The sequence below is a fragment of the Azolla caroliniana genome, unplaced genomic scaffold (assembly GCF_043228905.1).
Source record: "Azolla caroliniana isolate FFs.n. ecotype wild unplaced genomic scaffold, voAzoCaro1.0.p SCAF_7, whole genome shotgun sequence".
NCBI classification, from domain to species: domain Eukaryota; kingdom Viridiplantae; phylum Streptophyta; class Polypodiopsida; order Salviniales; family Salviniaceae; genus Azolla; species Azolla caroliniana.
In genome coordinates this window covers 13,438,013-13,510,101 of record NW_028230442.1, presented here as the reverse complement: position 1 = coordinate 13,510,101, position 72,089 = coordinate 13,438,013, and the positions used below count along the sequence as shown (strand labels likewise).

At 45.1% G+C, this 72,089-nt stretch overlaps 2 protein-coding genes across 2 annotated transcripts; one reads left to right on the top strand and one right to left on the bottom strand.

Annotated features, from left to right (window-relative positions):
- The first annotated feature begins 50,760 nt into the window (after positions 1-50,760).
- LOC147862002 (pentatricopeptide repeat-containing protein At5g39350-like) lies at positions 50,761-55,032 on the top strand. The gene has a single exon (XM_087322663.1). It carries the CDS (start codon positions 51,175-51,177, stop codon positions 54,136-54,138), a length of 2,964 nt encoding a protein of 987 aa, XP_087178789.1. The 5' UTR covers positions 50,761-51,174; the 3' UTR covers positions 54,139-55,032.
- A 408-nt stretch (positions 55,033-55,440) lies between these two features.
- LOC147862001 (uncharacterized) lies at positions 55,441-68,225 on the bottom strand. Its single transcript, XM_087323049.1, has 4 exons — positions 68,217-68,225; positions 67,236-67,436; positions 60,564-60,811; positions 55,441-55,828 (listed from the first exon to the last, which is right to left on the bottom strand). The coding sequence occupies exons 1-4, from the start codon at positions 68,223-68,225 to the stop codon at positions 55,507-55,509; spliced, it is 780 nt and encodes a 259-aa protein (XP_087179175.1). The 3' UTR covers positions 55,441-55,506.
- Positions 68,226-72,089: the final 3,864 nt, after the last annotated feature.

Below are 72,089 nucleotides of genomic sequence, written 5' to 3'. Positions count from 1 at the left end.
TGAGAAGGATGGTGGCGGCAGGAAACGGGAACCAGCGATGCGTTCTACCTATTTCCTCACCTACTATTCTACCTACCAGTGAGTTTACATAATGTATTTATATTTCTGGCCTATGGACAACACCTAACATGCTCGTGGGACAGGACTTTGTCTGTCGGACCCACGATTCACAAAGTGGAGGGATAACCATGGATTTTGCAAAAACAAAAAAAATTCTTTACAAAATTTGCTCGTTTATACAAGGGCTTATGGGTTTGTTTTAATCCTCTTCTAATATGCCGAGGATATTCTCAGGGGCGTGGGGTCGGTCTAGCTACTCGGAAGGTGGGGTTGGTGATGGAGGTTTTGCTGCTGAGTCGGGAATGGCTGTGTCGTCGCGTGCGCCGCCCTCTATTGGTTCTGATTCAGGCAGGGTTGTGGTTTTAGTTTGTGGCTCAGTTGGGATGTGGGGATCTGTAGGGGCAGGGTCCGCCTGTCTGGCTTCCATGGGGGTGGGCTTGGGTTCTTGCTTGTCGGTCGTGGCAGCTTTGTTAGTCCCAATAGCAAGGAGTTCCTCTTCGTAAGCTTCGGCTTCTAAACGGAACACCATTAGATTGTCGTTGAATTCCTTGAGAAATTGTTCGATGGCCGCGGTGTGGAATGTTGCTAAGGTATGATATTCCTGAGGCAAGTCTTCCCGGAGAGTCTAGATGCTGGTGTCATCCATCTTGTAAAACCCTCGACCCTCCTTCCTTCGGTTCTCGGCGTCCATGCGTAGTATGTGTAGTTCCGTGGTTTGGGCTGCCCACTCCTGCCAAACACGGTCAAGCGTTTGCTCAATCTTCTTGGTGAATTGCTGGCGATACTAGCTCGGTGAACTTCCACTTCCTCCCTTGTGGCCTTGGCGTCTGCTGGCTTTTGCGGATGAGGAGTGCTAAAGTAACTTGGTTATCTTTTGCTTTTTCGGCTATGAGCGCGATTGTCTGCTCCGTTTGGTTAGCTGGGCTACAGTTTCGTCCCTATCCTGTCTCCAAGCATCCCGATGTCGTTCTCCAACGGCGATGTGCTCTGTTTGCAACTAGTGATACGCATCGGAAATTTTCGCCCTTTGCTCTTCAGAGATCCTCCATTTTTGCATGTGCTCGTTTGCCAATTCTTGTAATGCCATTTGTTGTTGGCGTAATTCCTGGTTGTCTGCGAATAGCTCGCGTTCCCGTTGGCTATTCCTCTCTGCTTCTTTGATGAATCGTTCTTTGGCCTCGGTGATAGAGACATGAAGGGTCATCACCTCTCTTTCTTGTTCTTTGAGTGCGGCCAAACTTTTAGCAAGCAGTCGCTTGAGGTCAGCTTCACAGCCCGCGGCTTGTTCCCGTAGTTGGCCAATCATGTTATTGTGGTTTTGTTCTGCTAACTCGGCCAGAGCGATCTGGGCCTTAAGCTCCTTTTGGTAGTCACAGAGGGGAGGTTCGGTCTGGGTTGCAGCTTGCTGGTTCCCTGTCCTCTGTGTAGATCTTTCCATGAAGACAAGTGGTGGTGACGTTTGCGTGGAAGCGTGGTTGGTTTGGGGTTGTGGGCTTCTCTCTACCCGTGACGATGGCTCGCTTATCTCTACCGAATCCGTCATTGTGCTTGCATCGACCGTGACAACCCTGGGGTGGGATGTGTCGTTGTTGTGTGCTTCGGTAACAGTAGGACTCAGGCTCGGGTTCGGAAGAGGGGCTAGTGGGACATCGTTACTCAGGGCAGTGAGGCTTAAGAGCAGTTGTTCTTGATGTTGTTGCTCTAATGATGCTAGTTTCTGCTCGGCGGCTTGCCATAGCTCGGTGGCCCGTTTGGCTTGTTGTTGTGTCATTTTGACACGTTGGGCCATATCCTTGGCTGCCTGAGTTGTGTGGTGCAAATTGTGATATGCCTCGACTAAGGACATGTTCAGATCTGGTAACTCCATGAGGAGGGAAGCATTCTGTGCTTGCTTCTTCCGCCCTATCTTTTGTAAGGCTCGATCCTCGTGAGGTTCGATTTCTCCCATTAGAGTGCTTTGGATCATCTTTGTTTCCGCGTGCTCCTCGGCCATACGAGCAACGGAAGCTACTTGGGCGCGCGCGAGGAAATCCATTAACTCACATGTTGTGCCCAGTTGAAGTAGTGCACTGAACTCGTATGCCCCCGCGGGAAGATCTTTGTAACCGAGGACTTCCTACTCTGATATCTGCGTGGTTTGTCCATGCTCGATCCTACCGACTTGGAGCCATGACTCCACTGGTACCATGGCCGTGGAGGTCGTGTTGGCCTCTTTTGATTTCTGATGTTGGGTGCCCTCGGTTTCTGTGGTTGACTCTCGATTGATGCGGCGTCTCTTTTGCGGCTGATCTTGTGAGTCCGAGGCTGGTGGTGTTGGCTCCTCGGCTTGTTTCCTCTTTTGTTACCGTATGCCCGACGACTGCTGATTTGTGGAGTGTGGGCTCGGTTGTGGAAAGGGCATCAATGTCCTTGGTGGCTTCTATCGTATGGTGACATCCTCAGTGATGGGCTCCTTGGCCTCGTCCCATTCGACACAGGTCGCTATTAACACCCGTTGCTTTTGTGTTTTTTGGTGGGGGTGGTGCCGAGGCGGAAGTATGGTTCCGAATGGCCAAGGGAGGTGGAGAAGGCGAGGGGAGGGGTCTTCCCATTCTTCCTGGGTTAACACCAAAATCTTCTCCCGTTGTTTCCATGGTGGTGGTGGGGAGGTCAGGATGCGACGAGGGGAAACCGAAGGGGGTGGGTAGAGGACTGTGAGGAAATGATTAATCACAGGCAACGATCACTTACCGGTTTGAAAAGATTCGAGCGCCGCACGGACTCCTTCGCCAGTGATGATTCCCCAATCGATTTTTTCGCCTTCGTACGCTCTGATGATGATGGCAGCTTTATTCTGTGGCATACTCATGGGATTTGTATGCACAAATGCGTATTCCATCAAAATCCGGGCGATCTCCCCAAAAACCTTGTTTGGCCCTCCATACATGTAGTAAGTTTTTCCCGACATCGAATACATCCCAAAATATTCCTTGAGGGTCGAGTGGGGAGGGATTTCGACCTCATGGTCTCCGCCTCACGCAAGGTCCAGAGTCGCGTGAATCATGTTGTTGGTTACGGTGTCAGGGTGGATTCTGTGTGCTATTGCTGGGGCGTCCGGGTGCGTTGGGGCATCGATGACCCGTAAGTACCCGCCTAGTCCTCGTTGTTGTAACCAAGAACATGTTTCCTGCGATGCTGCGAGAGGCATGGTAGACTCGAAGGTTTGTTGACAGGGGGCGTGAGGGGAAGCGAGGAGATGAGGGCGATATAGAGATATGGAAGAAGATGGTTGGGGAGGACACTGTTGTTCTATGCAGGGACTACGAGGGCAAGAGGAGGCCTATTTGTAGGAGCGATTAGAACAAGAGAGAGCTTGGGAGCTTGAAGGCGGTGAAGGAAAGAACGCTTCTGTGTGAATGGGCGCGTTGTGTGTGGGGTAGTTTCTTTTATGTGACTACCTAGGGTTTTGTGTAGGGAGAAGATCCTTTAGATTCTTGGTTGTGGCTGCCATAATAAGGTATTATGGCCACACGTCCCAGGAGTGCTATGTCCGGTGTGCATGCTCCTTAAATATTTTATTTTAAAGTGAAGGTGACTAGTTGGTGCACCTAAGAAAATGTCGTGATTTGGGGTGATTAGTTAGGTAGTTTTAGGTAAGGCTAATTTAACTGCTAAAAACCATTCCTACGATATACATTTGGTGGGTAGGTCATTATTTTACCGAAGGGGACATGTGGCCTCCTTCGTGGCGTCGTCCGTGCACTGGTCCATGCCGTGAGACTCGGCGAAGGGATTATCTAGGGTATTCCCGTGGTAAGGTCGAAGTCGGAATCCATTTACCCAGCTTTTGACGATGTCTCCGGCAAGTGTGCCGAGTTGGAATGTGTCGTTAAACTTGTCAATTATCCAAAAGGGGCTTATCCATCGGAATTAAATTTCCCCGGCATAGCACCGAGTAATGTTTGGAAGACCAATACCGGTTTGCCGATGGTCAGTGTTTTCTCCGTACCTTTCCGGTGACAATTGACGAAGGCTTTGCGTTGTCGCTGGCATTGTTCCAGTTGAGCCATGCTGGTCACTCGATGTTCGCCGAGTTCGAGGAGTTGTTCGAGCCGATATTGCTCTGATTGGGCCTTGGGTAGCCTTTGCTTAAACTAAACTCGGAGACTCGGAACTTGGAACTCGATCGGCATGACTGCTTCCAAACCAAAGGCCATTCGAAAGGGTGTAGATTGAATGCTAGTTTTAAATGTGGTGTGATACACCCATAATGCACTCTGGAGCTTGTCATCCCAATCAGTGCGGTTCTCATTGACGATCTTTTTCAGGATTGTTTGCAAAATTTTATTAGTAGACTCTGCCAATCCGTTTGCCTGAGGATAGTACGGTGTACTTTTCTTATGCACAACCACGTAGTGTGTAGTGAGCTCGCGAATTATGTGGTTTATAAAATGCCCACCTTGGTCACTAATGAGCTCAATTGGGCATCCATATCAGCACCATAGATGTTCGTATATGAATTTTTCCGTGGATGCAACTGTGTTGTCCTGCAGTGCCTTAGCCTCGACCCATTTTGTGCAATAGTTCATGGCCACTATTATGTATTTGTTACTAGTGCGGGCCACAACTGGTTTGAAAGGTCCCACAAAATCTAACCCCCACTTTTGAAATGGCTCTAACGGAAGAATGGGTTGGTGTGGCATCCGGGCTTGCTTGGTCGGTTGTCCCAAGCGTTGACATAGATCACACCGTCAACAGAATTCATGAGCATCTTTTTTTGTTGTGGGCCACCATAAGCCACTCTACCATATTTTTCTTGTTGTGGTCTCTCCAGCGTAATATCCCCCTGAGATTCCGTGATGGGCCTCCTGGAGGATTGCGTGTCTCTTGAATTGACGAACTGCACGACGCGTTTGTGGTAGAGGGTGTCGGAGACCAAACAAAAGTTTCGGCTCCTAACCGCTAGTCGTTTCCGAGCGTCGAGGGTCAAGTGGTCGGGAGGAAGGCCGGTGCTAAGAAAATGGGTCATCTCCGTGATCCATTCATCTTCATGTTCGTCTGGCATCGTTGCGAGACTAAAAAGGGCGGTGTCAGGTAGATCATCGTACGTGGACTCGGCTGGTTCTCCTAACTCGAGACGGCTCAAGTAGTCAGTTACGATGTGTTGGACTCCGAGCCGGTGCTGGATCTGAAAATCAAACCCTTGTTGCAAGAGCATCCATCGGGCCAGGCGACCTGTGAGAGCCTGCTTATCAACCAAGTAGAGGAGAGCCGAGTGATCGACGTGGAATGTGAACTTCCGGCCCAAGAGGTAATGCCGGAACTTGTGGATGATGTAGACCATACCGAGGGCCTCGCATTCCGTTGTTGAGTAGTTCTTCTCCACGGCCGAGAGTCGTCGGCTAGCATAATACACTGGCCGGTACCAATTTGGTGGTGTGTGTTGCATGAGCGCGCTGCCTATGGCTATATCTGATGCGTCTACGAAGACGTGAACAGGTTCCAACTAGACTGGTGGCTATACAACCGGGGCATGGGAGAGCATTAACTTCAAGGTTTGGTAAGCCTCGTCTTCTATTGAAGACCACTGAAATGGAAGTCGATGCACAACCACGTGCAATGGAGTCGCGAAATCGGCCAGGTGTCGTAACATCCGGCTATACCATCTGATCTGGCCCAGGAATTGGCTGAGATCCTTCACGGTAGAGGGCGCGGCAGCATTCAGAATGACATGCACTTTTATCCAGGTCCATGGTGATACCTTCCTAGCTGACTATGTGCCCGAGCAGGTTGCCGCTTGTCACCAAGAACGCGCATTTTGCCGTATTTAAGCTCAATCGAGCTTGTCGACATCGCTCAAGACAGAGGCGTACCTGGGTCATATGCTCCAACTGCTGGCCATAGACGGCAAAGTCGAGATATACTCGTTGAAAATCTCTGTGATGATGCGTTGGAATGTGGCCGGTTCCGTTTTTAATCTAAACATCATTACCTTGGCCACGAAGACACCCCATTCCGTGACAAACGTCGTTTTCTCCTTATCGTCTGGGTGCATTCTGATTTGATTATAACCACTGAACCCGTCGAGGAAACTGTAGCATTCATGACCAGCTACTGTGTCGAGGACACTATCCATGAACGGGAGAGGAAACCCATCCGTGATTGTCGCGGCATTGAGTTTACGATAATCAACGCAAACGCAGATTTTTCCATTTTTCTTGGGGACGACAATGATTGGGCTTAACCATGTGGCTCTTTTTACTATGCATATAAAACCTACTTAAAGGAGTTTGTCGATTTCCTCTTTGACCTTAGCCGCGTAGTTGGGGTTCATACGGTATCGTCGTTGTTGGACCGGCCCAGTGTCAGGCAGGAGGTGTACTTGGTGTTGGTAATATTGGGGATCCAATCCCTTCATATCAGTGTAAGACCATGCGAATACATCCTGATACTCCGTGAGCAGGCGTATCAGGTGCTGAGCGTTCGTCAGTTGGTAAGTTGTTAGCGATTTGTAGTGTACGTGGGTTCTCGTCGGAACCGAGGTTCAGTGACTCGAGCGTTCGTGCTTGGACTCGTTGGGAGATGGTGAGTTCTCGTTCAAACGCATCCCGAGCTTGTCATAATTCTGCGATAGTTGAGGAATCGACCTCATCCTAGCGAAGTGAATCTGCCGTGACATCCTCGTCCGGTGGTGTGCTGAAACCCAAAATGGCATTTATTTCGAAGAGGGGTATGATAGTGGGATGATCTTCCACGAAGTCATCCTCCTCCTCGTCGGCTAAGTCGTCGAGCATGTGTACCCCTTCCGCGTATAAGGGTGTGGTGTTGTGGAGCGTGGTTAGGAGTTCTTCTGTTATTACCCGTACCTTGGTCTTCCCCTGGCAGAAAGAGATCATATTCTGCTACCAATGTTGTTTAATATTTGTTGTGCGCAGCCAGGGTCAGCCAAGCAGCATTGGGTAAGCGCCCGGAGCTTCGAGGCGTAACACGACTGCCGAGATAGTGAACATGTGGCCTCCTAACGTAAAGTCGAGGTGGCGGATTAACCCTATGGGGCGAACCAATCACGTATCGGCCATCCGAAGCCAAAAGGGGCAAGGTTCCCATTGGTTCAGACCAAGGGTGTGACATGTGGCTTCACTGATGACTTCACGCTGGAGCCACCATCGATTATGTATCCATGAAGATCGCATCCTTTAAGCATAATTTTGACAGCTGGATTCTGGGAATCCATGATGGGTGGGCCCGTCCCTGGATGGGTCGTGAAGAGTTTCGGCCATAGGCGAAAACCGGGAAACATTGGCTACATCGGCGGGGTGCAGCGTGTGTACGCACCCATGTACATTTAGTGTGAATATCGAGGGTGCCTTTATGGCGCCGAAGAGTAGTCAAGTCGGGACAGACGATCCCATGAAAGTCGGGATTTGTCCCACATTGTAACGCATCCCTCTCCTTGTTCTATAAAAGGGAGGGAACGCCCTTTGTAAAAGGGTTGCCCATTTTTGCATTAGAGGGTATACCGATAGGTTTAGGGTTAGGTTTCTTCTGTTTCTTCTTCTTCCCCTTCGTGTTCGTTTAGGGTTGGCTTCAGCTCATCTCCTACGCAAGACCCCGCTCGGCGCGACGAGCCCGTGAGCTCCCCGATGGTGGCTTGGCAGCAGACGACTATTGTAACCTACCTCAGTCTGGCTCAAAGCCGGGAGTGTATTCTTCTTTTATATATATACATATACATTTGCGTTTGTCTGTGTATATTGGCGTCTTGTTGGTGTCGGGTGCTCCCCTCCTTCCCTGCGTTTCCTGTACAAGAGGGCGTGTGTGCGTGCGTGCGTGTGTGTGTGTGTGTGCGTGCGTGTGTGTGTGTGTGTGTGCGCGCGCGCGTGAGTCGGTGTCAAGTACGCTCTCTCACTCCCTCTCTCCCTTCGGTTGCTTCCGGTGCGTTTCAGGGGTGCCTCAGAAACAGTGAAGTGCAACTTCCTACGCTCCGTCGCTCCCTAGTCCAAGACCCCCGTGGTCCCGCCTTTCTCCACGCAGGCGCGTAACAACGCAACATCTTTGGTGAACCCGACGTGAAAGGCGGCAAGGGAGGATGGAGTCGGAAGACGACAACCTTGCGGAGATGGTGGCCGAAGTGGTGTTGGAGTCGGCACGAGTGGTGATGAGGCGAGAAGCAGCGCAACAAGTGGTTGGGCGAGTGGTCGAAAGAGTCGGCCGTTTCAACGGGGACAAAGTCCCATCTTACTTGGAAGCCTACAACGCGGAAATGGAAGAGCGTGGCATAGACGAGGCATTGAGGCTGGAGTTCTTCTGCCGGGTCGTAGTTGTCCGGATGCATGCGGAAGTAATGGAGCTCCGTGAGGCTCATGGTTCGTGGGAGGCCTTCGAAGAGGCACTCCTGAAGGCATACGGAGGACGGCGGAAGAACCGGGGACGACACCACTTCGACCAGTGGGTAGCATCAGCAAAGACCCACCGGGGTGCGATGAAGGAGTTCCGGGATTTCGAGCGACGACTTGCTCGGTTCCCAGAGCGGGAACAAGGTTTGGTGGGGGCGGACAAAGTCCTTTTGTTCGTCAGGTTGATCGACCGAGCGGAACGGGAAGCCATCAGGATTGAGCTCGAAGACGATGATGGAGCGAATGGGCTTACGGAGGACTGGTCGAAGGTCGGAAGGGTGTGCCAAAGGCTAGACAACAAGCGAGCCGAGAAGGCTAAGGGGAAGGTACGCGACGACGTGCCATCACAACGGGAAGAGGCCGAATGGCAGGGAGAGTCGGCAAGGGTCGGCGTTGGGGCCAGGATTGCGGAGGCGTACGCAGCGCTCAAAGCGATGCTCGAGGAAGAGGGAGGATCGAGGCCAGAAGCTGAGACCGAGGATACGGACCTACCCCACGCGACGGCGGAAGATCGGTACCACGGTACCACGGGACAGGGTGCGGAACGAAACGCCCTCTCGACATGCGGAGAAAGATCGACCGAGGACGAGGTCGGGGACGGTGAGGCGGCGATCGCCGATTCGAGCGGACATGAGGGAGTTCGGGACCCGACTACGCGGAAGACACGAGGAGAGTCCGGGAGGGACTCAAACAAAAGACACCCGACTTACGGCAAGCATAGAAACGGAGTCCGGTCCTATGTGACCCTCACACCGATCCAGAGGCTCTGGCAATTCGGCCAACGTGGCAACGTGAGACCGAGGGAGAAGGACGGTGGCGGCAGGGAACGGGACCCGACGGCACGAGGTTCGGAAGGAGCTGGTAGGGGCAAACACGGAGAGGTGTGTCAGGCCGGAAAGGCACACCTTGGGCAAAACAAGAGTCTCGCAAGTGGCCATCGCGGGCCGGATCGAAGCGTGACTACGGGACGGTGTTTGGCGCGGGCGGGGCCGAACGAAGGAAGCGGAAGACAGCACAAGGGAGCTGCCAAGAACGAAGTGACAAGTGCCTAGTGGACTGCACAGGGTCGGAACCATGATGGCAAGAGAGGCCGGAGGAGGATCCTCCACACTCGCTTCGTAGATCTCGGTAGCTCCGTCGAAGAAACGAAGACTAACACGGCAAGCCGGGGTGACAAGCTGGTGGGGGTGAGGGGACGACAGCAAGCGGAAGACTCAGGACCTGTTGCAGCAGCACGAAGACGGGAAGGGCCAAGCGGGCTACTACGGGGTGTTCCTCGGATGCAAAGGACACTGGTATGCGGGTGAACAGCGATGCACGATCTAGCCGGAAAGGGGCCGACGAGGAGTGCAACACGGGCAGTGCCAAACAACAGACGAGGGTATGTGGCACATGGAGGTGCCGGAGCAGAAAGGCGAGCATGGAGAAGGCCGGAAAGGGATCCTCCACACCGTTCCAGAGACCATGGCGGATCGAGCCGACGCAGCAATGTAAGACCATGGAGAAGGAAGGTGGCGGCGGAAGGACGACGGCGACGCGAAACACCATCGGGACATCACGATTCGACAACGGAGGCCAAGCGGGCTGCCACGGGCATTCCTCTAGTGGAGGACATCGGGCATACGGCGGGAAGCGGGGCGTTCATACGGCCGAACAAGGGCCAACGGAAGAACGCGTGCTACGGAGATCGCGGCAGAGGACCCATCGACGGGTCGCACAAGCCTACGGGGAGGCGAGCGCGAAGGAAGACTCGAAGCCGCCGGATCAAACCAACAGCGAGCGGAGATGCGGATCACGAGAGACCGGTTTCTCACCGGCCGAAATCTCTCACCCTTCAACCAGATTGGCACGTACCGGTGGACGTGCAGTTAGGTGGGGGCGGATGTCGTGAAGAGTTTCGGCCATAGGCGAAAACCGGGAAACATTGGCTACATCGGCGGGGTGCAGCGTGTGTACGCACCGCACCCATGTACATTTAGTGTGAATATCGAGGGCGCCTTTATGGCGCCGAAGAGTAGTCAAGTTGGGACAGACGATCCCATGAAAGTCGGGATTTGTCCCACATTGTAACGCATCCCTCTCCTTATTCTATAAAAGGGAGGGAACGCCCTTTGAAAAAGGGTTGCCCATTTTTGCATTAGAGGGTATACCGGTAGGTTTAGGGTTAGGTTTCTTCTACTTCTTCTTCTTCCCCTTCGTGTTCGTTTAGGGTTGGCTTCAGCTCATCTCCTGCGCAAGACCCCGCTCGGCTCGACGAGCCCGCGACTACTATAACCTACCTCAGTCCGGCTCGAAGCCGGGAGTGTATTCTTCTTATATATATATATACATATACGTTTGCGTCTGTCTGTGTATATTAGCGTCTTGTTGGTGTCGGGTGCTCCCCTCCTTCCCTGCGTTTCTTGTACAAGAGGGCATGTGTGTGTGTGTGTGTGCGTGTGTGTGTCTGTGTGTGCGTGCACGCGTGAGTCGGTGTCAAGCACGCTCTCTCACTCCCTCTCTCCCTTTGGCTGCTTCCGATGCATTTCAGGGGTGCCCCAGAAACGGTGAAGTGCGACTTCCTACGCTCCGTCGCTCCCTAGTCCAAGATCCCCGTGGTCCCGCCTTTCTCCACGCACGCGCGTAACAACGCGACAGCGGTCCGTGGTTGGGCATTGGGTAGCATAGTGGCCGCGTTGGTTACACTTAAAGCAAGTAAACGATACCATGTGGGAGAGGGTGTGAGTGGTTCCCAACCGCTGGAGTAGGCGTGTTGGCCCGTGGCGCGTTATGGGGAAGAGAGTTGTGTGGTACGTTTGGAGGAGGTTCCCGACGACGATTGTTTGCTCGACTTTCTCGATTGTTTGGTTAGAGAAATTGGTAAGTGCGAGAGTCGTCCGTAGAGGCTCCCGTAGGCTGGACAAGAAGGTATCCGGAATGTGATGAGCGGAGACATCGTCGGCCAATTGTCGATAGAGATCCTGAAACTGGATCGTGAACTGGGCAACCGTCTTGTGAGGTTCTTGGCTCATGGAATAGAATTGCCGAAGCAGTTCACGCTTCAGAACTTCGCGGTGAAATAATTCTAGAAACTTTGTTCAGACGTCCTGGAACGTTGTGACCTCCCCCATGTCGAGGTGGGAGTACCATCGAGCAGTTGGGCCATCCAGGGATAGAGCAAATTCCTCGATTTTGGAGGACTCGATCTCAACATGCGATAACCGTTGCGTCGAGTGGTTGGCCTACCATGTGGACACGAAAGCACGGGTGTGCGATTCTACATCGGGGCCGTCTGTATATCGTGGATAAGGGTAAGGCATGGTGTTGAGATCCGGTTCTTCAGGTAAAGCCAGAAAAGGGTTAGGGTCCGGTTGGCAGGGAGGTTGGTGCGGAATCAACTCGCGACTGGGTATCGGGTGGCGAGGATTGCTACCGGTGACCCTCCGATAGTTCCTGGAAAGATTGGTCAGTGACTGCCGAGTTGGAAGTTCCTTCGACTGGCTCAGGGCATCGGGCAGGTGGCCGAGACCGCGTGATGCGATTGGGCACTGTAATGGCAGCTAAGGTTTGCATCCAACGTAGTTCGCTGTGACCTTATAGCTGTAACCGGGCGTGCCAAATTGTGTTAACCGTTTCTGGGGAAACACCTTCGATGAGCCCACATGCTATTGGTATCAAGGGATCGTGTTACATGGAAGCCTCTTCTACACTGAGAAAACGATATGAGAACCAGGATCGTACACGGGCTACAACCCGTTAGGCATAGACGTAGCTCTCTCTATCCATCTCGCCCTCTCTTTTGTTCAGTAGCCTCATGTACCCAACCGGTAACGTTCGGGGTTTGTGCTACTCTGGTGCGGCCGGTCACAGAGGGAGTCAGTCTCCTGATACTCTCTACTCCCTAGTCCAAGACCCTTGCGGTCCCACCTTGGATCCTACACGTACTCGTGGAATACCGCGACAACGTTTATACCAGGCTTGCCTGTTATGCGATCTTCGACGGTTTGCCGAAATCGTGGAACTAGTTGAAGGAGTTTTTCCATAGTTATGGTTATTTCGCAACCCGCCAGTGCTTGCCATATGGGGTCCGGGGATATGATGTTTTCTTCTATCGGCCCATCCTTCTTTGCGGAGTCCTGCCGCATACGCGTCGTATTGGCCGCATTTGCTTTTTCTACCCATGCTTGGGCTGCTTTGCGTACCTCATCTTGTGCAGCCCACTCCACATTCTTTGTTTGTTGCCATGTCGTGACCTACTGAACTTCTACTGTAATCGTATTTACGGCGAGTCTCCTTTCTCTGCAGCTAGTGACGAATTCCTATCCCAAAGCGTCATTGGCTCCTCCTGGGATTCCGGGGTGTTTGCGGTTGGTCCCTACATGACTCCTAGCGCCGGTCATCCTCCGAACTTTCGTCGTGACGTTGTTGGTCCCTATACTATCGATGCTTTCCTTGTGAGCACAACCCATTGAATCCACCATGCTTATTCGTCGAACTGTGGTTGTTGTAACAACACCCTCCTTTATTATATCGGTGGTTGCCCCGATATTCTTCTTCCTCCGGCTCCTCTTCATCGGAATCGTTGTTATTCCGGCGATTACGATAGTGCCAGTAATTGTGTGGATTCTGATCCGCATATCGGGGTCATTCCTCTTGGTGCCCCGACTCATTTCGGCGAGGTGGTCGTTGTGGTTCTACATGTCGTAATGTGGGCGTAGGTCTGTTCAACATATTGTACTCACATTGCTTGACCGTGTGTGCCTTTGAGTGGCAAATTAGGCAGTGAATTCGCATATTGCATTCCACCGTGGAATGCCTGGAATTGAGGCAAATCGTGCACTGAATAGCCTAACGAAAGTGGTGTTCCTCGTCCTGAGGCAACGCCTATCATAATGAGGAAAGAGAAAATTCTTCCTCCTCCTCATCCAATTCAAGCTGTAATGCTCGCTCGATGACCATGTCGGTTGTTTCCCCTTTCACACTACGTGTGTTGAGCATCATCCTGATAGGCCGCCGCAGGGCTGCCAAAAACGTCTCCCTAGCCTCGTCATCTGTCGGCGCCCGTTCTAATTTCCTCCATAGATTTTGGAAGCGTAAGATAAAGTCTGCAACCGATTCTACTGGCAGCTGCTTGATTATATAGAACTGCCCGATGATTTCGCGTTGCGGTACCCTCCGATGAAAAAATCGCAGAAATGCTAAGTACAATTGGTCGAAGGTGTGGATTGTTGGTAGATCCATCTGTGAATGCCAAAACGTGGCTCTACCATCCAGAGTTAAACCAAACTCTGTCATTTTTTACTGGTGCGCTTCCTCTTCTGGAAATCGTTGCGCCATGTGATTTGCGTTCCAAACGTTCAGGAATAAGCGGATGTGGCTTGTGGCGTTTGTCTCGCCATTAAAGCATGGGTAGGAGAATGTCATTCTGGATGCAATGGTGGGCAGGGAAAGATCACTGTACTTGTGTGGTGATAGAACTTCTTGCTTGACGTCGCGGTGAGGTTTTTTCCTTATGCGCTCCTCTGTCTAGCATGTGATGTCAGACCATGTCAGATCATGTCCGGGTATTGGGCTTCTTCTTTTGGTCGGCTCTATCCTTCTTGACTCTGCCCCCATTGTTGCTTGTTCTAACTCTGAGGCGAGGTTTACCATGTCAGACCATGTCCGGGCCTTGGGCTTCTTCTTCTGGTCCTTCTTGACTCTGCCCCCATTGTCGCTTGTTCTAACTCTTTCAGCTGTGCTGATTTCTTCATTCAACTCGGCTCCCTTTTTCTTCTTGTCTCCCCCTGTTTCGGTTGTTTCCTTCTCTCCGGCTAATTGTTCGGTGCCTCTGGCTATTTTACCGGTTTCCGTTCCGGTTTCCTCTTTTCTCCTCCTCAAGTATGGCACATCTAGATGTTAAATACCAAGCATCTCCGAGAAGTGTTGCAACTTGTCGGTTCCAAACACCTTGTGTTAATCCTAGGCTAGACTAGTCACTAACACAGGGTGTCCTTCTGGATCACTTCACCAAAGGGGGTGGTTACGGGGTTGATGGTTCTGACCCAGTTATCACTTTATATAGCTAATTGTGGATCGGTTCTGGATTAACAACATACACGAATTGATTACATGCATAAGATAAGATAGTAAGCACAGAACGGAAAGTAAGTAGATACACAATAATCTTAAAGACAACTTTACTTATCTTAAATTTGTCCCTTAATACATCATTCTTCAAATCCTTTTATAGGCATTCGGTTCTGTTTACAAATCGGTGTCATATCGGCCACTTGTTACGAATCGGTCCAGATATGGATCGGTGCAACTCTTCCAAATCCGTTCGTTCCTATATTAATTCTAGCTAATTAATAACTAATACTAATAACTTAAATTCCATTTCCGACTCATCCCCCACTTGTCTTTCATACTCCGGCCACTGGCCAACACATGGCAACACCCATGGGACAGTACATTCTACGTTGAACCCACGGAATAGCCCCGTCAATCCTCGTTGAGTATGTCCGATATGTTGGGAATTCGGTCCCTCCGGAGGAGCCAGATCGGATGAGCTGAAGGAAGGAACAAGACTGGATGCAGCAACCGGACCAGACCGGAAGATATCCGGATGGATCCGGTGTGAACCGGATCTAGGGACATATCTACAAATATGTTTCTGGTGTGCCTATAAAGGCTATATTTGTAAATAGTCTTTAAGTCATATAAGTATAAATATGACTTAGAATTTGAAGTAAGTGTTGTTGTTGTTGTTGTTGTTAGTTGTATCATAGTAGTACAGAGAGAGAGATAAGTGAAGCCGCTGGTTTGCGAAGATACAGAGCTCGAGGTCGTTGCCTCGGAGTTTCCTATTGTACCTCCTTTCTCGTATAGTGATAGTTGGAGTCTGTGGACTCCCGTGGTTTTTTTTCCCTATTAGGGCTTTCCATGTAAACATCCTGTGTTGTCTCCTCTATGTAAGTGTACGAACCTCCATTTTTGTTTTGTTCTTTCATAAAGTGTTTGATTCTCAGTTGTGGCCGAGCGCTATTCCACACAAACTGGTATCATAGTGAACAAGAAAATGGAAGACTCATTTGGAAGCATGTTCAAGCTCACCGGCTCCAACTACCCTGTGTGGAAGTCGAAGATGAGGGAAATGCTCGTGGTCAAAGATCTCTGGCTCCAGGCATAGTTCGGGGACAAGAAACCGGACAAGATCGATGCCACAACATGGGAGGTGATGCACATGAAGTCGACGGTATACATCATATGCTTCATATGCTTCGTTGGAAAGACAAGGAAGTGATCTCCGACCCAAAAGCCCTTATTTCCGAATCCGACACACAACGAGGGAGAAACCGGCACCAAAGTCCCCAGAACCAGGAGAAGTCGGGGACAAGGTCAAAGTCAAGGGGGAGGCCTACTTGCTTCTATTGTGGGAAGCCAAGACACATCCACAAGAACTGTCAGCACTTCCGGAAAAAGAAAGGGACCGACAGCACCGATTCGAAGAAGAGTTCGGACTGAAATGGTTCGTACCGGAGAGGTCCGTATCGGAATGGAACTTCGGTGATCACAAAAAGTGAAGAAGAATTGTTTCTCATCACTGAGGAGAATGAGTTCAACCTTGTCGGCGTCAAGACAACGTGGGTTGTCGATTCCGGAGCATCGTTCCACCTGACGTCGGAGCGGAAATGCTTCTCATCCTACACTGGCGGAGATCACAGTCGTGTCCGGATGAGGAATGAAGGGTCATGCTGAATTGTCAGCATGGGAGATGCGTGGTTAACGACATCAATCGGGTGCAAGCTACTGTTGAAGGATGTTTGACACATTCCGAAGGTTCGGTTGAACTTGATATCAGCTGGTCGGCTAGATGATGAAGTCTACAGGGGTAGCATCTGAAACGGAGTCATGAAATTCAAGCAACTGAAACCTTATCGCGGCTCGAGCCTAGAAGATTAGCACGTTGTACCTGATGCACGCCTGGATATGCCAAGAAGAAGTGAATGTAGCATCCAACAATGCCGGTGAGCTATGGCACAAGAGACTGTGTCATATGAGCCAAAAGGGGATGAGAAGACTTGCCGAAGATAACCTCATTCCGGAGGTGAAAGACGTGCATCTTGAGAAATGTACCGATTGCTTGGCCAACAAGCAAAACCGAACCTCCTTCCGGTCAAGACTACCGATAAGACGGAATGCATCACTAGAGCTGGTGCATACCGATGTGTATCAAGTGGACACGAAGTCACATGCCGGATCGCAGTACTTCGTGACGTTCATAGAAGACCACAGCCGGAAGTTGTGGGTCTCACCATTGAAGACGAAGGATCAAGTGTTGTTCGTCTTCAAGGAGCTCCATGCAAGAGTGGAAAGGGAAACCGGTTGGAAGCTAAAGGCGGTTCGAGCAAATAACAAAGGCAAATACTGGGGGCAGTTCAAGGAGTACTACCGATCGAAGGGAATCTGGCTCAAATTCACCGTCCCGAAGACGCCAAAATTGAACGGGTTGGCTGAATGGATGAACCAGACCAGAATGGATGAACGGGTGAACCAGACCAGAATGGAAAGAGTCTGAAGCATGCTAACACATGCAAAGTTATCCAAGAAGTTTTGAGCTGAGGCACCAATGACGATGACGTCCGTGATTAACAGATCACCCTCAGCACCCTTGGAAAGAGACACACCACAAAGATCATGGGCCGGTAAAGACGTGTCTTACCAGCATCTGAAGGTGTTCGGGTGTCTCGCATATGTGCATGTCGCAAAGGACAAGAGAGCAAAGTTTCACCTGAAGTTGCGGCCATGCATATTCCTTGGATACGGCGATGATGAGTTCGGTTACTGAGTGTGGGATCTAGTCGACAAGAAGGTGTTCCAGAGTCAAGACATAGTCTTCATGGAAGACAAGACCATTGCCGACTGGGAGTCGGAGAAGAAAATGATGGACTACGGATCAACCAATGAAAACCGGTTTGAGGACACAAGGACTTACTTGGTTGAAAACTGAAAGTTAGCCGGACCCCAAATCAGATTCGGATTTGGAGCAAATGGAGGAACCAGTAGTCGAAAATCAAGGACGGAGATATCCTGTAAGAGAGAGAAGAGCCCCCCGAAGATTTCCGAATACAGAGCATGTGCTATTAACTGATGAAGGGGAGCCGAAAAGCTTCGAAGAAGCAAAGAAAGACACCCACAACCGGAAGTGGTTGAGGGCCATGTAGGATGAGATGGATTCCCTTCATGAGAACTGTAAAAGAATATGTATGCGGAAGTGTATGCATAAGACACTGAGTACACGGTTCGGAATTACGACAGTTCGATAAAACGCAGAAATCACAGAGAAGGAGAGGGAGAGAGAGAGAGAGAGAGAGAGAGAGAGAGAGAGAGCAGAAAACTTAACTATATTCAAAAATAATTCTATGTATGTTCTCTGTACATACTTGGTGCTTAGTGAGCAGCTTTTATACAAGCCCTGACTATTGGGCTGACACAAGTACTTACAGTACCTGACTGCTCATAAATGAGAATCCTACACTTACCCCCAAAATTATTCCTTACAAGGAATAACATTCTAACGGACTTTCAGTTTACATACCGCTACGACCATATTTTGCGCACTATTTTACACACCCAGTCTATGCACTAGGTTACGTACCCGTTTATGCTCCCAATGTTGAGCCTGTGTCTCAACACTCCCCCTCAAGCTCAACTTGAGGTTCCATAAGCTTTTCTGGATCTTCGCTCCAGCCTCTCGTGGCTTCATGCCATGCTCGTGCTCCTCGACCCATTCGATTCCGCGCGCTTCAACCCGACTTGTCGAGACCAAGGGACTTGGTGAAGATGTCGGCAATCTGCCGACCCGTCAGAACATACGCCAGTTCGACTTCACCAGAAAGGATACACTCACAGAAAAAATGGTAGTGCACCTCAATGTGCTTGGTCCGAGCATGGAATACATGGTTTTTCTCAAGGTGGATGTTGCTGAGGTTGTCGCAGTAGATCATCGTTGGATCGGACACCTCTACGTGCAGAACCTGTAATAGTCGTTTCTGCCAAATGACTTTGCATGTAGCGACAATCTCCCCTCGATATTCGACCTCGGTGCTCGACAGTCCTACTGTCGGTTGCTTCTTACTGCTCCACGTTGGGACAAATAAGAAAATGTAAAGTGTAAGGAGTTAAGGTGCTCTACAAAGTTGTTAAGTGTAATTGTGATGTGCACTTTGTGGACTAGAGGGAGGTACATAGAGAATGAGTGTAAGAGTGATGGGCATTGAGTAGGACGGCTATAGGAGAGAGAGTTAAGGCCCATCAATCTCGAGATCAGGGCAAATATTCTCCTTTGAATGAAAGGGGAATTGACCACTCCTATTGTATTGTGCCTCACCCCTTACCACTATAAAAGGGAGTGAGGGGTCAATTTTGAAGGGTTGCCTATTTTGCATATGGGAGTTATACCACTTAGTCTAGAGTTCTTACCATTTTAGGGTTTCATTTAGGGTTTCCTTATTCATCTTTGGTTAGGGTTTTCTCATAATCGTTTGGTGCGGCCCATACGGCCACTATTGTTGTAATCATTCGTTTGTTTTAATATAACTTGTTGAGTAACTTGCCTCCACCGATCTCTCCTTCAATTTCATGGTCTTATTCTTTCCCCCTCTCCTTTTGAGCTAAGCCTCCATATCATATCTTATTCTTTCTCCTCTACTCCCTAGTCCGAGAACCCTGTGGTCCCGCCCCTTCTACACGTACACGCGTAACAACGCGACAATGTGATCACCGCACTTCCCAATGAGAATGCGTATCCGGATGTGGATCTACGATCCTAGCATTTCCGGCCCAATCGCTATCCGTGTAGCGGACTAACTGCTTGGCTACGTCTACACAATACAACAACGCCATGTCTTTTGTGCCACTGACATATCGTAATATCCTTTGCACACACTGAAGGTGTTCGGTCGTGGGCTATGATATAAATTGATTGATCATTCCAACCGGATAGCTAAGGTCTGACTGAGTGATCGTCAAGTAGATGAGGCTTTCGACAATCTATCAAAACCATGTCGGGTCGCACGCCTTTCCCGAATCTCGACGAAGCTTTACGTTTCTATCCAAAGGGGTCGAGATGGGCTTACAATCTGTTATCCTGAACTTGAAGAGCATATTCAGCACGTAATGACACTGACTGATCAATATGCCTTTCGGGGAACGGATCACTTCGATCCCAAGTAATGAAGGTCGCCAAGATCCTTCACTTCGAACGATGCCACAAGTTGAGACTTTACGCGGCCAATTTCTTCAGGTCAACATCGGCGATGACTAAATCAACAACATAAAGCAAAGGACAAACCGGTCCATGTCAACCTTGCCGAATGAACAACGAGGAGTCCGATTTGGACATTGTAAACCCCATTCTACACAACCATTGCGTAATCTTCGTGTTCCAAGCTCGTGGGGCTTTCTTAAGGTTGTATAACGCCTTCTTCAATCAACAGACTGCCGAAGTGTTCTATTCGGATAGAAATCCAAGGGGTTGTACCATGTACACTTGTTCCTCAAGATCACCTTGCAGGAACGCATTCTTTACATCCCTCTAATGTAGATGCCACCCCTTCGCCGCAACTACGGCTAGCAGAACTCGCACGGTAGTCATCTTCGTGACAGCTGCGAAGGTCTCGTCGTAATTGACGTCGTGCTTCTGCGCATAGCCTTCCGCAACCAAACGGGCCTTATATTGGATGATTGAGCCGTCAGTGTTGTATTTCACCTTAAACACCCATCTGCATCCGATCGGCTTAACACCTTTAGGTGCATCAACCAGGTCCCAAGTCTCGTTGTCCAATAATGCACGCATCTCTTCCTCCATCGTGGCACGCCAGTTTGCGTCTTCCGTCACTTCTGCGTAGCTCCGGCTCACACACTTCCGCCACTCGTGTCATGTACGCGTAATGGTGCGCCATGTATTCATTGTACCCGCACCTCTTTACGGGGTTCTTCAGGCGGGTAGATTGGCGTAATTCATGAGGTTCCTTCTCGATTGGCCCGAAGTCAAATTCACTCAGATCTAACTCGGCACTGCCGAAATCGCCAACATTTTCTTCTTCACTTTTTCTTTATGCGTAAACCATCTCCTCGGTTCTTTACGCGGGGACAACACGACCGAGTCTTCACTACTCGTCAGCTCTTCATTTGGTTGGCCTTTTCGCCCCAACTCCTCATTCGGCCTGCTTAGCCAAAATGAGATCAGACTCTCTGTCAACTCCGATTTCCACATCACACGGAGGTAGCTCAGCCTCGTTGATCTCTTCTTCAGAATTCGGAATGGAGTCATGAGGTATTGGAGGTGAAGGCAAGTACCACGAAGCGGACTCGTCGAATACGACATCTCAGCTTATGCGAACTTCCTTTGTTCGGGGGTTATAGCACTTATACCCCTTCTACTTGTCTGAATAGTTGATGAAGATACACTTTTCGGCTTTGACATCCAGCTTCCTCCTCTTCTCCTTCCGTACATGCACATACGCAATGCTGCCGAAAATCCTCAAGTGTGCCAAGTTCGGCTTCTTTCCGAAGTATAACTCATGTGGCGACACTCCTCCATTAGCAGAAGTCCGATTTTGCAAATAAACAGTCATCCTTACGGCTTCAGCCCAATAAAACTTTGGCATATGCTTCTCTTCAAGCATTGCTCTGGCCGCTTCTCCGATTGTCCGATTCTTCCGCTCGGCTACGTCGTTCTACTCTGGCATATATCTACACTAGAATTCGTGTCGAATTCCCTCCTTTTATAGATAACTCATGAACTAGTCAGAGAAGTACTCCTTCCCGCCATCAGACCATAGGCACTTAACCTTACGCCCTGTTTCCCTTTCCGCAAGGTTTTTCACCTTTAGGAACCACGCGAAGATATCGCTCTTTTATCACGATCAAGCACACCTAGGTATGCCGAGTGAAGTCATCGATGAAGGTTACGAAGTAACAGCTTCCACCGAGACTCACGTTCTATGCCGGTCCCCACACATTCGAATGGATCAAATCCAGGGGATTTCAACTAGTACAAATATGCTCATTGGGGAATGGAAGTCAGTGTTGCTTCCCTAGTTGGTAGGCTTCGCAAACTTGGCCATTACGGCCCCAAAATTTCGGCAAACCAAAAACAATGTTCTTCGTCTGCATTTCACGAAGCCGTGGGAAGTTAACCTGGTCAAACCGCTTGTGCCACAGGTCAGTGTCTGACTCAACCCTCTGTCCTTTCGCGAATAGCATAGTTTCGGCTTGATTGGTGTCGAGAATGAACATCCTCCCTTCACGACACACTTGCGCGATAACTTGGCCTTCCTCTTCGATGTAGCACCCGAGGTGCGTGAATCGAACTTGCATCCTCTGGTCGACGATCTGACCGACTGACACCAGGTTCTTGGTTATTGTCAGGACATGCAACACATTCATAAGTTTCCCTTTCTGCCCGACGTGGCTAAGAGGAACTTCTCCGACATGTTCGATGGTATGCGGAGTGTCGTCTCCCGTTTCTACCACTCCTTGCTTTTCTGGTTTCTCCAAATACAAGAACCATTCCTCATGACTCGTCATATGATTTGACGCTCCGGAATCAACATACCACACCTCGCTCGATTTCAAGGTGTTCACGGCCATCAAATTGGCATTGTGGTTTATTACGAAGGTTGGGCTCGATCCATTTCTGGCTCGTTCGGAGCCTTCGGCATAGTGCGATTTCTGACGCCTTCCTACATCTCTTCCGCTCAATTCAGCTTTGTCAGAATCGGCTCTCTTCTTCCAGCACTCGCTCTCCCTGTGGCCTTTCTTGCCATAGTACCAGCGTTCCGTCGCGGCCTTCTCTTGTTGGCTTCTGGCACCGCTGTGACTCCCCCTGCTTCGGGCATTTCGATTATGCAGCACATTTTGTTCTTTTCAACCGCCTCCATTACGCGTCGAACCGCCTCATCCGCCATGACTACGGGGCCTATCTTCCTCCGTGTACAACATCTTGTTGTCGGCCTACGTTCTCGTTGACGCACCCTCGTGATTTTCCTCCACGAGCAACATCGACTAAAGCTCGAAGAACGAAGGCGTAATCTCCCTTGTGCGGACCGCCGTCCAGAATACTCTGAACTTAGACGCTAACCCACCAAGAAAAACCTACATGATTTCGTCCTCCTCGACGTTCACATTGACGGAAGCGAGAGAGTCGCAGATCTCCTTGATTCGGGCTGTGTAATCAGCCACAAACAAATCTTTTAGTCGGACATTGCTAAGCTCCTGACTGAGCTGTAGCTTCCTGGTCGTTGTGCTAGCAGCAAATATCCACTTGAGATTCGCCCACGCGTCCTTTGACATCTTAGCATCCCAAATGTACCTCAAGAGTTGGTCACTCACACAGGATGCGAAGCAGTAAAGAACTCTACTTGCCGCTTGTTCCCAAGCCGACAAATCTCTGTGTGTCGATTCGGGTGTTGCATCATTAGCTCCTTCGACATAACTCCAGTAACCGTGACTAAGCAGGTATTGGTGCATCTTGTATGACCAAGATGCGTAGTTGCTCTTGTCGAGCTTCTCAGTCAGTAACAAGCTTCCCATTCCTCTGTCCATATTGTTGTCTTATCCTTTCCGAAAAAAAACAATAACTTAACTCAATTTTTATCGCAAGCTTTTCTGTCACCTACAGAGGAGTCTCAACCCTCGCGCTTTGATACCATGTAAAAGAATATGAAAGTTCGATAAAACACAGAAATCACAGAGAAGGAGAGGGAGAGAGAGAGAGAGAGAGAGAGAGAGAGAGAGTAGAAAACGTAACTATATTCAAAACTAATTCTCTATATGTTCTTTGTACATACTTGGTGCTTAGTGAGCACCTTTTATACAAGCCCTGATTATCGGGCTGACACAAGTACTTACAATACCTGACTACTCATAAATGAGCATCCTACACTTACCCCCAAAATTAATCCTTACGAGGAATAACATTCTAATGGCCTTTCAGTTTACATACCGCTACGACCATATTTTGCGCATGGTTTTACACACCCAGTCTACGCACTAGGTTACGTACCCGTTTACGCTCCCAATGTGGAGCTTGTCTCTCAACAAGAACCACACATACAAACTGACGGAGTTGCTGAAAGGAAAGAGGGCACTCTAGAACAAGTGGGTGTACAAGCTGAAACCAGGAGACGTCGAAAACCCACCAAGGTACAAAGTTTGAATCGTGGTGAAGGAGTTCTAGCAGAAGAAATGTGTGAATTTTGATGAGATCTTTGCCCCGGTTATAAAGATGACATCCATCTGGACGGTACTGAGCATAACGGCAAGTATGGACCTCAAGGTAGAGCAACTAGATGTCAAGATAGTCTTTCTCCATGGTGACCTCGAAGAGGAGATCTACATGCAGCAACCAAAAGGATTCGTGAAGAAAGGGAAGGAGCACCTAGTGAGCCGGTTGAAGAAGTCTAGCTTATACAGACTGAAGCAAGCTCCCCGGAAATGGTACCGGAAGTTCGATTCCTTCATGACCGACCAAGGGTACCACAAGACGCAAGCTGACCATTGCATGTTTGTGAATAAATTTGACGGAGGTGACTTCCTGATACTCTTGCTATATGTGGAAGACATGTTGATCGTTGAACGAGACCAAATCAAGATCCAAATGCTGAAGAAGGCTCTGAACTGGACCTCCTCAATGAAAGATTTGGGTCTCGCAAGATAGATTTTGGGGATGCACATCATCTGGGACCAATCAAAGAAGCTGTTGTGGCTGTCACATGAGAAGTACGTGACAAAGGTGCTTCAAAGGTTCTACATGTCGAAGGCGAAAGTAGTCGGATTGACACTTCTGGCAAATTGCAAGTGGTTCGGAAAGCAAAGCCCGAAGACAAAGGTAGAGAAGTCGGATATGACGAAGATACCATATACCTCTGCTGTCCGAAGCTTGATGTATGCAATGGTGTGCACCAGGCCAGATATTGCTTATGTTGTAGGAGTAGTCAACCAATTCATGAGCAATCCGAGAAGAGAACACTGGAACGCGGTCAAGTGGATACTCTGGTACTTGAAAGGCACCTTGAGTATGTGCCTCCTATTTGGCTCAAGTAAACCCCAACTAGAAGGTTTTACGGATTCAGATATGTCGGCTGATGCGGATACCAACCGGTCCACTTTCGGATACGTCATGACATACGCAGGGGGAGCTGTATCGTGGCAGTCGAGGCTGCAAAAGTCCGTTGCACTGTCAACAACGGAAGGTGGAGTACATGGTAGTTGTGGAAGCCGGCAAGGAAGTAATCTGGATGAAGGACTTCATCGAAGAGCTAGGGATTCGAAAGAAAGAATACCGGCACTACAGCGACAGCCAAAGTGTCATCCACCTTGCTAAGAACGCGGCCTACCATTCCCGGACCAAGCACATCCAGAGAAGATATCACTAGCTCTGGGAGAAGGAACCGGACCGAATGTAGCAACCAGACTGGACAGGAAGAGCTAGAGGAACCGGACCGAACCGGAAGATATCCGGATGGATCCGGTATGAACCGGATCCAGGGACATATCTGCAAATATGTTTCTGGTGTGTCTATAAAGGCTATATTTGTAAATATTCTTAAAGTCATATAAGTATAAATATGACTTAGGGCGATCACTTTGAAGTGAGTGTTGTTGTTGTTAGTTGTATCATAGTTGTAAAGAATCGATGGTGATTCTTGTGCAGCGGAATAGACTAGAGATATGTGTTGTGAGTATGTGTGTATGAGAGAGAGAGAGAGAGAGAGAGAGAGAGAGATTATATTATCATCTTCGGATGTCAAATAAACCTATGAGACCAAAAATATTACATTTCACGTGATATGTGTGAAAGTGAGTAGTGATTCTCGATGTTTAAGAACTTTACCAATGAATGTTGCAATCGAGAGTGCACATTGTGGTTGTGAGAGGAATTCATGCAAAGATTGGGCTCCGTCGAAGAGATGTGGAAAGCATGGTCAAATATGATCAAAGGCAGACCATTGTATGAAAGTGTGATACTCAGACTCGCGAACTTGTTTAGGGCAAAGTGTGCATAGCCGACCACTCTCATCACTTGTGCCCCGACGCCCTGTTTCACATCTCAATGCATGTGAGCTATGTCGCATGGAAGCAATGGTTAGAATGGCAGATAAAGGTATGGGCTCTAACATGTATCGATGTGTACGATTTCCCCATTCCGCAAAGAATATGGTTTTGTAGTTAGGTGCAACATGTGTAGTATAATGTGTGAAGCGTGAGCCTCCACATTTGTCCCATGTCATGATACATTGGCGTTGCAAAAAGGCCGCATTTACAAAGGAATCTAATGATGCATCATGAAGCAATTGTCTCGCATCCCATCTACCAAACCATTTTTCTATATCTTGCATCCAACTGGAACACAAAATTTTGCTTTTATTCGTCTTTTGGATCTTTTTGCTTGCTTCCCACACAATTCTAGGAAGTCGATGTGAGGGACTTTTATGAACCTTAAGCATGTATTCAACAACCCTTTCCATGGCCATGATCTCAATGGGGAGCAATCCCGTCTCAAGGAGGAGGAGGGCGTAGGGTGTTTGTTTCTTAACTTGTAGAAACTTTGTAAGAAAATGTTTTTGGACATTTTCAAACTCTTTCCATATAGACTTAGGGATGCTACTGCCCCATGCTTCCACCCCATAGAGAAGAACTGGTGCCACCAAAGTGTCGAAAAGATATTTCTTGAGGACCCAACACTTAATGTCTCCAAGATTGCATGTGTTCTCAGATGCATAGTATGCTCGCTTACTCGCCTCTAAGTGGTGTGTAGCACATTCATTCCATCTATGATTTGAAGGAACTTCAAGGCCAAGATATTTGAAGCTTTCCACACATTCAAGTGTCTCATTGTTGTACATAATGCATGGTTTATCTCTTTTTTGGCTCTTCACAAGCATAATCTTTGTTTTAGAGCTATTGACACTTAATTTAGTATGCATGGAAAAATTTTCCAATGCCTTCATAAGCTTTTGTGCATCTCCTAAAGTATTCGCAAAAAGCACTACATCATCTGCATATAGCAAAAGCATAATCACAACATTCCCAATGGCAACTTCTTCAACACATTCTTCCTTTGCAAACTTGGTAACCATTTCTTCCAATTCATCAATGCATAGACCAAATAGTATTGGTGAGAGTGGGCATCCTTGCTTAACACCAATAGTGCTTTTGAAAAAATCTGAAAGTTTATCTCTCATGCGCACACAGCATATAAGCTTCTCATAAATTCGGGAAATTGCAAGCATATATTCACTTGGCACCTCAAGTTCTTCCATTCGCTTCCAAAGATACTCACAAGGTACCATATCAAAAGCTTTCTTGAAGTCTACAAAGCAACAATATAAACCTTTACCTCTAAGGCGACTTTCCTCCATTAATACTCGAAGGGTGATAAGGTGATCAATGGTGCTATGGTGTTTCCGGTAGCCACCTCGTTTTTTTCAGCCCATACACTTATCTTTGATTCCATTATACATCCAAATAGTTTTGCCATTAATGAGCCAACCATGATGGTTCGATAGTTGTTTACATTATTTATATCTCCACCTTTATGTAAAGGTTTGATCCAATTTGTAGTCCAATCGTACGGCATACCATGTTGCAATGCATCATTAAACATATCGCTTATCTATATATGTGCTCCCTTTCCCGTCCATTTGAGCATTTCAGCCTTTATACATTGAAGATCGCTCGCCTTTCGAGAGGCCAATTTCTTAAGTCCTATGCATATATCTTCAATTTTAAAGAAGGGAGGCATATGTGAAAGAGAACCATAACACATCATCTTTCCGGCAAGAGATAACTCATATAAATTCTTACAATGCATAGACAAGTCGTGAAGAGTTAAGTCACCATAACTCTTAACACGTTTCCCCTTTAGATTTCCCCAAAATTTAGCACATGCATGTGCTTTCTCTTGCGTTTGGATAAATTGTTGAGTAACTTCCCATATTCTTCTCTTTCTTTGAATAAGCCTTTTATACTCATGCAAATGCTTTTGGTAATTCTCTTTATCCTTAACTACATCCAAAACCATAAGGCACTTTCGAGCTTCACGATATTCTTTATCAAACCATTTTTTCCTAAGTTTCTTGGTGCATTTCCAAGATGTGCGGTTGGTCGAAAAACATTTGTTTGTATAGGAGAGACTGACTTTCTGGAAAGCTTCCCATTTGCATTCTAGTGTGGCACCATGTTGTATCTTTGTGATTTGTAACATATCCTCAACCATCTTGGAATACATGGGTGCTCGCTTAAGGTTCATGCTCAAGTGTGGTTGTTTATTATCTTCAATAGCCTTCTCACAATCAAACCTATGCATACATTTGAGATAAATACATAAAGGCCTATGATCGGAGATTTGAACCACAATAGAATACTCAAGAAGATGTATATTGCAAAGGAGATTAATCGACCTAATTACAAAGTACGAGGAGAGTGCTTTATATAGTCACTCTCTCTTCATTAACTACCAAAGCTCATGGGTCATGGGGAATGTGAAAACTCATTAGTTATGTGTCATAGAATATGATTCTATGACACATAGTTAATGTGTAGATAAGAGTGGTGACTTTTGACTTTTGAGTGCACACTCTCAAGGGTGTGTTCACACACTAGACTAGGTTGAGCTTCATTCTCAACACACCCCCTCAAGCTCAACTTTGGTCGGCTACTTCGGTTGATGTCCACTTCGGCTCGTATCCGGTTCGGACAGTTCAGACGGTATCCGGTTTTCGCTTGTACTCCCCCTCAAGCTTGGCAAGTCAGGGACTGTCAATCCAAGGTCTGACAGGAATTGCCGAAGCTTGTCAGCTCCTAGGGCTTTGGTGAAGATGTCGGTTGTCTAAAGATTCGTAGTGATATGTTGAAGGTCAACATCGCCAGCCTAAACACACTCTCGAATGAAGTGATAGTGCACTTCGATATGCTTCCTGCGTGCATGGAACACCGGGTTTCGAGCCAGATAAATACTGCTCATGTTGTCGCAATAAAGGATAATCGGATCTTTGATGGGAACGCCCAGATCCTTTAATATCCTCTTGAGCCATATGGCTTTCCATGCAGCCACGGTCGCGCCCCTGTATTCGGCCTATATGCTCGAAAGAGCGACGATTGGTTGCTTCTTGCTACTCTAGGAGATGGCTCCACTTCCGAGGGAGAAGACGAAACCAGAGGTTGATCGTCGGTCGGCTTTGTAGCCTGCCTAGTCGGCATCTGTGTACCCCTCTCGTTGAATTGGCATGGCCGACTTATAGAGAATGCCATAGTCCATCATTTTGCTCACGTATCATAGCACTCTCTTAGCAAATCCAAATGGATATCTCGTGGCGTTTGCATGAACTGGCTAAGAAGGTCGAGCGGATAGCTCAGGTCTGGTCGAGTGATCGTGAGGTAGATAAGACTACCGATCAGTTGTCGATACTAAGTCGGCTCACACTCTGTGGTGCTAGAAGTGGCATCTAGTTTGAGGTTTCGGTCGAGAGGTGTTGCCACAGACTTGCACTCAGTCATCCCGAACTTGTATAACAAGTTGAGAATGTAGTGCCGTTGGGAGATCATAATCCCGGCTAGAGTTCGAATTACCTCGATGCCAAGGAAGTAGTGGAGCTCTTTCATGTCCGTCATCTCGAATTTGTTGGAAAGGAGGAATTTAACCTTGTTGATGTCGACTAGATGCTCACCTCCAATGACCAGATCATCCACGTATAGGATGATGATGATCGGACTTTCGGAATCGCTTCTTACATACAGAGAATTGTCGGATTTTGACATTCAAAAACCGATTCGATGAAGATATTGTCTTATCTTCAAGTGCCAAGCACGTGGTGCTTGCTTAAGGCCGTAAAGAGGCTTCTTGAGTTGGCAAATGGTTTTTGGATGAATGTTGGATTCGAAGCCAGGTGGTTGTATCATGTACACCTCCTCTTCTAATTCACCTTGAAGAAAGGCATTCTTGACATCCATTTGGTGGAGGTGCCACCCTTTCACCGCTGCAAGTGCGATCACAGTCCGCACAGTCGTCATCTTTGCCACCGGGGCAAAGGTCTCTTCATAATCGACCCCATGTGTTTGTGCATAGCCCTTTGCCACAAGTCGAGGTTTGTAGCGGTTGATGGAACCATTGGCATTGTACTTCACTTTGTATATCCATCTGCAGCTGATTGCCTTCTTCTAGTGTGAGTGTGGGACAAGATCCCATGTCTCATTCTTGCTGAGAGCTTGCATCTCCTCGTTCATCGCATCGACCCATCGCGGATCTTTAGCGGCTTCGGCAAAGCTCTCCGGTTCTCAAACTTCTGCCATCTTCATCATAAAGGCATAGCGGTATGCCATACAGTCGTTGTAGCCGAATCGGCTAACCAGATTCTTCTCTCAGGTGGAATGACGGAGTTTCTCATTTGCTTATGTGAGTGCTTTCTCAACTCCGGGTGACCTCGTAAGAGACACATCAAAGCCATCGAATTCACTATCGAGTGGATGAGTCGATTCATTGCCGTCAAAGTGATCGTCTTCATATTCCGGCATTTTGGCCTTCCCTTTGTTCATCTTTGGACTTGGCCGAGCTGTGCTTTGGTTGCTCGGAGGCTCTTGTGGTCCACTCAATCTGGTTGAGATTGGACTCTCTTCGAGTATTGACCTTAGTTGATCATCGTCTTCTATGTTGTCGAGGTCGTTCGTAGATGGTTCGGGAGGAGTCGGCTCGAGTTTGTACCATGATGTCGATTCGTCAAAGACGACATCCCGACTTACACGAGTCTTCTGAGTAGAGGGGTTGAAACACTTATACCCTTTTGCTCCAGTGAGTATCCATCGAGGATGCACTTATCTAATTTTGGGTCAAGCTTCTGCCACTTCTCATCGGGAATGTGCACGTATGGAATGGAGCCAAATATCCTTACATGGGATAGATCCGGCTTCTTCCCATAGTATTTCTCGTGCGGGGTGACCTCATGCACTCTGGATGTTGTGCACCGGTTCATGAGGTAGACGGCGGTATTTGCAACTTCTGCCCAATATGACTTGGGCATATGCTTCTCATTTAGCATGGCCCTTGCTACTTCAAGGATGTGCCGATTCTTGTGTTCGGCTACACCATTCTGTTGCGGTGTGTGTCGGAAAGTGAATTCTCGCCGAATTCCTTCTTGTCGAAGGTATGTCGTGAACGCATCGGAGAAGTATTCCTTTCCTCCATCCGACCGAAGACATCGTACATGGCGCCCAGTTGTCTTTTCGACTTCGCTTTTGAATTTTTGGAAGTGTGTAAACACTTCGCTCTTCATCCTCATGAGGAAGATCCGTGTGTATCTAGAGAAGTCGTCAATGAAGATAACATAGTACTGACATCCTCCGAATGTGGCCGTCTGTGCCGGTCCCCACACATCCAAGTGAACTATGTCCAATAGGCCTTTGCTCACGTTCCTCTCCTTCGAGAATGGGTGTCGATGTTGCTTGCCGAATTGGCATGCTTCACATACTCCTTCAATCTCTTTCTCTTTGAAGGTTGGGAGCCCAATGATGACTCCTTTCGATTGCATCACCTTAAGTTTGTTGAGATTGATATGGCCGATTCTTTTATGCCATAGCTCTATGTCGGTGTCGGGTTTGAGGCCCTTTGCAAACATGGTCTATTTTACCTCGTTTGGTTCGAGGATAAACATTCAGCCTTCCCTTCGACCATTAGCAGTTAGTCGGCCTTCCTTCTCGATGAAGCAACCTCCTTGGTTGCATCGAACTTGCATCCCTTGCTCCACAATTTGGCCGACTGAGACCAAATTCTTCGTTACGGTGGGTACATGTAATACATTTTTTATGCAAGTTTGTTCACCTTGTTTCCCAATTGGGACATTGTCGACATGCCGAATCGGATGAGTGGTGTCGTCTCCAGTCTTGACATAATCGGGTCGATCCAGCTCTCAAAGGTCGTTGAACCATTCTTGATGGGACGTCATATGGTTCGAAGCACCAGAGTCGACGAACCATACATCTTCTAGATTGGAGGCATTAGTCGAAGTAGAGGCCGACATAGGATTTGGTCTATGTCTCATCACGAACATTCCACCATGATCTTCATAGTCGGAGTTGGTGGCGTAATTGGTGAGTTGTCGGCTTGTGGAAGCTGACTCGCACTTCTTCTTTCGGCACTCTTCTTCATGGTGGCCCATTTTTCCGCAATAACCGCATTTGATCGAGGTTTGTTGGCTTGGACCAGAATGGAAGCTCCCCCTTCTTCCGAAGGTTCCTCAATGGCTTCCGTTTTGTTGCCGAAATTGGGAGTTATTGCCGTAAGTCGAACCTTGTCCGCCTCATCCTTGGCCAAATTGGCCTCTTGCTCAACCACGTCCTCTTCCTCCATTCGAATGTGTGTAGAGCATGTGGCCTTCCGAGGTGTTGCTCCTTGTTTGAACATGGTTTTCTTCAACCAACAACATGGATTCAAGATCGAAGAAAGAGGGAGGATTCTCCCTTGCCAAGACAACGGTTCTCATCGCGTCGTACCATGGTGCAAGGCCGCCAAGGCATATTTTCACCATCTCATCATCATTGTTGTTCTCTGACCGGACAAGGCCTAACACAAGGTGTCACGGAGACACTTCACCAAAGGGTGATTACGGCATAGGATTATGACTCAACGATTACACCGACTTAAGTAGGTTACACGATTAGAGCGCTTTTGTTAATTACACGCGTAAGATATAACAGTAATTACATAACGGAAATCAACACAGAAGTATAAACACCATACGCTCTATTAATTATCCGCTGCGATTACAATGGGGTCCGGGCCTTTAAATAGGTTTCCGGCCCGTAGTACAAAACGGTGCCTATCGCACCTATTCGGGATCCGTCCGGATCTGGAACGGCATACCGTTTCCAGTCCGTCCGTCCACACTATGCTTATTTACAACCATACTTAATTAATTCCTTCACTCCGTATTTTGGACTCCTTGCCGGCCGGTAACACATGGCACGCCCGTGGGACAGTACCTTGTACGTCGAACCCTTCTCGGCCCCTTCATTGTTCACCCAAATTGTCCAAAATACTTTGTTCCAGAGTTTCCAATTGTTCTTCCGGTTGTGGTTGTTGCGGCTGTGCTTGCTGCTGCTGCTGTGGTTGCGGTTGGGACTGAGACTGCTCCGGCTGCTCTATAGGCGGCTGCTCCGTTTGTTTCTCTGACTCCGGCATCTCCGTCTGACTGTTTCCAGTCCGGTCTCCTTCCAGTAACGGTTCCTCATCACTGAGGTTGACCGTAACCGGTTCTCGTGCTTTCTCTTCCCGGATCCGAGACATCTCGTAGCTTTCAAACTGGATCTGCGCCTCCAGCCTGTCGTCATCCAGCTGAGCTACAAGTTGCCGGACTTGCCCTAGTTGGTCCTCTGCCAAGGCTTGAAAGTCTTCGGCCAGCTCATCTCTTATGCCGGTGAAGTCTTCGGAAGTCAGCATATAGCAATCATCCCCCTCCTTCCGCCGGTTCTCTACGTCAGCCCAGAGCAATTGGAGTTCCGCCGCATTCTGGGCCCACTTGGTCCACCATTTGACGGAACAGTTGTCAATCAAGCTCTTGTTCTGGTTCAACCAGGCCCGCATGATATCCTGGATGCGACTTGCTCCCATTTGCGCTCTACTTTCCACAACTTGTCGTTCCTCCTTCAACTGCTTGATGAGATTAGCCGTATCCTCCGCCTGCTCTTTGTAGTGCGTCAACTGCCCTTGATATGTTGTTTGCAGCTTCTGCAGTACCGCCGCCGCTCTTTCTCTTTCCGCCTGCTGTTGCCTGAGGAGCTCTGTCCGAACCTTCTCTGCCTCTTCCAACCGTCTTCTGGTTTCCGCTTGTTCATTAGCGTATGCCGTTGCGGTCTGATCAACTGCTTGTCGGAGCTCATCCGTCCGTTCCTTGTGCTCCGTTTGCATCCGTTTATACTCCCGGTGCAAGTGCTCAAATTCCTCCGTTTTTTGTTTGAGCTTGCCGTTGATCTGGCGATGGTTCCGGTCCTCCCGGTCCTTTAGTTGCCGGAGTTCCTCTTTCAGGCGCTCTACTTCTGTTTCGGCATTCCTCCGGAGCCTGTCCTTCTCTTGCAGCATTTTCTCCTTTTCCTCCTTGAGCCGGTCGTACGCTTGGTGGCCTTTTCGTAAGCTCTCCTCGGCCCGGCGTAGATTCTCAGTAGTCTTTTTGAGTTCTGCCTCCGCTGCCGTCTTCAACTCTCTTTCGCGGCTCCTCAGCGCTTCTTGGGCAGTTAGCTCATCCTTTAAATCCGCAAGCTCTTGGGCTTGTGCCGCATTTCTCTCCGGAACGGTTTCCGTTGCCGGGGTCTGATTGCTATGTACAGGTTGATCTGACGCTTTATTCTGTACATTGCCCGGAGTCCCCGGTGCTTGGACTTGTGTTTTCAAAGCCAATTGAGCCATTTCCCTTGTGAACCTGTCCAAGTCTTGTTCAAGGCTCCGGATTCTGGACCGGGCCGTCTCTAGATCTACGGTTGTGACGAGCAACCGTTCGTGGTGCGCTCTCTCCTCCGCCTCTATGTACTCGACCGCTCCGGCGATCTGCTCGCCTACCCACCGTAGCCACATGCTACTGGTGCCTTGCTGCTGTGCTGGTCGGGTCGGCTCGTTCACTATGGAATTGTCTGGCCTGAGTGCCCGTATCTGCCGTTCTGGTTCTACTCCTTGGCCGCTGTGTGTGCTGTCTGGGCTCGCCGGCTGTTGAGTTCCGGTTCTCGCCGTCTCCGGAGCCGTTGGAATGACTTCTTGTATAGAAGCCGACAAGGCCGGTTCTATACGGACCGGTTCCGGTTCCTCCCTTGTGGTTTGCTCAGGTTGAGTTGGGGGTGTTTCTTCCTTTTGTGGGTCTGAACGCTCCCCCGCTGTCCCGACGGTCCTACTTCTTGACCGTCGTTGGAGGTGCTCTACTGGCTCCTCCGTTTCCTCTTCCTGGGTAACGGCATGTATCTGTGCCGTCAAGGGTTCCGGTTCCTTCTGTCCCGGTCGCTGTATGGTTATCTTAACGGGTCGGACCGGTGACACCTCCTCCGGTTCTGGGAGCCGTTTCTTCCCTTTCGTCGCCTTCGTCGCCAGCAGCTGCTGTCGTTTGGACGCGGGCTTCGAGGTGCTTCCTTCCGATAATCTTGGCCGCTTCTTTGGCTGAACGGTCTCGACCGGCGGCGCGAGCAATGTTATCCACTGAGCTACGGCATGCCACAGCTTCCGGCCCTCCTTGCCGTCCTTTCCTCGTACCGTGTCGATTGCCGCGCACAAACCGTCTGCATTCAACACCGGCCAATCCACCTTGATCCCTTCATAGGTGGCTATGATCATCCCTGCTCGATTTTTTGGCATGACAGGGGGTCGGGGGTACACGTGGCCGTACTCATGGAGCACTCGAGCTATCTCCCTGAATAGCGGATCTTCGCCGCCCTGCGTTCGATAGCCTTTGCCGGCTAGAGAGTACTCACCGAAATATCGGATGAGTTGCTCCGAGGTTGGGTTATCGATCTGAAAAATACCTCCCTCCGGAAGGCCTGTTAGCGCACGGATCGCTTCCTCGGTGATGACTTCTGTGTCGAGCTCCTTGATGACCCGGTCGGCTTCTTTGTGCGGTGGTGCCTCCATGATGGTCAAGAACCCATCCAGTCCGTGTTGTCTGAGCCATTTCCTGGCAGCTTCCGACAGCGTTTGTGGGTCCATGTCTGCTTCGAGGTCGAGGAAAGATGGCGAGGTAGAGTGGTGATGAGAGTGAGAGCGAGAGAGAGAGAGTTCCGAACGTGGGGGTTCTCTGAGTGCAGGTTCGCGTCTGATAAGCTTCAACCGCCTTGGTGCTTCTCTGCTTCCTGGCTCGCGAAATGAAAAGGTCTCCATGCATTCTGCTTTTTCTCTGTGCGTCTTGGCGCCTTTTTCGAGCATGCGCACGTCGTGTACCAATTTAGTATTAAGTAATGTGGCGGCTCTTAAATGCCCACTACGTACCTTTTCGCTCCTTGCTTTCACGTCCGTTCATACCTTGATTTTTAATGATTTCTCTTTTTTTTTTTTTTTTTTTTTTTTAAATTGACGCTATGTGATCTTACACATCCGTAGGTCCCTTCGGACCCTTACCGTTTTCCTTAGGGGTTGCCGTGTCTTCCTTCGCCTCTGCTACGGGTTGCCCGTCGTCTTTTTCTTCCATCCGTACCGTTCCCGGACAGGTTCCCGGTATAGTGCCGGTGGGCTGCATAAACGGGTTACTTGGCATTGGTCCTTTATAGGGCTTTAGTCTAAATCCGTTGACCCACTTGCCTAGCACTTCACCGGCAAGTGTCCCTAACTGATAGGACCCGTTGTATTCCCGTGTCAGCCAATACGGGCATGTCCATCTAAACCGGAGTTTACCCGGCATCTTGCCCATCCTCGTTTGGAATACTAGCACCGGCTTTCCGATTTCGAACATCTTTTCATTACCTTTCCGGTGACGGTCAACGAACGCTTTCCGTCGTCGTTGCTCCAGTTCCATGTGTAGGATGTTGGCAAGCCGTTGCTCCTCCAGTTCGCATAGTGCTGCTAGCCGCATTTCCTCCGACTCCTTTTCATTCAGCCGTTCCCGTAGTTGGATCCGTAAGCTTGGTACCTGAAATTCCACCGGCATGACCGCCTCTAAGCCGAACGCTAACCGGAACGACGTCGTCCGGATACTTGTTTTGTATGCCGTTCGGTACGCCCATAGCGCGCTATGGAGCTTTGTATCCCAGTCCGTCCGGTTTTCATTGACGATTTTGCGGAGAATGTTCTGGAGCGTTTTGTTGGTTGACTCTGCTAACCCGTTTGCTTGTGGGTAGTACGGTGTGCTCCGTTTATGGACCACGGCATAGAACGTTGTTAAGCTTTCAACTACCTGGCCGAGAAAGTGCCCTCCTTGGTCGCTGATTAATTCAATCGGACATCCATATCGGCACCAAATGTTCTCGTACAGGAATTTTGCTGTGGATGATGCGGTGTTGTCTCTCAAGGCCTTAGCCTCCACCCATTTAGTGCAATAATCTGTTGCCACGATGACATAACGATTACCCGTTCTCATTTCCGGTGGCTTGAACGGTCCGACAAAATCCAACCCCCACTTCTGGAATGGCTCTAGTGGAAGTACCGGTTGGTGTGGCATCCGTGCTTGCTCCGTAGGCTGGCCCATTCGTTGGCATAGGTCACATTCCTTAGCATACTTGACGGCGTCTTTTAACATCGTGGGCCACCATAAGCCGCTCTGCCATACTTTCCTTGCCGTCGCTTCCCCGGCATAGTGTCCTCGGGCAACCCCACAGTGTGCTTCCCGTAAGATTACTTGTTTCTCGTCACTACGGACTGCCCGTCTCCATATTCCATCTGCTCCCTTGTGGTAGAGAGTGTCCCGTAACAGACAGAAATTGCGGCTCTGCACCGCCAGTCGTTTCCTCTCGTCCCGGTTCATTTCCTCCGGTGGCAGGCCCGTGCTTAGGAACTGATGCATGTTTGTCAGCCACCTATCTTCTGATACCACTGTGTCGTCCGCTGCCGTTTCCGGGGTGATACGGAATAACTCTGCGTCCGGGAATTCATCCGATACTCCGTCGCCTGATTCTCCGGACTCTAACCGGCTCAGATAGTCTGCTACGGCATGCTGGATACCGGGCCGGTGGAAGATCTCGAATTCGAACTCCTGCAACAGCAAGGTCCAACGGGCCAACTTACCGGTCAGGGACGCCTTGGACACTAAGTACAGGAGCGCCGAGTGATCCACATGAAAGGAGAACTTCCTTCCCAATAGGTAATGACGAAACTTTGTGACACTGTAGATCATGCCCAGGGCCTCCCGTTCCGTAGTCGAATAGTTCTTCTCCGCTTGGGACAGCTTCCGGCCGGCGTAATATACCGGCCGGTACCATTTGGGCTCCGTAAGTTGCATTAAGGCGCTGCCGATAGCGATGTCGGAAGCGTCAACGAACACATGAAATTCCTTGCTCCAATCCGGAGGCTGCACGACGGGTGCTTGCGACAAAAGTACCTTCAGGGCATTGTATGCCTTATCCTCCGTATCCGTCCATTGGAACGGTGTCCGATGTACCGCGGTGTGTAATGGTGTAGCCAAGTCAGCCAAGTGACGAAGCATCCGGCTGTGCCACCGGATCTGTCCTAAGAATCGGCTTAGTGCTTTGGCCGTTTTCGGCGCCGGTGCCCCTAGTATCGCGTTTACTTTGTTCGGGTCGACCGCAATGCCCTCCTTACTTACAATTTGTCCCAGTAAGATTCCACTTGACACCCCAAAGATGCATTTCACTGGGTTTAAGCTTAGCCGGTATAACCTACACTTTTCAAGGCATAACCGTAGGTGCTGCAAATGGTCTTTTTCCCGGCTATAGACTGCAAAGTCATCCAGGAAAACCTGCATGAAGGCTGGAATGTATTCGCCGAAGATCTCCATGATGATTCGCTGGAACGTTGCTGGTGCCGTTTTTAGTCCGAACATCATTACTACGGCAACAAACACCCCCCATTCGGTGACGAACGCTGTCTTTTCCTGGTCGTCAGGGTGCATCCGGATTTGATTGTATCTGCTGCCCGTCTAAAAAGCTATAAACTTCATGGCCGGCGACGGCATCCAGTACTCCATCCGTGAACGGAAGAGGGAATGCATCCGTAATTGTGGCTGCATTTAGTTTCCTGTAATCTACACATACGCGGATTTTACCGTTCTTCTTTGGGACGACGACGATGGGGCTCAGCCACGTCGCTTTCTTTACCGGCCGGATGAAGCCCACTCTTAGGAGTTTGTCGATTTCCTCCTTCACTTTGGCGGCATAGTTGGGGTTCATTCGGTAACGTCTTTGCGCCACTGGTTTCGCGTCCTTGCCTAAGTGGATCTGATGCTGATATAATTGAGGGTCCAGCCCTCGCATGTCTTCGTATGACCAGGCGAATACGTCGCGAAACTCCGTGAGAAGTTTGATCATCGCCGCTTTATCTTCCGGCTTCATCTCTTTGGCGATGTGTACCGGCTTTGATTCGTCCTTGCTTCCTAGGTTCACTTCGTCGAGCTGGGATGTTTTTACCCGTTGGGAAATGGCCATTTCCCGTTCCAACGCTTCCTGTGCTTGCCATAATTCCCAAATCGAATCTTTGTCTGGTTCGGCTTCGGTGTCGTCCCGTTGCGGCAAGTATGGTGCTACGGCTTCAGCCACGTCAATCTCGAAGAGTGGTACGATCTTCGGGTGTTCCTCCAAGTACTGGGCTTCTTCGTCGTCTGCTAACCCTTCAAGCATGTTCACACATTCCGCATACAGCGGTGTGCATTCCTTACCGTTGCTCGTCCGTGGTTGTGTCGGTACCCGGACCTTGGCTTTTCCGCGCCGGAAGGTAATCATATTTTTCCGCCAATTTTGCTTGATGTGTGTTGTTTTCAACCATGGTCTGCCCAGCAACAGTGGGTACGCGCCTTGCGCCTGTAGCTGCAGCACGACAGCCGAGATGTGAAATGTGTGACCTCCTATGGTGACTTCCAATTTCCGTATTAAGCCCGTCGGCCGTACAGAGCTCGTATCCACCATCCGTAGCCAGAACGGACATGGCTCCCATTCATGTATACACCCAAGGCATCACACGTGCGGAGGCTTATTATGTTCACCCCGGAACCTCCATCGATTACTGTGCCGAGAAGTTCGTGCCCTTTGACAATAGCTGTAATCACCGGACTACTAGTGTCCACCACCGTCGGTCCCTCCTCCGGATTCGAGAAGAGGACTGGTGCCGGTGGGGCTACTCCGTCTGTCATGACCGTTTTTAGTCCTTCCGTAAATCGCGGCACGAGCTGCAAGAGTCTTCCTAATGGCAACGTGATCTGACATTCTTGCAGTGCTTGCCATGTCTCGTTTTCTGCGTGGCTACCGCCGGCACTCCCTATGGTATTCGCCTTTTGCCGTTCCGCGTCCGCGACGTTCCTTTCATTGGCTTCCTTCACCCATTCCGTCGCCTGTTTTCGTATGGCCTCTTGTGTTTCCCACTCTTTGGCCATGCCTTTCGACCGTGTGGTTACTTGCTGTAAATCCGCCACTTCCGGAACCACCATATTAACTGCTGGTCGTTTATCGTAGCTCTTTGCCGGGCACTGGTTACTGTAGTGGCCTTTCTGCCTGCAGTAGTAGCAGTACTCTTTACGGGTATTGTTGGATTCAGCATTGCTGGTAGCCGGAGTCGGTCCCGTAGTGAGTGGTGCGTTCTGTGCCGATTGGCTCCTTGGGGTTCCATGTTCCGGGTCCCTAGGGTGACCACCTTTCTTGAAATTACGTTTCTTATTATTCTTATTTTTATTTCGGTAGTCCTGTCGTGGTGGATCGTAACATCGGCCGTAGTCCTCCTGGTGCCTTCGGTAACCAGGGGAATGGTCTCTATCGTATTGCTCGTGTCGTCTGTTGGACTCCTGATAACGGTCCGATCGCTCATACCGGTCGTAGTTATCATGCCGATCCCCGTACCGGCCATCATTCTCTTGTCTGTCTCCGTACCGGACATCCTGTGCCGGTCGGTACCGGTTCATTCTTTGCCAACGATCTTCATCTTCGTCTCGGCTGCTTCTTGGCTCGATCCGTCGGACGGGTGGTGCTTGTCGGTTTAGCAGGTTATACTCGCACCGGTCCGTTGTATGACTCTTGGATTGACAAATCACACACTGGATTCGCATGGTGCACTCCACTGCCGAGTGTCCGGCATTCAAGCAGATTGTGCATTGAATTGCCTGCCGGAACCGGAGATCTTCATCGGTGGGTAACGCCCGTTGCAGTGCTCCCAGTGTAAGCCATGAGCTTGACTTTTCCATTTCTCTGACCCGGTCAATGACCTGGTCAATGGTGCTTCCTCGAAAGTCGATCACCGTACACACCGTGCGTAACGGTTCCCGGAGTGCGTTTAAAAATATCGTCCGTAATTCCTCCTCCGGGGGTGCACGGGCAAGCTGGCTATGCATTCGTTGGAAACGGATGACGAATTGGGGAATGCTTTCCCCTGCCTCCTGTCGGATCGTATAAAACAGGCCCACCATTGTCGTCTAGTCGACCTCCTTGTGGAAAAAATGCAAGAATTTTGCTTTTAATTCTGCAAAGGTTGTGATGGTCGCCGGGTCCTGCGTCCACCGCCATCGTGCCGCTGGTCCTTCCAACGTGACCCCGAATTCCGCTATCTTCGAGCGTTCTTCTTCCTCCGGTGTCAATCGCTGGGACGCGTGATTTGCTTCCCATGTCTGCTCGAAGGCATGAACATGCGCTTCCGCGTCCGGATCATCGCGATACTTTGAGTATTGGAACGGCATGTCGTCGTCCAGTATTAGGCCGCGGTTTAGTGGCGTTTGTCGATATCTTTCCGGTTTTCTCTCCTGTTCCACTTCCGATTCTTTTTCCGATTCTTTTCTCGGTTCCTTCACCAGCTCTTCTTCCGGTACCTTCGTCGGCTCTTTCGTTGGTGTCGGTGGCTTTGCTTCTTCCACTTCCGGTGTTGGTGGGTTGACGGCTTCCGTTTGCGGTTCCGGATAGCCCTGGTCGAACGGTTCCGGTTCTGGAGTCGGCACGGTATCCGACCCGTCGTCCTCCGGGCCGCCGGGGGTATCGTTGCTGCTCCGGTAGTTCGTGTGCACGCTGTATCCCCCTTCGGAATCCGATTCGTAGGCTGAAAAGGCTTCTGCCTCGTTTTCTCCGCTTGCCAGCGCCTCGAGGAGGCGTTCGGTTTCCCGGAGACCACTTAGACTGCTTCCATCGTCCTGGTCGCGAGTTTGCTGTAACCGAAGAGATTCCTCCGCGACTCTCTAGATCACGTTGGAGAACGAACGATCCGAGCGAATTTCGTGCGCTGCTTGCTGGAAAGTCTCACGCCGTCTTTGCCGTTCGGCGAGGCGTCGAGCTCGGTCTGTAACCAGGTCGTGCGTTGGTCTAGTCATCCATTAAGCCGTCGTTCATTGCGAGAAAGCAGGAATCGTGGTCGCCAAAACTGTGTTGTTCTCTAACCGGACAAGGCCTAACACAAGGTGTCACAGAGACACTTCACCAAAGGGTGATTACGGCATAGGATTATGACTCAACGATTACACCGACTTAAGTAGGTTACACGATTAGAGCGCTTTTGTTAATTACACGCGTAAGATATAACAGTAATTACATAACGGAAATCAACACAGAAGTATAAACACCATACGCTCTATTAATTATCCGCTGCGATTACAATGGGGTCCGGGCCTTTAAATAGGTTTCCGGCCCGTAGTACAAAACAGTGCCTATCGCACCTATTCGGGATCCGTCCGGATCTGGAACGACATACCGTTTCCAGTCCGTCCGTCCACACTATGCTTATTTACAACCATACTTAATTAATTCCTTCACTCCGTATTTTGGACTCCTTGCCGGCCGGTAACAATCATCCACATTGACGCTTATTGAGCCGAGCGAGTCACAAAGCTCCTTTATCCTGAAGGTGTAGCTTGTTCAACTCTTGGCGGAGTTGAAGTTTTCATGCCGTTGTATTGGCGGCGAATATCTTCCTTAGATTCTCCCATGCTTCCTTTGGCGTCGTGGCTTCTCGAATGTAGCTGAGCATGTGGTCATGAACACATGTCGCCAAGCAATACATTACTCGACTCGCCACTTGCTCCCATGTTGAGTAGTCGGTGTCTTCTGGGTCGGGTCAGTTTTCTTGTGCTCCCTTGATGAAACCCCAATAGCCTTGGCCGACAAGGTATTGGTGCAGCTTGTACTCCCAAGATGCGAAGTTGTTTCGGTCCAACTTCTCGCTAGGCAGAGCGCTCCCCATTTGAGTATTCATGGTGTTCAATGTAGATTTTCTTCTTCTTCTTCTTCTCTCTTGAATACGAGCTATGTAGATGCACTACGATAGCGATGAGCCGGTTCTTCTTGAACGTTGGCGTGGAGCACAACACATGCGGATGGGCTAGATCGAGCTACCAAACCACTCTGATACCATGTAAAGAATCGATGGCGATTCTTGTGCAGCGGAATAGACTAGAGATATGTGTTGTGGGTGTGTGTGTTTGTGTGTGTGTGTGTGTATGAGAGAGAGAGAGAGTAACACTAGATAGATAGATTTGAACCACGATAGAATACTCAAGAAGATGTATATTACAAAGGAGATTAATCGACCTAATTACAAAGTAAGAGGAGAGTGCTTTATATAGTCACTCTCTCTCTTCATTAACTACTGAAGCTCATGGGTCATGGGGAATGTGAAAACTCATTAGTTATGTGTCATAGAATATGATTCTATGACACATAGTTAATGTGTAGATAAGAGTGGTGACTTTTGACCTTTGAGTGGACACTCTCAAGGGTGTGTTCACACACTAGACTATGTTGAGCTTGATTGTCAACAATAGTAGTACAGAGAGAGAGAGAGAGAAGTGAAGCTGCCGGTTTGCGAAGATACAGAGCTCGCGGTCATTGCCTCTGAGTCTCCTATTGGACCTCCTTTCTCGTATAGTGATAGTTGGAGTCTGTTGGCTCCCGTGGTTTTTTTCCCTATGAGGGCTTTCCACGTAAACATCCTGTGTTGTCTCCTATGTGTAAGTGTACAAACCTCGATTTCTGTTTTGTTCTTTAATAAAGTGTTTGAGTCTCGGTTGTAGCCAAGCGTTATTCCGCACACAATAGTCTCTGGTCCAGGGGTTCGAGTGGTTCTTCCTTCTATTGTTGCTCTTCTGTTGGTTGTTGCTCCTGCTACGTCTGTTGTTGCTCTCCGGCTTCTTCCGGGTGAGCCATCTCTGTTCTTGCGTTGGTTCCAACATTCTCTCCATTTCCGGTTCCTACTTGTTGCTTCGACCCAGTCGCTTTGTTCTGGTCCGCACTAGCTCCCCTTGGTTGTTCACCTTCGGCTTTATGTGGCAGCTCCTCCTGTTGTGGTTGTCGTTCCGCAGTATGCTCCTCATCACTTATATTTATTTCCGTCATTCGAATTGCTCAAGCTAAAGTTGTGTTCTAAGTTGATCATCATCAAGTCTTTCAATCAGCCTCCATACAGCTTCGAGTTGAGCTCCAGCCAAGAAAAAGAATTCATCAACCAACTCCTCCCAGATGGTGACAATACTTTCTTCATCCATCTTGTAAAAGTTGTCGCCGACCTTCTTCCAGTTTTCTGCATCTGCTCGGAGGACCTGTAATTCCGCCGCTTGTCACGACCATTGAGTCCACCAGCCCACCGAGTTGTCATCGATATTCTTCTTTATCCAGTCCTTCCATGCCTTCATCATTGCCCGGATCCGTCCCACTCCGAGATTTGTCTTGTCCTCCGCACCTTGCTTGTCCTCCTTCAGCTTCTTAATGAGGGCGGCAGTAGCCTAAGCTTGCACTTCATAGTTCACCAACTGGGTTTGGTAGGTTGTTTGGACCCTATCCAAAGCCATTTTTTCTTGTTCTGCTTTTTCATAGTGCTTTTTGTTTAGCTCCATTTTTTCCTTTGCCGCTTCTGCGAGTGCCTTCACCATAGCAACTGCCTTGGTTTGTTCGTCTGCCAGCGCCTCCGTTTTCTTAGCCTATTCCGTCCGGATTTTTTTCAACTTCCAAGCTTCTTATGTTCGGCGTCTAGTTGCTTGTGGTTCCAGTGCAACTTTTCAAAATGCTTTGTTTTCTGCTTTAGCTGGCGGTTTATCTGGGAGCGCGCTCGATCCTCTCTCTCCTTCCATTTCCGGATTTCTTCTTTCAACCTCTCTATTTCCGTCTTCGCCATTCTCCGGAGCTTATCCTTCTCTTGCAAGAGTTTTTGTCTTTCCTCCTTCAGCCAATCGTTGTTTACGTGACTTTTCTGGATATTTTCTTCTATTCTCCGCTTCTCTTCTTCGGTTGTCTGCTTTTGCGTGCTCTCTCTCTCTCTCTCTCTCTCTTGCAATGCTTCTTGAACGGTTAATTCCTCCCTTAAGGTTACCATTTCATGTTTTCACTCGACATCTTTTCCCGGGGTTGTACGAACCACCGGTTGTGCATCCGTTTCCAGAGCTTCCTTTCGTAGATTAGCCGATGCCACCGGCTCCGTTACTGCGCGTTGTTGGCCCACGTTAGCCATGATGACCGCGTATTCCTTGGCCCTTTTCAACTCTTCCTCCATGCTCCGGATCTGTGCCCAAGCCTTCTCTAATTTTTCAGTTGTGGATAGCAACCGTTCCGCCTGGCTTTTGACTTGCCATTGCTCGTCCTCCATTCGGTCAGCCACATCGGATACTTGCTCTCGGAGCCACTTTAACCATTGGCGGCATGTTCCATGTTGTGTTAGGACAGCAAACTATTGCCCTGGCTCCGGTCTTGGTTCGTGCTCCTTCCTGAGCCATTGGGTCAGCGATTCCAGTGTCCGCTCCGGACAGTGTTCCTCATGCTGCTATGTTTGAAGACCAAGTGGGGTAAGTTCCTCTGTAACCGGTTCTTGTTGAACTATTGTCACCGCTTCTGGTCTTATTACCAACCCTTCTTCCATCCTAGGTTCTACCTCTGTTGATCGGTTCTTCGGGGTACTGTCCTACTCCGGATCTAATCCTTCCCCCTACTACTCTGTGTCTTCCTTGGGCGACGTTGAAGGGCTTCGGCCGGTTCATCTTCAGCCTCTTCCTCCGCGATTTCTTGGTTCACCCTCCGGACCAGGTCGTCCATGTCTGTGTCCCTATCTTGCCACCCCACCTTGATTTTGATTGGTTTGGCCGTTTTGTGCACAATTGGCTCCTACTCCTGAGTCATCTGTACTTCTTGTTGAGACGATTCCCCTGTCGTCCATCCGGGGTTGTGTTTAGACAAGAGATGTTGCCATTTGGATGCCTTATTTGGTGTAGTTTCCGGCCAGATCAGCTTCTTCGACTTGATGGTGTGTGTTGGGGGTACCAATACTATGCCTCATCTCTCATTATAAGAAGAGGAGATAAGGGTTTATTTTGGGGTTCAATCATTTTTTGGGGTTTTGGCATTTTGGGGAGAACTGGAAATCATCTTCTCCAATGTCTGATGAGGTTTGGGGAGAAAAATCTAAAAGAGTTTTTTTAGGGCTTTTTCCTTCTTTATTTTAGATTTTCTAGGTGTTGAGTGTTAGAGTGGACAGTGTACCACTTCTCTTCATCTTCTTCTCCTTTCTAGTAAGCCTCATTTGGGGGTGTGAGAGGAATTTTGAGTGCTCATTCCTTGCATGATCGCCTATTTTTTGCACAAGCATCAATTCATTGCCCTACCGCTCACTCATTATGGGAGCACTTGTTGCATGAGTGCATGTTCATTGTACGAGTGCTTGTTCCTTGCACAAGCACCCGTTCTTTGCAAGATCATCAGTTTATTATCTGAGAGCATAAAGCATGAGCCCTATTCATGAATTTAGTCATCCTTCTTTTATAGGCTCTTATCTATTTCACACTTGACTACTTTATTAGACGAGGTCAAGTGATTAAACAATCTAAAGTTACCTCCCACTTGTAAATAGACAGCCCTTCATGAAGGTAGTTATCCTTCTTTTATAGGCTTAAAACCCGAGGCCTTTGTGTATTTCACATTTGATCACTTTATTAGAAGAGATCAAGTGATTAAACACTTTAAAGTTGTCTCCCACCGTAGGATTTAGAATAATTAAATATTTACCCTTCATTCTTTATGAATTAGCCCTCACCTATTAACCATATGATTGGATAACCACGGTTTATGCAGTTATGGTTGTAACAATTATGCTTTATAAATGCATCCATGTAATACAATTTAGGGCACCACACAAATCAATTTGTTCTAACATAATGGAACAAATTGAACCATCTATTTGTGTGCCATTACTAGAAGCATTAAATAAGCTATTTTATTAGTAATTAAAGCATTGTAACACATGTGTCCAAATGGTTACACAATTGACTCATAACATTTAGAAGCTACTTTTTCTCCCTTAGGTTCCTAAGTTAGTGAAGTAATCTTAGGATTCTAAAATGATATGTTTGTAAGTAGAATATAATTAAATCGATGATCAAGTATATATGTGATAGGGTGTTTAAGACAAAGGGTAATCTTACACTATATGAGGACTTGACCAAACCGGTTAGATGGAGTTGTGACTCATAATATATTATATAGATCAAGGTATCTACGAATTAGAGAGAGACACTCGAGAAATTAAGAAAAAAGACAGAGAAGATGGGGAAGAGATAAGATTGTTATGATATTCCAATATCAAGACAATACAAAGGAGATAAACTCCACATTCAATTAAGAAACCAAAGACCTTACTACCAATCATTCAAACCCACAATTCCGACCCTTCCTCTTCCACTATTAGGATCCCTCCTCCTCTATTAGGATCCCCTCCTTCCACTAAGACCTTCTCCTTCTCTATTAAGACCCCTTCTCTATTATAATTTTCTTCTTCTTCCTCGTTCACGCTATTTTTAGAAGCTTTTTATCTCCTATTTTTAGCTAAGACCCAGAGACCTTCTAATCTTCATATCTCCCTCATCAAAGCTCCAAATTTAGTGATTTAAAAAGATATGGATAGCTCTCATTACAAGCTTTCTAACCTATATTTAAACATAATATTTGGGTGAAAAACGAAGGAGTTATGACTATTCCTTTTTTACTGTTTTTTATGGTCCACTTTTTTTCTTTTTTCTTTTCTCTTGGTCTCTTACTTTTACTTTTGACTTCTTCCTAAGGTCTTGGTTCGTGTTCTTAGTCTCCAAATGTGAGTTATCCATACTTTATATTCTTCTAATGTTCAATGACTTAGATTCTAAAAACACTTTCACAATATGCAATGATGATAGTTAGGTTGTGTGTTGGTCATATGTGTGCAAGTTTAAGAGAAGAGAGAGAGGGATCTATAATGCATAATGTTATCAAATACAATGTATCAACATATAAAGCTACAAATCAATCAAGACAAGATAAAGTATGAATGAAAAATTACGAACACTAGACACAAGAGGTGAGACATGGTTTTATATAACAATCAACAACGGTTCGTTTCAGTTTGGTTTGGTTTGAGAGTGTCAAAACTTGACCGGTTTGAAATCAAACCATTTAAAAATGTTTAAACTTGAATCAAACTGAACTGAACCATGAAACCATTTGAACTGAAGATATTTAAACCAAATTGTTAAAACCACAATTTTGTGGTTTGGTTTCGGTTTTCAAATTAAGTCAAAATTCAATTTCAAGATTTTAAAACTTTTCATTATTTTAATTTTTAATTTTTCAAAATTTTAAATATTCTACTAATGTGAGAATTAGGCTTAAAAATTGAAAAGATTGTCTTAAAAAAAGTTAAAATTTTAAATTAAAAAAAAAACCATTAAACCGTTTAAGCAACGGTTTCTAACCGTTAAAACCAAACCAAACCATTCACCCCCCAAACTAAACCAAAACCGAACTTGTAAAAAAAACTTGAACCTGAACCAAACAGAATTGAAGCGTTTAAACTGTTAAGCCACAATTTTGCGGTTCATGTTTGGTTCAAACCGAACCGTTGCCAATTGTAAGTTTTATAGAACATTTTATATATATTTGCATAAAAGGTTGCCCTAATGTACATTGATTGGAGAGAGTGGGATATGTCGATTATCCACTTGAATCATTACAAAAAATCTCCCATGCACTTAATACCAAAGAAACCTTTAACCCACTTAATGAGAAATGTGTTTATATGGTTACTCAAATGATTCTTTCATATATATTATCCTCACAAAAAGTAATTGGTCAAACAGAAGAAAAATAACGGGGAACAATATGATCTCACGTATACAAAAAGATCATTGCTCATTATTTTTGTATGAGATATTGATTCATGCGTAATGGACTCATTTAGAACTTTATCCATCAACTTGGGTCACATTTTCAAACACAAATAGTTGAATCACCACTTTCCAATGGTTGTTAATACATAAGTCACTATTGGTTGGTGCATGGCAGCGTGGGAACCTCAGCTCTCCTAATTGTGTAGCGTGTCCAACTGTAGTAGAATCAATACGACATGCTCTATGGGACTGCCCAAAGTCCCATCGAATATGGCGGGCGGTTGGCTCCTTATTGCAATTATACCAGGTGCAAGGCTCAATCAAGTGGGGGAATGTATGTTGGCTATCATGGTAGGCCCCAATTGACAGATATGAGAATTAGAAAGAGGGGATGACTTTGGTTATAAAAGCACAAGAGGTTTTTTCTCTACCATCGACAATGTCCACTCAACTCCTATCAATGTCAAATCTCAAGTTGTGTTGGAATTGGTCAGCCCAATAACTATTTGGATTCTATGGAAACAATGGTGTAGACGAGTCTTCTCCAACCAAACCGTGCAACCAATAGTGTTAATGCAAGAGATATGGAGTGAAGTGGTAGCCACTCTAAAGAGCCAATATGATGGCCTCAAGGGTGACTCCGATAGAGTTGAAAGACAACGACTAGCCTTCATCCAACAATGGTCGTCCTCCTCCTTTATTGAGTCGATGGGCATCCACATAAGATGGACCTATCGTGTCCCTACAGGGATTTGTATATACTAATCTCATATGTAAAATTTTATAACTAATGGATGAAGTTTTTTTTTGGGAAAAAAAAAATTCTTTTAATTGTTTGACTTACCTCTTTCCTAATCATTTAGTTAACAATGACACTTTTTCCATTGGATTAGATTTTAGGCATTTTGAAGTATTTGGATAGCTTGGAATCATATGGTTCTAGGCCAATCGCTTATTGTCAACTCTTTTTTTGCATAAAAAAGATACTACAATAGTATTAAAGGAGTCAACTTGAGTTGTACAAGAAATTACTTTACATATATGATACCTACCTCCCCCTTATTTAAGTTCTATGTATCAACTTAAATAAATATTTTGGTGTAGCGTCTACTCCATCTCAAAAAGAAACTAATAGTTTGGTGTAGAGTAGAACTACTCCATCTTAGAAAAAAACTGGCCCCATATGGCATTAAACTTTAATCGTGTTCTCTTTAAGGCAAACTCTTTATTATTGTCTTCAATTGGCAAAAACCTCACCAAAAAGGACTACTAGTATTTATATTGTAAAAACAAAAAACCTTATGTAGGCATTACTAATCTTAATTAATAAGCCTAAATTACGTTAATCACATAAATAAATATTAGTTAAAGAAATCACAATTATTGGGAAGATCAACCTTATATATTTTCCTTAAGTATGATTATTAGGTTGATTGTTAAGAAATCACATAATTATGCTCTAAATATTGCATTGTTTAGGAGCCTTCACCTTGGCCATGTTATGTAGGTAATTGTTAAGAATTAGGTGATCAACTACGGGTTAATTAGTACATAATTATGTGATTAAGTTAAGCGGAAGATTAAGTGATATGTGTGTGTATGTGTGTGAGAGGAAGACAAAGAAGAATATACACTTATGAACAACACAAGATGGGGGGGATAAGTAACTATATTAAATTAGCATTATCATTATCAAATACAAAAATACCTACAATTAGGTATTATAGATCTCATGTGCAAGGGTGCACATGTGTGAAGAGAATATAGGTACAAAAGTGTAAGTCCTATATTAAATGTACTTGGGAGTGGAGGATCTAGAATATCCCACTTAAGTACAAGGTCCTATTTTAGGTGCTATAGTCAACACTTCTAACTAGATTCTATCTTGGTAACTATAAAGTTACATGGTTGAGTAACTATCTAAACTAAGTTGAGCTTGATCTCTCAACAGTAATTATGAAAACAAGCCTTCAAAATCCTTTTTTAATTAGCTCATAAGCAAGTTACGAACATCTCCCAAATAATTTATTTGAATTAAATTTATTTATCCTCAACCAAGCCCTAAGTTAACCTAACTAAGAATTATTAAACTTAGATGAGGTAAACAATGGTAATTTATCTAACCTAGGCATAACCTAACTCAATCGAGCTAAGTTTTGATACTTTCATGAGAGACCCTAGATAGGATGGAGCTATGCAAATAATTGAGGGAAGAAAACTAAATGTACATCATTTAATTAGGTAAGCAAACAAAAGAAAGTCCAAGTAGCATTAATTACCATGAAAATAGGCCTAAAATAAATGTAGTAAGGATAATAAATCTTAATAATTGCGAGTGAACGTAATTATTTTAATTAAGCTTAATAAAAAATATGTGAGATTAATCAAGTTGAAAAAACATACGTGACATAAGTGCACATAGATAAGGTTAATTGAGTGTAAACTAGTTTAATGAAGATCAAGAAACCTAATAAAACCTACCTAAATGCACGGAAGTAAGGTTAAAGAACCATAAAAGGAACATAATGAATTAAGGTTAATCAAGCTTAAGCAAGGTTAATTGGCCTGAGTAAAGATAATTAAAGTAACTTAAAATTGAGCTTATGTTTTGAAAGAGGAGAGGCCGTTCTGAGGAAGATGGGGCCATGCACGCGATCGAGGAAGTTTCTGCACCGAATCGGAATTTTTCTCAGAGACAGATAAACCTCTTTCATTACCTTCTTCTTATTGCTCTTCCTCTCACACGTCAGTATATCCTGTTTCTTGTAGTGCCTTGCGAGCTCAGTTTAACATATCTAAGTTGAAGTTCCCGCGTGATTCATCCTATCGTTTTCGAGGATTTTTTGCTTCAACTTGCTCGTATTTGATAAAAAAATCTTCCATATTCTTTAACCGCTAGAACATTTCTGATTCGATTTACTCAAAACCAGAAGAGTTTTGCTTCAAAATGCCCAAATTTGGTACTTTTTGCTTTAATACGTTCAAGTCGGGAGGTTTTTGCTTCAATGTCCTCAAATGGGAAGCATTTTTCTTCAATTTTCTCAGACTTAAAGGTTTCCTCCTCAATATGCTCAAATTTGATGCATTCCACGATAATTTACTCAAATCAGCAATATCCTTTTTCGACCTGCCCTTCAATATGCTCAAGTCAGAATGTGCCTGATTCAATACTCTCAAATCCAATGCTTTTTTCTTCAATATGCTCAGATTTGAAGTTTACTACTTCTTCCAACACAATATCTGGATGTTCTGCAACAATAAATTTGTCTACATTTGCCACGATGTTGCAACAATGTGGAAATACCAAAAATTTATCTTGTGGAAGGGTCCTCCATGTCCATGTGATGATGGACACTTGTCATGGCCGTAGCACATACCTTATGAGTATCCTCATGCAAATGTATGGAAATTGTTGTGCCCTCGAGGATGCCCGTAAGGTGTTTTTTGATATAGGTGGGAAGAATGTTTATTCGTGGAATATCATGATTGGCATCAATGTGAAGCATGGTCAGTACATAGAAGCTATTCAGCTTTTCCAACAAATGCAGATTGAAGGAGTTTCCCCTGATAAGTATAGTGTTGTAGGATGTGTTTCTGCTCATGCGAGCCTCCGGAACCTTCTTCAAGGCAAGATCTTGCATACTTCCTTTGCTTCAACGTCCATGGAGGAAGATATTGTCGTAGGGACAGCTCTTGTTAGCTTGTATGCCTATTCAGGAAGCATTGAATGTGCAAAATTAGCAGTCCAGAAGCTGACAGAACGAGACATCGTGCTTTATAATGCCATGATTGCAGCTTATTCACAAGAAGGGAAAGACTGTGAAGCTCATCAGCTCTTCAATAATATGTATCAACTGGCTTTCTTGCCAAACAAGGTCACATTTCTCAATGTTCTAGATTCCTGTGTGGGTTATGGTGGTTTAATTGTGGGAAAAAGATTGCATGTTCAGATTGGGAATGTTGGATTAGAGTCTGATATTTTTCTTCACACTACTCTCATCACTATGTATGGCAAGTGTGGTGACCCTGCAAGGTCTGATTTTCTTTTTGATAAATTAAGTGAAAGAAATGTTGTATCATGGAATGCTGTTATTGCTGTCCATGCCCATCAAGCACATGGTGGGGGTGCATTGCTGCGTTTCAACCAGATACAACAAGAAGCTTTGATCCCAGACAAGATCACATTTCGAACCATTCTTTGTTCAATTTCATCTTGTTCAACCTTGGCAAATATGAAGTTTTTACATGCATACGTGGTTTCTAGTGGGCTTGACTCAGATATGGTTGTGAGCACATCACTTTTCAGTATGTTTGGGAGGTGTGGTGATGTAGAGTATTCCCGGAAATTGTTTGATGGTATGTTGAAGCGAGATTTAATAGCCTGGAATGCTATGATTGCGGTTTATGCGCAGAATGGGTATGATTCTGAAGCCATTCAAGTTCTAAGAGAAATGCAACAAGCTGGAGTGCCTCCAGATAAGGTAACGCTTATGAGCAGCCTTTCAGTGTGTGCTGGTGTTAGCTTGGATTCAGCACAAGGGTTGTTCGATCAAATTCATCAACGAAATGTGACCGTTTGGAATGCCATGCTAGGAGCATGTGAACAACATGGTCATAATATGCATGCTGTTGGATTATTTCAACAGATGATGAGAGAAGGCATAACACCAGATAAGGTTACATTCCTGACCATGCTTTCTATATGTGCTAACAGAATTGCTATCACAGATGGGAAGTTGATACATGCTTTCGTAATTTATAGCCAGTATGAGTTGCATGATCCCCTTGTATGTGGGTTGGTTCATATGTACAACAAGTTTGGAGATCTAGAAGGAGCCCATTCGGTGTTTCAACTTATGCACAAACGAGATACCATATTATTTAATGTCATGATTACAGCTTTTATTGAGCATGGGCTGGACACTAAGGCACTTGTGTTATGGCCACAAATGCATCGAGAATCACAAATACCGGATGAAGTAACTTTTGTTGGGTTGCTTGAAGCATGTGCTGTGGAGGGTACATTTTGTAAAGGCAAATATATGCATACTTGTATAATGAACAGTGAATATGAGTCAGATGTAATGGTAGTCACTCCACTTTTTAACATGTATCATAGTCATAGCAGCTTGGAGGAAGCACAATCTGTCTTTTGCAGCATAGTGCAACATGATGTGATTTCATGGACAGCAGTCATTGCAATTTATGCAGAATGCAATCAAGGTATCAGGGTCCTTCAGTTATTCCAGCAAATGCAAATGGAAGGTGTTTCCCTGGATAATGCTGTCTATGTGAATATTCTTGCTGCATGTGCGGATGAGGTAGATTTGATGCAAGGCAAGATTATACATACTCGGATAGTAAACAGTGATTTAAAACTTGACGTGTCACTTGGAAATGCACTTGTTAATATGTATGGAAAATGTGGGAGCATGATGGATGCACATAGGGAGTTCCGAAAGCTACCGTCTCATGATGTTCTTTCATTTAATATCATGATTCATGGCTGTGCTCAGCATGGACATGGCATAGAGGCTCTTCAGCTTTATGACCAAATGCTAAAGATATCAACAAGCCCAAATGAATATACCTTTGGTAGTATTCTTACTGCATGCAGTCATGTTGGGTTTGTAGAGGAAGGTTATCAATGCTTGAGGGGTATTGTTGAAGAAACTTTTGTGGTTGTAGCCTTGGAACACTTTGATTGTATGGTTGATATACTTGGAAGGACAGGACGGCTAGATGAGGCTGAAGGCTTGTTAATCGAGATGCCGATGCAACCTACCCATTTATCATGGATGACTTTGCTTGGTGCTTCAAGAATTCAGGAAGATATCAATAAGGGGAAACAAGTATCCAAACACATTTTTGAGCTTGATTGTGGAGATGCCTCACCTTATGTAGCATTATCAAATCTCTATGCTATTGTCGGTAAGATGAATGACTCAGAAAGTGTCATAAACTCTTAAGGAAAATTGGTTGATCAATTAATAGCTTGAAAGAAAGAAATTTATTATGCCTAGGATGCCACTGGTTAGTTCTATAGTTAACCAATTTGGCAATGCATGAGATCCTGATGGCAATCATATATTGATAAGACTTCACCAAGCAGAATACACATGATAGGAACCAATGAGGACATTAGCAAGGTAGTCATTAGATGGGTAGTTGTTGTTTGACTCCAGCTCCTCTTTTCATACCATTAGGGAGAAATAAGTATCCCAACTTATTCTTGTGTTGGATTGTTGAGGTGCCTTAGCTTATGAACCATTACCAAATCTCTATGCTATTGTTGGTAGGATGAATGACTCAGGAAGTGTCATAAACACTTACAGAAGATTGATCAATCAATTAACAGCTTGAAGAAAAGGAATTTATGTCTATGGATCCAAGGCATCTACACATTAGCAGAGTTGGAAATACATGAGAGCAAAGTTGCACGCATATGTTGATAAGACTTGCCCAATGAGGTCCTACAGTTACTCAATCAGAACCAATGAGGACATTAGCAAGAAAATCATTAAATCGGTGGTGATTTGTTTGGCTCCCCTCTCTGCCTCCCATGGAAGGTCTTGCGTAAACTCACATCATAGTATTTCTATTTTTCAACATCCCAGGTTCTCATTTGATTCTCTTTGCAACGTTCACATCTGTATGATGGTAATCTGTGTTTTCTTTGATGACGTTATACGGGTTGTCTTTGGTGAGTGACCCCTTGAAAGGTCAAAACTCCATAAAAGTTGGCATACTTTGTTCAAGTTCTATTATACCATAAGTTGTTCTTCTTGTCTAAGCATGTAACCATCTCTCTTTAGGGTTGGATATAACAATGTCGTAGGGAATGAATTTCCTCGTTAATTTCAGGAGCAGTGAACATGATGGTCATCCTCTCATTTTTTTTCATCCCAATACTTTTGTTTTCTTTTCCTTTAGCATGATATTGTATTGCAGAATCAAAAAACTCTACTCCTAATTTCTCCATTTACAAAAAATTGCATATATTAAGCATAGAAAAATAGCATCACAAGTGACGTGGCTGATTTACATTTATTTTAAGTCATGAACAGAAAACAAACACCATTTGAATAAACTAAATGTTTCATGTCCTTGGACATCTCATACTTGCAATATGTATGTAAACCATTTTATATATGACAAGTATCTTCGACAATAGGTATAACAAAAAACATCCTAAGAAATTTAACAAAGGAGATAGAGAACTCTTTGATCTCTTCAAATAGATCAACTTTGAGCCGTCTTGACTGTGTCAATCAATAAACGCTTGACAAATAATCATATAATAATAATGATAATAACAATATTCTACTGGAGAAAAATTAAGCAGGTGTACCCGTACATATATGTTGCTCATTTGAAAAGAAAAGTTGACCGATGGCAGAGCACCTCTTACCAGAAAAGGAAGGACCTTGATTTTCGTCAGTACCATATCTACTTGAAGAAGTTACTTTTTTTATAGAGATCACTAGCAAGTTATATGCAATCCCAAGGGCAGTAGTAGTAAAGGAAGCTAACGCCCCCCCTGTAAATACTCCAGATCTTAAAACAATGCACTCACTTGAGAGATTATCCAGATCATGGCGCTTTTCATTAATGATCGCACTAGAAACAAGGAGAAGAAAAGCAATCGAAAACAGCATCCTGCAATTAGATCATGTTCACATGCCTGAAGACAAATGTAGTAAAAATTTTGTGTATTGCAATGCATTTACTCTATATCATTATATTTTTGTACTACAAAATTTGAAGGGAAAAACACCAAAATACCACCCAGTTTTTTCTTCATTTCCCTAAATGCCCCAGGTCAATCACTGAAAGAGAGAAAAAATGGATGCCTCACCATATAATCACTCCAATATAAAATATAATTTGAGTAAGGGGATAAAATTACCATGTAAATCAAATAACACATATAATTGCTCGAGATTAACATTCAAGAGTTTTAAATTTGTTTCTTTTCAATTGCCAAGGATTTTGACTCTACAACGAGTCACAAAAAGTCTATAAAGGCACCTTATTACAATGATTGCCACAACAGAAATTGGGCATGAAACTATAAGCACCCTTCTAGGTAGGTATGTGGATCATCAACAAAGTCTGTGTCTATTTTTTATGTAGGAAAATGTGTTACAAGCATAAGCATGATCATGCAGTAATGTTATTAATTTCCTTTTTGCAGGCTCATGCCGCACATTGCCTTTGTGGGCTCCCTTCGTGTGTTGCACGAATGCGTGAAGGCTCTCACGATATGAAATATGAGGAGAAGTGGGGGCCTCATTTCTGTGAGAAATGTTGTTAATAGCAGTAGCGGAGCAATTGTTAGAATAAATTAGACACAGCCAAGCTGTGAGAAGGCTGTTAGACAGCAGTAGAAAAAATGGTTGCAAAGAGTAGAGACACAACAAAAGAATACAGCTTGTTTTTAAGTAGCAGCAGAAAATAAACTTCTTACAAAAGAGGCTGGTATAGCCTATTTATACAAAATTGGGAATGGTTGTTTGGTAGTTAAGAGACTCTTGTACTACCAAACAGCTACAATAAACTAGGAATAAAAGGGAATATCTTGGAAAAAGTGGAGGAGAAAGAAGGCATTTAAAGCGTTGTAGATTCTAGGGAGAGAAGGCATTTAAAGAGTTGCAGATTCTAGAGAGAGAAGAATCTAGGAAGAGTAAGTGTAAAAGAGAGATAATAATGATGAAAGAGAGTGCATGTCTAGAGCTGGCACCCTCCAACACCTCCTCTCAGCTCCAGAATGGCGGTCGAACATTGAGTTGACCAAGGAGTTGATGAATGGCTTAGTAAATAAATCAGCCACATTTTCTTGAGTAGGACAATATGGCAAGTTGACGACTTGTGAGTAGGCCATTAGACCAGCTCCCATGTATGATTCTGCTCAATGTAATCAAGTTCAACTTCCATTGCCGGTTTGCAGTTTGGAAGAACAAGGGCCTCTTTTGTTGTTGTGGGTTCTTGTGATTGCACATCAATGCATAGTAAGGCAAAGTTGCATGAGTGAAGAGGCTGTTGTGACCTACGTGTTCTTTTCATGTTGGTTAGAGAACTAGATGTATACTCATGAAGTTTAGCATCGGAGAGATGAGAATCACGAATGGTGGCTTGAAGCCACTTGGGAAGCGGTGGAAGTTGGTGTATAGAGGTAGGGGAAACGAGTGGAGGTGAGGGAGAGGTTTGAATTGTTGACAAAGTTAGAGGTTGAATAGGAGGAGATGGGGGCTTGAAGGTGAGACATCTTCATCTAAAATTGGAGATTCTGGAGCAGCTGGGATTTCGACCGTGAACTTAAATGAAATCCTAGAGTCATCCGGCTTAGACTCCACAAAATGAACATCCCTAGAGATGACTAGGGACTTTGATTCTAAATCCCATAACCTGTATGCTTTAGATTGTGTGTTGTAACCAAGAAATTTGCATTTCTTGGTTTTGGACTCAAATTTAGTCCTTTTATGATCTGAAAAGTGAACATAAGTATCACAACCAAAGATTTTAAAATGAGATACTGAGGGCTTTACACCCGTAAATGCTTCTGCAGGGGTCATTGCAGCAACTGCTTTTGTTGGGTAGCAGTTGATGATGTGGACTGCTATGTTGACAGGTTCACCCCAAAACGAGAGAGGAAGATCAGATTGAGATAGCATCGTACGAGCCATCTCTTGGACTGTCCGGTTCTTCCTTTCTACAACTCCATTTTGTTGAGGAGCATTGGGTGTAGAAAATTGGCGAGCAATGCCTCGTTGAGAGCAGAAATGGTGGAAAGCTTAGGAGATAAACTCTCCACCATTGTCGGACCTGATCTTTCTAACTTTCTTTGATGTCTCGTTCTCCACAAGAGCTACCCATTCTTGAAATTTTGTTAATGCTTGAGATTTTTCCACGAGAAAATAAACCCAAACCTTGCGGGAGAAATGATCAATGATGAGCATGAAGTAGCGTGCACCACCAAGAGTAGTCACTTTCATGGGACCACAAAGATTAATGTGCACTAACTCCAAGATAGATGTTGCACGGTGAGTGGCTTCATGAGGGAAAGGCTCTCGATGTTGCTTTCCATGAAGACAAGCAACACATGGGGTATTGGGAGTTTTGAAAATAGGCAGACCCTTCACTAATTGTGAAGAGGAGAGCTTTTGTAAAGAATCGTAGTTGAGGTGACCGAACCTAGCATGCCACAACATGGGATCTTCTTGTGCCACCAAGGCATGAGAGCCTTGAAGAAGATGAGATTTGGATTTTTCCAAGGGGCCGTGGGAACTTTTCAGGCCGTATAAACCCCCTTCTTGTGTGCCACTAGCTACAATTTGTAGGCTGTTGGTGTCAATGACTTCCAAAACTGAGCTATCAAAGTAGACTCCATAACCTTCCTTAGTGATTTGCTAGACTGGAAGTAGGTTGGCAGAGATGCGAGGCACCTGTAGCACATCTTGAAGAATGACAGGTTCTTCATTTGAAGAACTGTTAAGAAACACATTACCCACACATGAAGCCTCAATGCTTGAGGCATCTCCTATGGAGATTTGGGAGGTGCTAGGCTTCACATCATGCAAAATGGATTTTTCATAGGTCATGTGTGAAGTGGCACCACTATCTACCAACCACTCATCAATGGTTGAGGTAGTTTTTCCAGCCAAATGTGAAGTATGTTCCTCAATGCCAAGGAAAACTGTTTCTTTGGCTGACTGGGCTGAGTGGGCCGAGTTGGATTTTGGTGTAGGTTGATTTTCGGTAGAAGAAGAGTTCTTAGCATTGTCCCTTTTCTTTTTCCGACAATCGGGCTGAATGTCACCTTTGTAGCCACAATAATGACAAGTGAGCTCCTTGTAGGCTGGGTTGTTTGGTGGTCTTGGATTGGGTTTGTTGTAAGAGTTACCATTTTGCTTCCACTTGCCTTTACTTGTCGCATGTAGAAGCGTCTCATTGGAAGTTTGAGCACTTTTCTTCCTTGTTGCCCTGTCTTGTAGCATGCCAAGAAATGTATTCATATCAGGTGTGTTGGGAAGAAGAGAAATTGTGTCACAATAGGCTGAGAATGACTCAGGCAACTTTATCATTAGACGATGCACAAACTCAACTTCAGTTGACTTGCTTCCCAAAGAAACTAGTTCCTTTTGGAGAGTAAAAAATTGTGTTATTTGATCCATGATGTTGGGAGTGTCATGAATCTTGAGATTTGCTAGTTGGCTCTCAATAGCTATTATTTGAGCATGATTAGCTCGATGATACCTCTTTTTGATGGCTGTCCATAGTTCATTGGCTGTCTCTTCATCTTTATTTTGAAATTGACAAGCGATGCTCGGTTTAATATTAAACATGAGGAAAAGCATGAGCACGAGAATCCTTATCTAGCGAAGCTTCAATCTCAGCGTTAGATGAGCTAGCAACTGATTTGGTTGAAGAGAATGAAGTTACTAGCAGTTTCTTGTCATTACCATTGACTACATTCCATAAACGGGTCTGTGTGCTCTTTGGCAAAAAAAAATCAGGCTGAGGATATGGAGACCTCACTGCTCTGATACCATGCGAGAAATGTTGTTAATAGCAGCAACGGAGCAATTGTTAGAACAAATTAGATACAGCCAAGTTGTGAGAAGGCTGTTAGACAACAGTAGAAAAAATGGTTGCAAAGAGTAGAGACACAGCCAAAGAATAGAGCTTGTTTTTAAGTAGCAGCAGAAAATAAACTTCTTACAAAAGAGGCTGGTATAGCCTATTTATACAAAATTGGGACTAGTTGTTTGGTAATTAAGAGACTCTTGTACTACCAAACAGCTACAATAAACAAGGAATAAAAGGGAATATCTTGGAAAAAGTGGAGGAGAAAGAAGGCATTTAAAGCGTTGTAGATTCTAGGGAGAGAAGGCATTTAAAGAGTTGCAAATTCTAGAGAGAGAAGAATCTAGGAAGAGTAAATGTAAAAGAGAGATAATAATGATGAAAGAGAGTGCAGGTCTAGAGCTGGCACCCTCCAACAATTTGTGCATAGGAAAATGGTTTACAAGCATGACCAAATCATACATTAACAGAGTCAATTACATAGACCTAGGTTACTCATAGTCTAGTGGGAACCATTTAGGCAAAAGATAGGTACACTTAGTTTGTGAAACACCATCCAATTGACTAAAGTATCAATAGCTATGATTTGAATCTAGACCTATACATAAACATACACTAAAGTCAAACTTCAACTAGGTCAGTAAGCAGCCCATTAAATCCATTCATGACGCTATAGAGGCAAAGTGTAATTATACATCAATGCAATCACATCAATAAGAGATAATCACATTATGCATATATTAGTCACAAGACATCTAAAATTTGTGATTCAAAGCACGTAAGGTTATTTCATTAGATTTTTCTTTACCAAGAGAGAACTAAGAAGCTAACAGCGAGAATCATAGGCATTGGCATCTGTATCTCTGTTCGTGTCTGTGTGTATTTGGATGCCACCCAGAGATTTTTCGACCCCGATTTGCAACAAATGCAGCCTCCAAGACAGACTGAGATTACTTGAGAAATAAGTAGTGTAATCGCAGCTAATAATCCAAGAACCAAAGCCGGACTCCGAGGATGCACACAGTCAGTCTCTGACAATCTTGTGATGCTGCTTTCCTATAAAAAAAACAACAAAGTGAACGTGAAACACTGACTAGTAAACATGTGAACTAACACTCATCTTAAAGGGTCAAACATAAGAAGTCCTGGATATTTTCCCATCCAGAGTGTTGGATGTGGTGGAAGGGATGCGTATGCTTTGGTCTTTAGCCGTTAATATTAAATAAGTACCTTTCTTCACCCAATGATGGTGGATTTTGTTGAAGGCATTCTCTTTCCAAGTGATCTAGTCTCTTGCAATAATTGTATGTTATCGGTTTGGTGCTTTGTTGATTGGATCTGTCTCTTTGCTTATTTTTACAATCTTTCTCGCAGTGAACTGGTCTTTTGAGAGATGTTCTTTGATTCTGGTTGTCGTAACTGTTTTGATGATTGTGCTGATACAATTTGTTAAATCTATTGGAATATTGTTGTGAATATTGGTTACACTTGGGAATGGTGATTGCCATCGTGACGGGAATTGTTGATTGATTGGGATTGTTGTTGCTAAGCTTGGAGAAAGTATATTCTTAGTTCATTTTGTTACGATTGATTGGATTGGTTTGTGAAGAAAGGTGTCGGCTAGGTGGTAGGTGTGCTAAAAGAATGTCTACATGTATATTTGTGATTCCAAGGCCCACAATGATGCATTGTTCTAGGAGTGAATTCCATGATTGTAGAAAGGTGTCAAAATTGTCACCTTCTTGCATGTGGAAGGTTGTGGGTTGACGAAACAACGCAATGACATGAATTTGTGTCGGTCTCTTCATATTGTTCGCTTAGGCACTTCCACATTTTTTTGGTGGTTTCTTTTTTTGAAATGTGGTAGATAAGTTTGTCTGCTACATGGAATAGAGTTTCAGATTGTGCTTCAAAATCTTTATCTTGCCATACTTGAAATTATGGATCTTAATTGCCCGGTTTAGGTTTGATTTCATCTATATATGCCCATATTAGATGGTAGCTGCCCAAACATATCTTTATCCATATTTTTCATGGACGATAATTAGCAGCTCCAGTTAGTCTCATCAATCCGGATACATTTGGATACTGATGTTGAGAAGGGTATTGTAGCAGCGATAATATCTAGGTTTTCTGTGGACATGATTCTTGATTCACAAAGAAGGGTTGGTGGCAAATTTAGGGTTTCTTGCTGTCAGAATTCTGTGATGTCATCGACTTCTGTTTCCTTGCTAGTTCTTGTTACTGCTGTTGATTTGTGATTCGTGATTCTACAGCCATTTCTTGGTTTGTCTTCTACATCGAATCTTCCAGTTTTTGTTTTATTGCTTTAAATGCACAAGGGGGATGGTGGAAACTTAAGGCTCTGATACCATGCAATTGATAGATAAACTAGAGCTTCCAATTATCAACCATGGAAAATATGGATGAAGATGTATCTGTGCAGGTTACATCTATATGCATACATAGATGAAAACAAATCCAACCCGGCAATAAAGATACATAATTTCAAGTATGGCAAGCTAAATATTTTGAAGCACAATCTGAAATTCAGTTCCATGTAGCAAACGGACTTATGTGAGAATGCCTTAGCAAACAGTATGAAAAGACTGAAGACATTCATGCTATCACTTTGTTTTAATCAACTCACAAACTTCCACATGTAATATGACAATTTTGAAACCTTTCTACAATCATGTATGGTGCTCACTCTGAGAACAAGGCACCATTGCAAGCCTTGGATTCACAAATAAACATGTAGTCATGCTTTTAAAATCCCTACAGCCTACTTGGTGCCTTTTCCTCATAGCCCAATCTTATTAAACTCCACCATTGGCTGTACTCAACAGCAAAATTCACCAAGAATATACTTTCTCCAAGCTCAGCAACAACAATCCCGACCAATCAACAATTCCTATCGTAATGGCAATCACCATTCCCAAGTCAAACCAATATTCACAACAATATTCCAATTGATTTAGTAAATATTAGGCGCAATCATCAAAACAATCACAACAACCAGAATCAAAGAGAATCTCTTTGCAATTACTGCAAAAGACCAGGTCACTGTGAGAAAGATTGTAGAAATATGCAAAGAGACACATACAATCACCAAAGCACCAAACCAATAATATACAATTATTGCAAGAGACAAGTTCTCTTAGAAAGAGAATGCTGAACAAGACAACATGAAGTAGGCAGACGACCTCAAGCTAGAACGTCCCAATTTCAACAAAGACCACCATTATCAGGTGAAGAAAGGTATTTATTTAATACCAATCTAACCAACACAACAGGTTTACATCTTTTCTAGTACCTAGATACTGGTGCCACCTATATATGAAATACAACAAAAATGTACACACTACAATGAGCTTACCACACCTCTAGATGTACACACCTTGGGGATGACAGCACCAAACAAGCTGAAGGATATGGTATCCTCACTGTTAGTCTACCTAACAACAAGTACCTTCAGATTCAACTAGTCTAATTTGTACCAGGACTCACAAAGAACCTCTCATCAGTAAACCAAGAAACAGAATACAGCTACACTTACCTTCAAAGTAAATTCTTGTCTCATCCAATTCAATGCTCAAATGGCACATCATATACAATTTCTTGTTTTAAAACATAAGACTTATACCCTATTTTCATCTCACCCATCAAAATATCCAATGCCTCAAATCCATATCCTCATTCAAACCAATACACAACAAATCCCCTCCACTTATCCACACCAATCTATGTGGACCAATGTGCACTCCCTAACAGGAACTCTTTTCTTCACATTTCAACATCATCAACTTCCTCCCAAAAAATCTGAAGCCCTATCCCATTTCTTAGCCTACAAAAACCTTGTACAAAACCAATTGAACCAAAAATATCATAAGTGATGCCAAACAATACATTACCCTATTGGCGCCTTGTTGCCATGTGGGGTAGTTGGGATTTATAATATCGGGGGCTGTTTCTTGAGCTCCCTCGATATAACTCCAATACCCTTGCCCAACTAAGTACGGCTGCATCTTATATTCCCAAGATGCGTAGTTGTGCCTGTCCAACTTCTCTGTTGGAAGTGCGCTACCCATTTGTGCATTCATCTTTCTGATTTAGCTTGATTCATATGCTTCTGTTAACGTGATCCTCTTGCCGTGCAACACTACAGCGACGATAGCTGGTTTGAAACAGCGTCTCTAGCTGCTCACAGTTTCAATGGTAGAGCTCAATGAAGGATCTCTAACCCTCACGCTCTGATACCATGTAAAGAATCTAACTCTAGTAGAGTTGAGTGTTTAGAAGCGTAGTGTGTGTGTGTGTGAGTGGGTGTATAAGCAAGACATGAAATCAGAGACAATAACCAAAAAAGAATAAGAAAATACACAGTAGGGGGATGACAGCTTATGCACTGAAGAGAGCTATATTAATTAACTAAAGATCATCAACGAAATAGAATGGGCAAAGGGGGTTTTATATACAAGTCCTCAAGGGACTGCCATATTAGATGTGTTGGTGGAATCTAACCAAGATATCCAATTGAGTGCGATTTTGTCATAAGAATATCTAATATTCTTTGACCACATTAACACTCGACAACTACACGGATTACAATAAAGTGTGCTCACACTTTTTCACACATCATCCTTTTCTTCATAAGCACATGTTCACACAAGTTGAGCTTGATTCTCAACAAAAAACTTCTCGCTTCCCATGAATGACCTAATCATCACTTAGAAGACCAAACAATTGATGAAGATGACTCTTTAGATTATTCATTCTAAACGTAATAAGTCACATAGTTAATGCCGGTAGCATCCTCCAAAACCCATACCATCTGTACCTCTTCTACAACCTCATCAAGAACCTACTCCCATTCATCTATCCTTTCCTTATGATATTCCAATGCTCACTCCGAAATACCCACCACTCCACAACTTTCCTCCAAACCCATTTGAACTTGTACACCACCATGCACATCACTACTAAGTCATCAAAGTTACCCACCCAAATCCAAATCTATTCAATAATGCATGTCAGAAAGGTTAAAGACCAAAGCATACACATATCTTCAACCACATTCAACACTCTTTTAAACTCATGCAAGAAAAATCGCACCAAACCCACTGCCCACAACTTTAATGTTTTCTTAACCCCACAATTGAAGCCAAGCATGTCTCTCCTCGATGATGATGCTAGTCACAAAATCCAAAATGTAGCCACTGCACTAGAAGGTCTGGAAGCAGATAATTGGTGGGTGGTTATGACATCAGAAATCGAATCAATAAATGAAAAAACTTGAGTACCTTGCCCAAGAGATTGTCAAGTCATCACAAGAAAATTGCTCCTTACATTCAACTAAATCCGCATCAATCTTTACATTGTCATAGAGCAAGGTTAGTTGCTACTGGCTTCGATCAAGTAGCAAGTATTGAGTTTCATAAAACCGTCTCTGCCATGCTCATTATCACAAGCCTTAGAACAACAATTAGTGTAGTTGTGTCAATCAAGTAGTAGGTATTGACTTTCATAAAACCTTCTCTACCACCTTAACCTCTACATCCACCAAATTGATATAAAAACGGCCTTTCTCAATAGTGACTTAGATCAACCCATCTACATGGTGCAACCTATGTATTTTAAAGATAACAATAATGCTGAATTTGTATGTATATTGAAGAAAACCTTATATATGGATTAAAATAATGCCCTGGAATCTGGCAATATACGCTACATCAGTTTCTTATCAACAAAGGATATAAAAGACTCGGATCAAATCAAAACCTCTACACGCGGCATAATGGTAATCGCACGCTCATTTGAGTTGTTTATGTGGATGACACTTTGATGATTAACAATCAAGTTGAGCACTTTGATCCTTCACTACATGCTAGGCATAGAGTCCAAATAATAGCATCCAACTATGTCGAAGAAAATTCACAGAAGACATCCTCAACAAGTACAAAATGATTGATTCAACCCATCACCTTTACCTGCTGTCTCACGACTCAAACTCAGGTCTGACATGGCTCCCAAAGACCCTGAAGAAATAAAAGAGATGGGAACTCAACTATATTGAGAGCTTGGAAGTCTAAGGTATCTTGTATCATGCACCAGAGCAGATTTATGCTACATCACTGGCCATTTATCAAGATTTATGCAGAACCCTGGTAAACCACACTTCGATGCACTGATTAAGTTTTCCAGTACCTCAAGTTCGCTACCTTAGGTTATCCTATGATTACAATTATAGGATGGTGTTATGCTGATTACAATGGTGCTAAAGATACAAGACATTCAATAACCGGTTATGGTTTTAGCATAGCTCGTGGAGCTATATCTTAGAAAGGCAAGAAGTAAAAAACAGTTGCCTTATTATCAACTGAAGCAGAATTTATAGCCACTGCCTATGCCACCAAAGAAGGCATATGGCTTCAAATACTACTGTTTGAGTTATTACCTGATTACATCACAAGACTTAATACACCAACATTTTCAAACTTCACCTTAGGAATGGACAACTGATCTTGTATCATCATATTGAAAGTTCCCAAAAATACTAAACATATTGACTACAAGTATTTTTATGTAAAATAATTGATAGAAGGAACCAAAGGAGATAAGGCAATCATCATCTTGAATTATACTCCTACAAAGCAACAGGTTGCTGATTTTCTTACAAAATCAGTACCGCAATCCAAATTTGAATTTCATCACAAAGCTATTGAACTCAATAATGTAACCTCAAATAGGAATTGTCATAGCTTAGAATTCTCTCAATAGATGGGGAGAATTATGAATGCTAATTCATAGGTATTCAGAGAATTCACAGGAATCACATGAATTCCTGTAGATATTGACATGAACCGTAATTCATTTTAATATTGTAGCACTAGAATCTTTGTAATGACTATTTATAGTCATCCACTGTGCCCATTTTGTCAAAAACAAGAGCTTCTGTTTTTCTTTTCAAGCTTATTATTTATCAAATACTAAACTTATTATTATTTCTTAAATAAATTACATTACCCTCATGTTTCCCTATAGTGTTTGACATGACAAGTTCTATAGGGCAGGATCTAGAAGAATGGAGAAGTTTTAGATGTTTTTCCTTGGTGGGAAAGCTTGCTCACATTCCCTGATGTGTCCCAAACAATTGTACGGGAAAAAAGTCACCCATGAAAAGGAGATATACGCTCCACCATGTCTAACCCTGAGCCTCACACTCACCCATGCGCCAACCCCAACCGAATGCCTGGAATTGAACCGTGCCTTCAACCCGGTGGGAAATACCCATGAAAATAATCCTTTTCTTGTCCATAGCTATTTATATTTACAGGTGGCATACACTGATTGTTCAGCAAAACAGAAAACCCTAAATTTGTTATCCCATAGCTACTCATGTGTTTTTTTCCTTCTCTCCCAAGAATCAATTGAAGAATAGTTTTCTCGTTGATATCTATTTAAAAGAGAAAACATGTACCTCTATCTTTTTCCTTTCTGCGATGAGGCCGAGTATGCCTGAAAGGAAGCCGAGAAGAGCCATGGAGAGCAGAGAAAATGTTCGTACCTTCATGTTCCATGAAAATCTCTGCTTCTTCTCTGATCTGATCTGATGATGATGATGATGATGATGATGATGATGATGATGATGATGGAAGGCAGGAGTTAAAACAGTTAACTCCTTTTAACCGACAACAAACAGTAACAAGACAAATATGTACGGAATTCGTTATGTGTTGTGAGTCGTGACTAACAATGGGAAAGGATGGATGGGCTGCTCTTTCTTTTCTCTGTTCACACACTGAAACACCCAAAACCAATAATATTGACGACAAAATTCTCGCCTCACTAGTAACTTGTATAACGTTGGGCTTCATGATTTCCTTCACACAAAAAATGTCGTGCACCCTAACCATCTGGTTGCAACGAAGCCAGGAAGCATACCGTACACCTTCTTGTCCAGTCCGATTCAGCGATATTGATGTTGCATGCATTTAAATCCGGCACAATAATGTCGCAAGAAACGTGGGACTCCCAACTTCTTGTCCTGATTGGATGTCAAAAACACTATGGACAAAAACCACTCGATCGCAATAGAACACCTTCTTTGTGGCCGACAAAGAACGAAGAGCCTCTTTCATTTGTTCCTGATTACTTGAGATGTACAAGGGGTTAGAAATAAATCCATTAGGTATGAAGCCATGCTTGTGTACACTCGTAATGCTTGAGCCACATTTGGTGGTATGACATTTCACTAGTTCTTCGTGGGGTTTGTCAATGGCCTCCCTGCATGCTCAAGTGGAGTTGAGCTATTTGTTGGAGATTGGGAGGTACATGGCTCTTTTAGGTGTTCTAGTATTTTTTTGGTTGTGTGTAGGACACTAATCTCCTTGGTCATTATTGTGTTTGTAGCCTTGTTTTGGGATGTTGTGGTTCTAGTGGTTGTTATTTGAGGGAGTACCTTGGTCATTATTATGCCGATGTTGGGCTCCGACAATGTTGTATCTTTATGGGTCTCTGGATTGTTTCATCCTCTAACAATTGGTGTGTCTTCTGTCTATGAGTTGGGGATGGTAGTGAACCTTCAAGTTGTAGTAACTGATTAGGTGTTTCTTGTCTCAGGCTCGTGTCGTTTTCTTCTAAGAGAACCACTTCTAGCTGTGTAGTGGTTAGTGTACATATTGTGTTGTGGTCTCTGTTGGTGGGGTATGATGCTCTTCTTTCTAACGCAACATGTGGTTGTGTTGGGAACATACCCATGGGTTGTCATATCCATTAATCTTGTAAAAAACATTCCTCAGTTGCAACGACGTAGTTGTGGTGCTACATAATGCCCTTGATGGTTGAAGTAGTAGAATATAGCTTTCAATTAGGAATCAGCAATAGCTCGGCTCAAGCCTAAACTAAACCGCCAAACTACGGTTTGGCGGTTTGGTTTAGTCTTGAGCTTCCTTAACCAGTTTGAGCTCGGTTTGGGATTGCTCAAACGGTTAAGCCTAAACCAGTTTAGGCTTATTCGGTTTGCCTAAACCGGTTTATGCTTAATCGGTTTGGCTAAACTGGTTTAGGCTAAATTGATTTGGCCAAACCGGTTAGAAACTAGTTCGGTTCAAGTTTGGAAACCCCCAAACCAGTTTAGGCTTAACCAGTTTGGTTTGTCCCGGTTAAGCCTAAATCAAACCGTTGTCGATTCCTACTTTCAAGGTTGTGATTGAAAATGAAGGGTTGCTTCAACAGTATCCTTTGTGTTATCATTGATGGCCTCCCTTATGATGTGGCTTGTTGGTAGGGTTTGATTAGTCATTCCTTGTTCTTGTGCTTTCTTGTGCTCCCACATTTTGATGAATTAGTTCTCTTTTAGGAATTTATGATTGTTGCGTTTCTTCATTTTTGGCTTCCTAGTATATGGTGGATGGTGGATAAGCGATGTCGTGAAGGTAAGCCGTGCATGTGAAATTTGAGTGGGACCATTGGGGACTTGAACGGAGAGGATGGGTTGACTCGAGTCTTCTATAAAGTTCAGAGTTCGAGGATATCAATGTTTTTCAATGATAGCGTATAATAAGTAATTAGGCATTTGTGATTGTGTGGGTATGAGAATGCGAAATGTATAAGTCTTTCAATGTTTAGATTATTGTCAATAGGTATTTGTCGACAAGGGAGAGAGGTTTTTTTTTTTTTTTTTTTTTTTTTATTCTTACAAGTGTTATTATTATTATTTAGTTGTGTTTGTTGTCATTATTATTACTATTAATATTTTAGTAATTGTCGAATACAGGTGTAAAATGGACGTATTCACACTATCCCATTTGGACAGACTAGGTTTAGGACAATTCTATAATTATAGTAAAGGGTAGTTGCCCTAGTTTAGTTCATATATAAACTGAACTTGTAACCTAGTTTGTAGGGGTTGTTAGTTGCCATTCTTTTGTACTGTAATAGTTTGAATAATACAATTACCACTTTGTGCCTCTCTCTCTCTCTCTCTCATTCTATTTCTTGATCTTGATTATTGCTAAGTTGTTTCTGGTACTGAATTTGTTCTATTTGTTGATCTCGGTTACACCAACTTGTTGTTCTTCAACCTATAGTATTGTTTTGTATTCTACACTAACGTCCTCAATTTACAGCATCTAGTATTAGAGCTTGGTTTTGTACTCCGTTGCTGACTGTCATTTGCCCTCAACAACATCTCTGACTTCACCACCTTGAAGGTCACAACAAGTTGGTTATAGTTGTTAGAACAGATTCTCAGATTTGAGTAAAATCTTTTGTTCGGCAACTATCTAAATCTTACTTTGTGAATAGAAAGACACTTGTTGATTTGCATTCCATTGAGCTAGATCACTCCTCAAGTAGGCTAGACAGTTGTACCTCACTCCCGTGATCGTAGCAGCTTGGAGTGGAATCTCCATCAAATCGGCCCCACCCATGCTTCACCACGTTAAACGACATCTGGACAAGCTAGTCGGTATTGTCCATTTACTTGATGTAATCAATCAAAATAGGATCGGCTTCAAAATCGACACCATCCGCGCTTCATCCGACTTGACAAAATTCGAGGGGGTGTCCAATTCGGTTAGGCTCAAAACTGGTCATAGCCACTCCGGACAAAACACGCCTACAACTGAAGCTTATTTGGCTCGTGTCCAAATTCGGCTAGAACAAATTCGGGTGAGCCAACAGACTGTACCCTCCTACCGTTCATAGCCAACTCCAGATAGAGCCTTTCAGCCGACATAGATTCAGATGGCTTCAACATCCGGCTCATCCAAGGTGAGTCTTAGGAAGTTCGATGGCTCAAACTTCAACTTCTAGAAGGAGCAAATGTAGAACTATTTGATCGTCAAAGGCCAAATAGATTCAATCGAATACAAAAATCCTCCAGAAGAATACAAGTTGAATGAGTGGACATGATTAGATCGAATTGTTCATGCCACCATTCCGACACACCTTTCAAAATTAGTTTATTATACGATGCAATCGTGTTCGATGGCCTTCCAACTCTGGAAGACACAATCAGTGTTGTATGTTTAGGGTTAGGGTTAATGATAATGATGATGAATATAGAAATGGTGAGTGTGATGATGATGGCAATGAAGGTTGTGGAATTGATCGCAATGACAACGGATATGTTGATAAACATTGCGGGGTGGGTTAGGGTTAATGATAATGATGATGAATATAGAAATGGTGAGTGTGATGATGATGGCAATGAACGTTGTGGAATTGATCGCAATGACAACGGATATGTTGATAAACATTGCGGGGTGGGTTAGGGTGATGTTGAGAATCATTGTGGGGTGGAGGGTGGTGCCTAGAATGGCTCCACCCCCCTTCCAAGGGGGGTTCAATGTGAGACGGGGGAGAGAGAGAGAGAGAGAGAGATTATATTATCGTCTTCGGAGGTCAAATATGACCTATGAGACCAAAAATATTACATTTCACGTGATACATGTGAAAGTGAGCAATGACTATCGATGGTCAAGAACTTTACCAATGAATGTTGCAATTGAGCGTGCACATTGTGGTTGTGAGAGAAATTCGTGCAAGGATTGGGCTTAGTTGAAGAGATGTGGAAAGCATGGTCGAATATTATCAAAGGTAGAGCATTGTATCAAAGTGTGATACTCAAACTCACGAACGAGTTTGCATAGCCGACCACTCTCATCACTTGTGCCCCAACACCTTGTCTCACATCGCAATGCATGTGAGCTAAGTTGCATGGAAACAATGGTTCAAATGGCAGTTAATGGGATGGTAACATGTATCGATTTGTACGGTTTCCCCGTTTCGCAAAGAATATGGTTTTGTAGTTAGGTGCAACATGTGTAGTATAATGTGTGAAGCGTGAGCCTCCACATTTGTCCCATGTCATGATACATTGGCGTTGCAAAAATGCCTCATTTATAGAGGAATCTAGTGATGCATCATGAAGCAAGTGTCTCACATCCTATCTACCAAACCATTTTTCTATATCTTGCATCCAATTGGAACACAAAATTTTGCTTTTATGTGTCTTTTGGATCTTTTTGCTTGCTTCCCATGCAATTCTAGGAAGTCGATGTGAGGGACTTTTTGAACCTTAAGCATGTATTCAACAACCCTTTCCATGGCCATGATCTCAATGGGAAGCGATCCCGTCTCAAGGATGAGGAGGGTGTAGGGCGTTTGTTTCTTAACTTGTAGAAACTTTGTAAGAAAATGTTTTTGGACATTTTCAAACTCTTTCCACATAGATTTAGGGATGTTACCGCCCCATACTTCCACCCCATACTGAAGAACCAATGTTACCAAAGTGCCGAAAAGATATTTCTTGAGGACCCAACACTAG

Bases quoted from the DNA above. Each gene is read 5' to 3' on its own strand.
- LOC147862002 (XM_087322663.1), top strand. From the start codon at position 51,175: ATGTCCTCAAATGGGAAGCATTTTTCTTCAATTTTCTCAGACTTAAAG.
- LOC147862001 (XM_087323049.1), bottom strand. The intron at 60,812-67,235 runs GTACATGTTTTC...TTTTTTTTATAG, and splicing joins CAGAAAGGAAAAAGATAGAG to GAAAGCAGCATCACAAGATT. The intron at 55,829-60,563 runs GTAAAGAAAAAT...ATCTAATTGCAG, and splicing joins AGCTTCTTAGTTCTCTCTTG to GATGCTGTTTTCGATTGCTT.